This window comes from Diospyros lotus, chromosome 5 (genome assembly GCF_014633365.1).
Source record: "Diospyros lotus cultivar Yz01 chromosome 5, ASM1463336v1, whole genome shotgun sequence".
Classification (NCBI taxonomy): Eukaryota; Viridiplantae; Streptophyta; class Magnoliopsida; order Ericales; family Ebenaceae; genus Diospyros; species Diospyros lotus.
In genome coordinates, this window is record NC_068342.1 from 16,816,187 (window position 1) to 16,877,740 (window position 61,554).

General features: G+C 37.6%; 2 protein-coding genes across 2 annotated transcripts; both read left to right on the top strand.

The window, feature by feature from the left end:
- The first annotated feature begins 21,974 nt into the window (after positions 1 to 21,974).
- Positions 21,975 to 43,273, top strand: LOC127802129 (uncharacterized). The gene is made up of 5 exons (XM_052337822.1): positions 21,975 to 22,270; positions 22,358 to 22,471; positions 40,974 to 41,991; positions 42,534 to 43,076; positions 43,172 to 43,273. The coding sequence occupies exons 1-5, from the start codon at positions 21,975 to 21,977 to the stop codon at positions 43,271 to 43,273; spliced, it is 2,073 nt and encodes a 690-aa protein (XP_052193782.1).
- Positions 43,274 to 47,716: 4,443 nt separating this feature from the next.
- LOC127802886 (probable receptor-like protein kinase At5g24010) lies at positions 47,717 to 49,460 on the top strand. Its single transcript, XM_052338965.1, has one exon. It carries the CDS (start codon positions 47,813 to 47,815, stop codon positions 49,241 to 49,243), a length of 1,431 nt encoding a protein of 476 aa, XP_052194925.1. The 5' UTR covers positions 47,717 to 47,812; the 3' UTR covers positions 49,244 to 49,460.
- Positions 49,461 to 61,554: the final 12,094 nt, after the last annotated feature.

Below are 61,554 nucleotides of genomic sequence, written 5' to 3' on the forward strand. Positions count from 1 at the left end.
TAGTTACCGACAGATGGTAGATTTATCAGAGTTTCAGATCGAATTTCTTATTGACCAGCTGGAGGGGGAATGGAAGACTTTTGCGCAATGGTTATGGCAGGACTGGGAAGACGACTCTCTACGTGAATTCTGCGCAAGAATGCGGAACGAGCATCAGGATCTACTCGGGGACGTTATGGATGAGGAGGAACAGGCAGAGATTGCTGCAAATCTCGCGGATGAGGTCATAGATATTAGCTCTGATGAGGAATCAGATGAGGAATCTCAGGAAGTCCAAGATGATGACGAAGGACCCCCGGTAGCATCCGACAGTGACGGGGACCACAAGGAGCCATGGGTCTGGAGGCCGAAGAACTACTGAGTAGGGCCGAAGAGATAGTTGCTGGACGAAGCGATATGTAAATATAATATAAAATAAAATAAGATGTTATGTCTATTCTCCTTTTCGGTTGTACTAAGTTGTTCTGTTTGTGGGATATTATAAAGAAATAAAACTGTCCCCTTTGTGTAGAAACAATCTTGTCTTGAGTATAATTTATTTCCGTGATTCACTTCAGATGGTGAATACACGAAGGCTACGGGACGCAGCTCATGACGTAAGTGGAAGAAGAGAAGGAAATAATCTCGAAGATCAGGATGATCGCAGGAATCACTCAGGAGGGAACAGAAGATACGTCGGGGAATCGAGCTCCAGTGAGGACCGATTTGAGCGAATGGAGCGATTTTTAGAAAATATGCTAACATACGTGAGTCGAGAGGAGCCTACGCGGCACACGACCACAGCTTTGGAGCGATACCGACATTTGAGACCCCCTGTGTTCAAAGGAAGGACAGGCGATGATCCTAGCTCAGCCGAGTATTGGCTGGAGCAGACCGAGAAACTACTTCAACATCTCCAATGCAGTGAAGAGGAGAAGGTGAGGTGTGCAACCTACACACTGGAAGAAGAAGCAGGTCGGTGGTGGCAGTCTACCGAACGATCATTAATAAGGTCTCAACAGGAGCGTGAAGCTGAGAATGAGGATGTACCAACCTATACTTGGGCGGGATTCAAGGAGGAGTTTAACGCCAAGTATTTTTCCAAGAGTTGGAAGGAAGAAAGAATTTGGGAGTTTATGAGGCTCAAGCAGACAGGAGAGATGACTGTGAGTCAATATGATAATCGGTTCATTCAACTGATTAAGTATGTACCCATGTATGAGACTGACGAGAGTCAGAAGGCACAAAAGTTTGTTTCAGGACTACAAGAACATCTCCAACAAGTTTTAAGTGGATGGGACGTTGAAACTTACAAAGAAGCATTGCACCGAGCTTTGACCATTGAGAGAAATCTGACACGAGCCAAGATCATCAAGACAGAGGAAGGAAGTAAGAGCGGTAAACTAGGCAGTCCGACGACTCAACCAAGGGATGACGGGAAGTGTCCTCGATGTAAGAGGAAACACCCTGGGAAGAGATGTTTCTTGCGGTGCTATGGATGCGGCGAAGAAGGTCACGTTGGGAGAAATTGCCCAAAGATCAAAGCAATGCCCCAGGTTGGGAATCAGGGAAAGGTGGTGTGTTACAATTGTGGTCAACCAGGGCATATCTCGCGCGATTGCTCAAAAAGACAGAAGATGGAACCACCGAGTGGAAGTGCACAAAATGTTCGTCCAGGCCGAGTGTACAATCTGACTTGTGAGGACGCTGAGGCCGATCCTGCAGTTATTGAAGGTACACTGTTCTTTTCGAATATTCCAGCTCATGCTTTAATTGATCCAGGTGCTACGCATTCATTTGTGTCGCATGCATCATTAGAAGGTTTAAAATTAGAACCTAAGGAATTGGGTTATCAAATGGTAATAGCCACTCCTATGGGTTCAACTCTAAGAACTGCAGTAGGGTGCCGCGAGTGTATTTTTAGTATGGGATCGGAAAGTTTTAAGATTGATTTAGTGGTATTAGACATTCAAGATTTCGACATAATTATCGGTATGGATTTCCTATCGCTACATGAGGCTAAAATAGATTGTAAGAGTAAGACCGTGAGCTTACCCAAGCTTAACAGAGAATGGGTGGTGTTCCAGGGTCAAAGTAGGAAGACTAAGAGAGAAAATGGCGTGATTCTGCACACATTGCAATCAGCCAAACCCGAATCAGGAAAGAAAAGTCTCAAGTTGGAATCAGTGAGGGTCGTGAATGAGTATCCTGAGGTATTTCCTGAGGAATTACCAGGATTACCTCCCCAAAGAGAAATTGAATTTTCGATAGATCTTATACCAGGTACACAGCCAATATCCATACCTCCGTACAAGATGGCCCCAGCTGAGATGAGGGAATTGAAGGAGCAATTACAGGACTTGACCGACAAAGGATTTATCAGACCAAGTGTGTCACCCTGGGGAGCTCCGATATTGTTCGTGAAAAAGAAAGATGGTACCCTACGTATGTGTACTGACTACCGACAGTTGAACAAGGTAACTATAAAGAATAAGTACCCTCTGCCTAGGATTGAAGAGTTGTTTGACCAACTCCAAGGAGCTAGAGTATTTTCTAAGATAGATCTTCGGTCTGGGTACTATCAAATGAAGATCAAACAGGAAGATGTGCCCAAGACTGCGTTTCGGTCACGGTATGGTCACTACGAATATCTAGTGATGCCGTTTGGATTGACCAATGCACCTGCTGCATTTATGGATTTAATGAACCGAACGTTTAGACCATACCTGGACAAGTTTGTAATAGTGTTCATAGATGACATTCTGATATACTCTGCAAGTGAGAGTAATCATGAAAAACATTTAAGGATAGTCTTGCAGACTTTAAAAGACCACAAATTGTACGCCAAGTTCTCGAAATGTGAATTTTGGCTTACTCAAGTAGCATTTCTTGGACATATAATTTCTGCAGAAGGTATAGCTGTCGATCCAGCAAAGATAGAAGCAGTTCAAAAATGGCAAGCACCTAAGACCGTTGGGGAGATCCGAAGTTTTCTTGGACTAGCTGGATACTATAGAAGGTTTGTAGAAGGGTTTTCAAAGATATCGGCTCCACTTACTCGATTGACGCAGAAAGAAGTTAAATTTGAATGGGATGCTAAATGTGAGCAAAGTTTCCAAGAACTTAAGGCACGATTAACCACGGCACCGATTCTAGCAATGCCAACGGAGGCAGGAAAGTTTGTGGTGTATAGTGATGCTTCGGGAATAGGGTTGGGATGTGTTCTAATGCAAGATGAAAAAGTAATCGCTTACGGATCTTGGCAATTGAAAAGACATGAGCAGAACTACCCAACCCACGACTTGGAATTAGCAGCTATAATTTATGCTTTGAAGTTATGGAGACATTATCTCTACGGGGTACAATTTGAGATTTTTACGGACCATAAAAGTTTGAAGTACATATTTTCTCAGAAAGAGTTAAACATGAGACAAAGAAGATGGATGGAGTATTTGAAGGATTATGATTGTACCATCTCCTATCATCCAGGAAAGGCGAACATAGTTGCAGACGCTCTTAGCCGAAGAAGTTCCGAAATTGTGGCTAACATGATGATCGAGGAATTTAGCCACCTAACAGTAGGTGTTAAGCCTAAACCAATCAAGGGATATATGGCAAATCTGACAATTCAACCTGATGTGGTGAATCAAATCAAATCAGCTCTGCAGTCAGACACAAGAAGAAGTCAGTGGATAGATGAGAACGATCAAGTTAAAGCACCTGAATTCAGTTACCATGGTGGTATACTTCGATTTCAAGGAAGAACATACGTGCCAAGGGATCAGGGTCTAAGACAAGTTATCTTGGGAGAAGCTCATCGGGCAAGATACACAGTACATCCCGGATCAACAAAAATGTATAAGGATCTTAGGGAAATTTACTGGTGGCCAGGAATGAAGAAGGACGTGGCACGGTACGTGGCACAATGTGATACCTGTCAACGTATCAAAATTGAGCATCAGCGTCCGGGAGGAAAATTACAACCATTGGACATTCCCGAGTGGAAATGGGATCACGTCACTATGGATTTTGTAACCAATCTACCTCGAAGTCCCAAAGGAAACGATGCTATTTGGGTAATAGTGGATCGACTGACCAAGTCGGCACATTTCTTGCCTATTAAGATAGGGCAACCGACTCACGCTCTGGCTCAGCTGTACATTGAGGAAATAGTACGATTGCATGGAATACCTGCAAGTATAGTGTCAGATCGAGACCCACGATTTACGTCAAGATTTTGGGAAAGTTTCCACAAGTGTATGGGAACACAATTGAAGCTCAGCACAGCTTATCACCCTCAGACTGACGGACAGTCCGAGCGGACAATTCAAACGCTCGAGGACATGTTGAGGGCATGCATTTTGGAATTCTCGGGAAGTTGGGAAAAACATCTACCGTTGGTAGAATTTGCCTACAATAACGGGCACCACAGCAGCATTGGAATGGCTCCCTATGAGGCATTATATGGGCGAAAATGCAGAACACCACTCTGCTGGGTAGAAACTGGAGAAGTAGGATTAGTGGGACCCGAGATTGTTCAGACTACTACTGAGAAGATTAAGCAAATACAAGAGAAAATGAGGATAAGTCAAAGTCGACAGAAATCGTATGCTGATCAACGAAGACGAAACTTGGAATTTTTGGTCGGTGACAAGGCATACTTAAAAGTCTCTCCATTTAAATCCGTGATTCGAGGAAAAAGGAAAGGGAAATTAAGCCCAAGATTCATAGGACCCTATGAGATTTTGGAGAAAATTGGATTAGTGGCTTACAGATTAGCTTTACCTGTGGCATTATCAAATATCCACGACGTGTTTCATGTGTCTCAACTACGGAAACATGAGCCAGACCCTGCGCAGGTACTTCGAAATGAGACCATTGAGATACGAAATGATCTAACATACCCTGAGGAACCAGTTCGAATCTTAGATCAAAGGGATCAAGTCTTAAGGAACAAGGTTATTCCCTTAGTGAAGGTACTATGGGGTAATCATGACGAAGAAGAGGCAACTTGGGAACGTGAAGAAGAGATGAAGATTTCCTATCCGCATTTATTTAACATTGTAAATTAGTAATTTCGAGGACGAAATTTCTTTTTAGAGGGGGAGGATGTAATACCCAGTATTAAATATCAAGAGAAGTTTTGGAAGTTATGGGATCAAAATGAAATTTACAATAGTTTCGGGCCTAAGTGCAATATGCTAACATAAACAGAAGGCGAGGGACTGTGTCAAGTAGATCAACAAAGGTCAAAATGGTTCAAATAAGCAATACTCAACACAATCAAGGGACTTTCAAAGGATTGAAGTCAAAAGCACGTAATTAGGAGCATCCGGGCAAAAGTGCAATTTTTGTAAACTGCCCGAGGGAGATCAAGATGACAAGTTTTTCAGAAATTCCAAAGGGAAATAGGAAATATACAACCTGAGGGTCATGGTGAAGGTGCTAGATAGTCTAGGGGTATCAAGAAATAAAAGAAAATTCAATTAAAAGTTGGCTGGGGGCTAAAATGCAATTTTTGAAAATTGCTTGGTGTGAAACCGACCGGCCGCCTATGGCCGCCGGCGGCCGCTTCTGGGGCATCGGGCAGGTCACCCGGAGGCTCTAGGCTAGCCTCCAGGCGACGACGAGGCCGTTGGGAGCTACCATTGGCCGGAAAATGGCCTTGATGTGATCGGAATTAATGGCCAAAAGATTTCCGATTTGGCCGAATTTTTCGAGGGATCTAGCGCTTGATGTGGTGTTTTTCGATTGGTTTAGAGGATAGATTTGGGCTTAAGGGATAAGGACGAGCCGGATATGGTAGGAAATCGGGTCCAAAACGAGTATAAAATGAGGTTTTCGGCCGAGGGTTCAAAAACAAAAATCGCTCAAATTTCTTGTGTTTTTGCTTGAATCGAGCTTGAGGGATAAGGGGCTTTTGTTCCTTGGGTTGAGGGGATCATTTCTGGAGCATTTGGGAGCGTTTGGTGTAGATTTAGAGGGGTTTTGGAAGTTTGGCCGGAAAACCGAACCGCCGCCACCGCGACCTGCAACTGGGTTTTAAACCCACCTCCGGCCACTTTTTCCGACGATTAAGGGCACCATTGAGGTCGCATTGAAGAGATCTACAAGCCCCTACAAGAATTTAGGGCATTGGACATCGCCGGAATCGGAGAAGACGACCGGAGAAGAAGACTGTGCGGCGGCGCGTGGCAACCACTCGCGGGACCTCTGGGTGGCGCGTGAGGGCGCGTGAGGTATGGTTTTATTTTATTTTAATTTCATAATTTAGGTAAAATTATTTTAAGAATTATCATGGAAAAATATTTTGTGAAAATTGATGTTAGGTATTTTTAATGAATTTCCGAAGATAGAAATGTTTGAAAAATAAATAAAAATAGAGAAATTGTGGAAAAATAGAAATATTGATTCTAAAGGTCTTAAATGGTGAAATAGGAATCAATTGGGTCATTGGAAGAAGAATTACACAATTTTTGAGGTGTGGCACGTTTTTCGAGGCAAAATCCGAACTTTTCCGAATTAAGGTGAGTGGTTTGATTTTAGCCTTATCTTGTCTCGAAAGTGTCTTAAAGTGCTTTTGGTGAGTTCTTGTGAGTATTTGTACGCTCCTAGACTTAGCTCATTTTACAAGGCATTTACTTACATTCGTTGTGTCAATATTGCATTAACTGTTTATTTTTAAAAGTATTGGTGCATGGCGTGTAAATTTTCATATCATATAGGGTCAAGTCTAATTGCATCGTTGGGTCCATATGGGGCGATAAGGGGTCTACTTGAGATTGGGACAATGTTAATCCAGGTGAACGGGTGTCACACTGGGGCACTCGAGGGAATAATGTTAAACCAGGTGAACGGGTGTCACGACGGTGCACTCGAGGGATTAACGTTGGACCAGGGGAATGTGTGCCACAGTGGGATATTCGAGGGATTAAGTATGTCAAGGTGATATCTCGAGTTAGATGTGTCTTGCATGTTGTCGTATAGTATGCCATGCTCGTATGTCTTTATGCATTGTATATCTGTTTCATGCCTTCACTTAGATGGTTTATCATCTAACATGGGTTATGCCCCTGGAACATTCAACGTTCCAGTCAGGGACAGCTGCGAGGTCGAGGACACGGCCGGTGAATCTGTGGTGTTTATTTGATAATTGTTGTACTACTTTGGAAACACTAGTATTTATAATGTTGTATGTATGAGCAACCGCTCGACGGTGTTGTAATCGTTAGTATCAATGTTGTATACACATATCGGTATGGGAACATTTTGTGTGTAACACGTGGTGGGCCACGTCATTTTGATTAATTAAGTATTCCGCTGTGTTTATTTTATCTCGTTCAGTTAAGATTTGTTATTTCTAGCTAAATGAGTAAGACTGGAACTCTCGGGGTATATATCTGCATGAGGAGTGGTTCTTTGATCACCGCGGGAGCCGGATGTAGTTTTACGACGGGTGTTTCATCTGCATGCGAAGATTGTGCTCACAGGCGCCGCGGGTATCAAAAAAAAAGGAACCCCGGGAATTTCCTTATAGTGACATGCCTGTATAGGGCGGGGTGTTACACATGCCTAGATTGTGGTTTATGCTTCAGTTGTTAAACTCATTATTAGGTATATGTATTCCAGGTGTGCATCCATAGCAAGTTTGCCTTCCCTTTGGTTTCTTTTTTTCCCTTGAGGCCACCCGTTTAGGTTCTTCGACTTGGCTAGGGAATCCAGGTGGGGGGTCCCACAGCCGGGGCCATCCTATATAGGGGTATGGATATGGGGTTTTTTCCGAGTATAACTTCTATGAAAAATTTAATTTCTCGATGAGGGGGTAGTCAGGGTAATTCTTCAAGAAACACATCAGGAAATTCTTTTACTACAGGCATCTCGTTAAGTTCAACCTTTTTACTTTCCATTTGTACACAAGCCAAGTATCTGTAGTTCCCTTTTTCAAGCATCTTAATAGCCTTAAGGGTTGTTATCCACTTGGTTTTTCCATTGTTGTTTTGCCCATGAAACCTTTCCCAAATCCCATGATCATTTTGTAAGTCTACTATTTTTGCTTGACAATCAATTCGGGCTTTGTACTTAGACAAGAAATCCATCCCCAGAATTTTATCAAAATCCTAAATTTCCATTGATGTAAGTTTAATTGCAAATTCACTATTCTCCAATATGATTCTCCCCCTTTATAGCTCATGCAAGTTTCCACTTGTTTTCCCAAAGGAGTAGCCACTATCATGGGGCACCCTTGGTCTTCCAGGTCCAATTCTAAACAACATGCCAATGCATAAGAGATAAATGAATAAGTAGACCTAAGATCAATTAATGCTTGCACCGGTGTGTTAAGAAAGATCAGTGTATCTTGTATGACTGAGAGGATTGCACTGACGTCTTCCTTTATGAAATGGTACACATGTCCCTATCATGGTTCTTGGATTAGCTTCCTTCCTTTGTGGGAAATCCTTTGAGAGATGACCGGTCTTCTAGCAATTAAAGCACTTAGGCCCCTTTGGACAGTCTCGAGACATATGATCACTTTTCCCACAAAAGAAGCACCATTGGCTTCTATTTTGGTAAGGTTTCCCTGGGTGAAACTTTTAACACTTGGGACATTTACCTTTGGACTTAAATTTACCTCCTCAAATCGCCAAGTTGTGTTTCCTCCCTATGTTCTTATCCTTGGACTCCTGTAATTCTGTTTTTAAGGCACACATCTGAAGAAGATTACTTTCTATTGTTAAGGCTTGCTGAACCATCTCCGCATATGTGTGAGCCTCTAGAGAACTCAATGCTAGCTGAATTTCAAGTCTTAGCCCACTAAGAAATTTTTGGACTTTTAACTCCTCATCAAGATTATAAATGGGTACGTACTTAATTAACTGAGTGAAGTTATCTTTGTACTGGGCAAAAGAGCATGTCCCCAGTTTGCCTTAAACTCATAAATTCTTTTCTCTTTTCCATCTTCTTGCATAAGGGAAAATACTTGGTATTAAATATTTCTTTAAACTAAGCCTAAGTAAGAGCTGGCATACCTTACCTTGAGGGACTTGGCAAAGTTCTTTGCATGGTTATCCACCAATGGTTCGCCTCATCTCGAAGCATAATGGTGATGTAATACCCGAGAATTTTGAAAGGGCTTAAGAGTAAATTTTATTGGGGCAAAAGTGAAATTACAGGTAAATTAAGGGTATAAAGGTAATTTCTTACCGCTATGAATGACCAAATCAACTATAGGGAGTGTCTTGGAGCCGAGATACCAAAGGAAAATGATATGGTAGTGACGAGTATTTCGAGGCATGATTTATGACATCGAAAAAAATCGAATCAGGAACGATTTTTGGTACAACTAAAATACAACTGCAATTTAGGCTCCAAAATCGAATTATCGTGGGGGGTTTCTGGGAAGTTAACGAAACCTTGAGGGAGTTCATATTCGATATGTAGGAGAACCTTTCAACGATTTCAGGAAGAAACGAAAAGGTTTTCAGCCAAAACAAAGATTCGGGCCTAAGTGCAGTTTTCTGAAATTGCCAGAGGGAGGTCAAAATGATGTTTTTTTCGAAATCTCCTAAGGCCAAATGAAAGTTTTAGGACCCGAGGAACTTAAAAGCAATTATGCAAAGTTGAGGGGCTTTGTAAAAATGGGCCAAAGTAAGAAAACAAAGTTTGAGGGGTCAAAGTGAAATTTCAAGAAAACCCCCAAATAGCCATGGCAGACCAACCCATCTCGTCGCCGAATTCGGCCATGAGAGACCCAAGGAAGTGGCTGGGGGCCCTCAAGGCAAGGCCAAGACAAGCCTCTTGGCCAAGAAGTGAAAATTGCGTCGGAATTGAGCCAACTTTTGGCCGAAAGTTTGGCCATTAAGATAGCAACTTGGAGCTCTTTCAGTGGGTTTTGGTTGTATCTAAGGCTTGGGAAGACCTTGGTGACATTGAATGAAGCAAAATCTATCATTTTATAGCTCGATTTGGTGTATAAAAGGATACCCGAAGTGACCGAATTTTTAAAAATTTAAGATCGAAATCGGGCATGTTTTTGAACGAATTGAGCCACGAGATTAAGGGGATTTTGTTGCCCATGAGGTGTAGATCCAATCTGGAGAGTTTGATGCATTTTGGTTGAGGTTTTGTGGGATTTCGATGTTTTTCTAGAGAATGAGGTGAACGGCCAAGCTGAAGCTTTGACCGGCCAGTTAAGGGCTCTCAGGTGTTCCTTTCTGGGTGAAACCTATGCCATCAAGATCGACTAGATGAGGGCTTTCTAAAGGTTCAGAGACCCAGCATCGCTAGCTAAGTGGTGCTGGAGAAGATGACCGGCGCGTGGGCTACACGCGCTGGTCAATAACGCGTGAGGGCGCATGGGAGCTTGGAAAATTGTGCAAAAAATTCCAAAAATTCCAGGAAAATGTTTGTTCATATTATTGTATCATGCATTCATGTATCATATTTCTAAACCCTCACTAGAAGATTCATATTCTAATTGGGTTATGCCCCTAGAACATTCAAACATTCCAGTTAGGATTTATAGCTATGGCAAAGGGATGATTGATGACATGGCCGATAGGTTTGGTGAGTTGTTCGGGTATATGCTCATTCGTGAGGATTCAGGACATGTTCTTAGAAGATTGTACTATATTGATGATCATGTATAATCATTACGGTTTGATGTATTTTTGAGGCATCATTAGTTTGTATCTGAGGTCCTTAGTTGTTATTTCGAGAAATGAGTCTCCATGTATTTAAGTATTTGAGGATACAATGGTGTAGATTCTTATGTTATGATTAAAGCAAATTCGATTATGCACCATATCAGGTTTCGATTTTAAGCTTCCGCATTTGTGATGATTACCTATCTTAACTTATTGATTTTTATTCCAGTATGTTAAGAAGGTAAAACAGGATTGTCGGGAAATGATTTATATATAAAAAAAAAATATTCCTGAAATTTCTAAGTTATTTAACACGTGAAAAATCGGGGCGTTACAGTTGGTTTCAAAGCTTAACCCTATTTGAAGATTTAAGGAAAAATAACTTGGAGACTCAAGAGGATTCGATATAGTTAAAACCAATTATTGGAAACCCCAAGTGGAGATTTAGGGGAAAATCGACAAATGGTTCGTAAGACTAATGATTGGGATTGTCGGTTGAAGTCTTAGAGGTTACTGGAATTAAGTGTGGTGTAGTGGAAGTGCATGTTTAGGAAAGTTCTGGCTAAGGAAAGACTTGGTTTTTAAGTGTGTTCGTTTGTAACCCATCTCTCTTTCCTGGGAACTTACCTGATGTACTATTCTCATACATACACTATTCCAGTATACGGTTACTATTCATAGTAATGGAAGCTATTACAAACAGAACAATTAGTTTGATGTGACATGGCCTAGCTAATGAGTTAGGATCGAATGATAAGTATTTTCGAGGATCAATTAGGGTCTCGAAAATAAGATGTATAGATCAGGGAACCAACAGATTGGGTTAAACGAGAGGCCAAAGATGGCTAAGTAATGGCGCTTGAGTTGCGTAAATTGATGAGACGATAGTAGTGCAACTGATATGACTCGTAGAGATAGGGTAAGAAATCCTAACAGCGTGATGACACTACTGGTTCGATGTTTGTAGTGACAGATCTGGATTTAGGGACCCACGTGCAGAGGGCTAAGGGATGGCTTACGGTAAGGTACAGGAGACCCGTCGACTAAAGCATCCTAGCAAACTACTTAGGAGACGATCAGATGCTGAAGATCTGGGGCAACATAGTAGGGACCAAGTTCCAATGGTCTAGGATGCAAGGCGTACAACTAACTTGTCGATCAAGGCTAGGAACCTAGGGAATCAACCCAACGTAAGATGGATCGTATTGAGGAGACACGATCTAAGAAGAAGAAGCATGTAATGTCTTGAATGCGGACTGTGTGTCCTATTTAAAGAATTGTATCTAGGTTCGTGGTTATTTTTTGAAATGGGTAATAAGGCGAGCATCATGAGGCTCGAGAGGAAGATTAACCTCGATGTCTAGTATGGCAATGTTAAGTGAAATCATGAGATGGTCGTGTTTGCATTTGCCTCAAGGAAAGAGTTAGGTTGTTTAGGAAGAGCTACCTAATGTGTGAAATGAACATGGTAGAATTAATGTATATAGGTGCTACCTATGAGGTGATGAAATCACCGACCGCGATGAGGGCCTAGAATGAATGTTCTTGCGGAAGGAGTTAGACTCGTGGCAACGATAACGAATGATAGTTCTTGGAGGACTACGACGAGACCGTGCAATATCACCCGAGGCGTACCCATGTAGGGGTCGAGATGCTTAGTGTAGGAGTAAGCCTACTATGTAATCGAGGTGATGATGAAAGCTTGTGTGCTGGTTGACGGTAAGTGTAGTGCCTATGAAGAACTAATTTAATGGTCGTATGACGATAGTCAGCTGGATCTAAAGAACGAAAAGTGAGAGTCAGTGGATTCTCGGTAAATGAGATTTTGAGTAATAGAGCATGGCTAGTCAAAATCCTTGACAACTAGTTGTGAGATGACAATCTCAGTTCAAGGTAGGGTTTGGGTATTGAAAATGCAAAGAGTTACTTGATAGGTCATAGCAACACAAAAAGGAATGATAAGGAAACCGAGTCAACAGAGGTTGTGCCTACAACTCAGTATGCCGAGTGGGCGTGAGGATTCAAAAGTCAGTAAGAAAGGACACGTGAATTGGTTATGTCTTATCCAATCGCATGGGGATCTGACTTATTATTTGAGAATTGAGGTATCCTTAGGCAAAGAGTCCCTGGGAGTTTTTGAGGTTTAATTATTCACGAGCTTCTAGAAGATGATTAAAACCATATATCGTGTTCTAATTCAGGATCTTCAAAAATAAATCAGGTTAGAATTCCTGAGGAATTTCCTAAAGGTGATTTCAAGGGCCATTGAGGATCTAAGATTAAACTTTACAGTTTTCAAAAAGAAATCCAGCGAGGATCGAAGTACCGTAGGTGACGTGAGTACCTACTTACTTTAGCTGGAAGTAAAGTTATGGATCATCATCTTAAAAATTATGAGAATCTTTGATGTGATTGAGCGAATCAAGTAATGACAGATGTGCCAGGATGACGGGTCGTAGTAGAAGAAGCTGCATACCCAAATCAATTAAAGATCTGAGACTCTCGATTTTGGAGAATGTAACTCTTGTATGGCTAGACGGTTAGTCTAGGTAACCTGGTAGGCAAGTGAGAGATGTATAGTTGGACAATCATTAAAATGATGTTAACAAGTTATGAAAATAAGGAAAATACCAAGATATATTCTCGAAAGATTTAACGGGATTATTTCTTAATGATGAAATTGCCAATGATAGCTTGGATGCTTAGCTATGTGTGACTTGATTGAGGAAGTGAATTATCAGGTGATAATTAGGAGCTGATATTTTTACCTCGATTTGATGAATTATTAAAATAGCTGCAAGATGTTGAAATATTTTATGATCAATATACAATCAAGGGTAAGACAAGGGTATGAAACATTAAAGTATCCAAAGCATAATATTCATTTCATATGTTCAATACAGTTACAAAAGATTAAGCCATACAATTACTCAAAAGAAAAAGGCAAACCATAGAACTGATAGTTGCCAATGCTCAATGACGATAATGGTTGCCAAACATGACAGGTCCCAGCTCATCGATGTCATCTGGGGGTGGCATCTGGCTACTGCTAGTGTTATTAGGGTGAAGTAGAGAAGTAGCCTCGGGGAAACTAGAGAGTGAGACGTCCTCTAGGATGCTAGGAAGATTAGAACTCTAGTTTGGGTTTGGATCAGGATGAGAAATAGGTTGGGGATGTAAAGAATAGTGTGCGAATAGTGAATCTAGCAATAGAGCTCGATAAGCTTGCACATCACTAACCTACTGTTGAAGGGCAAGAATGTGGGATACACATCCATAGATAGGATCTTGAAGTCGGACCTGAGCTTCAATGAAAAGTGTATCGCCAGCCCAAAATCGGTCACTTACTGGAAGCAGAGCTAGGAGGTTGAAGGCATTTCTGGCACCAAAAACATCACGAATGGCTGCAAAACGAGTAGTACCATCCTCACAACGGAAGTAAGGAGCAAAGATGCACTGGGCATTGCATCCTCTATTCAAGATTAGGCAGGCACCACATCGAGACCGGATTCTTGGCATGATAGATCTAAGTTCTGGATAAATCTAAGCAAATTAGATATGGGTCAGATCTAATTAGATGGGTCGAATCAAGTATGGGTCGAATCCAATCGGGTCGGGTCGTACCTGATCGGGTCAACCCGACCCAGATCTGGCTTCAGATTTGACAACAACGGGCAGCGGCAATGGTCGCGGTGGCAGCCAAGAAAGTCGAGCAGTGGCTGGTGGCTGCGTGAAAGAGCAAGCACGGGCAGTGGCATAGCAGAATTTGGCCGACGCGAGGGTTGTTTGGGTCGGGGATGATGGCTGGGAAGAAATGTGATCAGTGAATGGGACGCAGGGAAGCCACGTAGTGGCTCGTGGTTGATGACGGAGCAGGCGTTGGGGGCAGTTGTAGAGCAGGCGGTGGCGACACTGGAAGGCAACTGCGGCTGGTGGCTATTCGCGCGCAGGGTCTATGCATTGCTATAGAAGGAAGAAAGAAGAAGAAGAAGAAGAAGAAGAAGAAGAAGAAGAAGAAGAAGAAGAAGAAAGAAGAAGGAAGAAGAAATAAGGAAAAAAAAGAAAAATAATAAAAAGAGAAAAGAAAGGAAAAAAAAATGATTTTTTTATGGAAAAACGTGTTTTATTATTCCAAAGATTTGGCAAGAAGAAAAAAATTATCCGGACACACTAAAGTTGAGTTCGAGGCTTTTCGGGTAATTATAATCCCGACCCTATGTTTTGAAACATGGAGCAACGTGGGGTTCGAAATAAAATTATGGGAATCTGGTTTCGAAATAGGATGCTAGGATGTTTCGAAATAAGATGTTTGTTGAGGGTCGTGATGGCACACCCCGGAATAGTTGTGTCCATAATAGGACTTGTGAGAAGAGTCTAATGAGAATGATCTGCCAGATTCAGTGAGAGTTTGTGATAGTTCAAAGGATCGGGTTGCGTGATAGTGCAACATGAACGAATGATTACGTGTAGATTACACCAAGGCACAAAAAGAACTACCCAATGTATGACTTGGAACTGGCAACAGAGGTATGTGCTCTAGGGATTATGGGAGCATTACCGGTATGGTGAGACATTTGATATTCTCACAAACCAAGAAGAGCCTAAGGTACGTGTTCCCACAAAAGGAGCTGAACATGAGGCAGCGATGATGAATGGAGATCCTTGAGGGCTACAACTATATTACTTTGTATCACTTAGGGTGTGGCAGAGAGGTGCCCGACGCTTCGAGTAGGAGTATGTCTACTGTGACTGGGTGGATAGCTGTGAGTGACAGTTGTTGGAGGCTTTTAGCCTGCTAACTATGAGTGTAGTGTCAAAGAGATCATCTATTCTTATCGCTGGCCTGACGGTTTAGCTATATCTGGTGAACAAGATATGGAAAGGATGTGGGGTTGACAAATGAATTTTTCTATAGATTGATGATCATGGCCAGTCCAAGGGTTCTAATTGTTAAGATGCGAGTTAGCATTCTCAAGTGTCGAGTAGGACGTGCATGCCTGAAAGTTTGGGAGACGTGTGATTGTCTGTAGAACCATAATAGAAAATGCTACGAAAGACACTACCTGCTCGTAGGCATGGGATGTGTAATGAATATAAACTCAGGGTGTTTGTTAATGATCGAATCGATATGTGATCAAGATGTTCAGGTAAAAAGCTAAGTTTTGTCTTAATTACTTGATTAGCCATATGAAAATTTTGAGGACAAAATTTCTTTAAGGAGGGGTGAATGTAATACCCAAGAATTTCAAAAAGGCTCAAGAGTAAATTTTATGGGGCAAAAGTGAAATTACAGGTAAATTGAGGGTATAAGGGTAATTTCTTACCGCTATAAATGACCAAATTGACTACAGGGAGTGCCCTGGAGTTGAGATATCAAAGAAAAATGATATAGTAGTGATGAGTATTTCGAGGTATGATTTATGACATCGAAAGAAACCGAATCAGGAATGATTTTTCGTACAGCTAAAATACAACTGCAATTTAGGCTGCAAAACCGAATTATGATAGGGGCTTCCGAGAAGTCAACAGAACCTTGAGGGAGTTCATATTCGGTACGTAGGAAAACCCTTCAGCGGTTTCAAGAAGAAATGAAAAAGTTTTCGGCCGAAATGAAGATTCGGGCCTAAGTGTAATTTTCTGAAATTTCTAGAGGAAGGTCGAAAAGATATTTTTTCGGAATCTCCGAAGGTCAAATGAAAGTTTTAGGACCTGAGGAACTTAAAATCAATTATACAAAGTTGAGGGGCTTTGTAAAAATAGGCCAAAGTAAGAAAACCAAAGTTTGAGGGGTTAAAGTGAAATTTCAAGAAAACCCCCAAATAGCCATGGCCAACCAGCCCATCCCATCGCTGAATTCTGCCATGGGAGACCCGAAGAAGTGGTTAGGGGTCCTCGGGGCAAGGCCAAGACAAGTCTCTTGGCCAAGAAGTGGCCAAAAGTTTGGCCACTGAGATAGCAAGTTGGAGCTTTTTTGGTGGGTTTTGGTTGTATCTAAGGCTTGAGGAGACCTTGGTGGCATTGAATGAAGCAAAATCCCTCGTTTTATGGCTCGATTTGGTGTATAAAAGGATACCCGAAGTGGCCAAATTTTAGAAAATTTAAGCTCAAAATCGGGCGCGTTTTTGAATGAATTGAGCCACGAGATTAAGGGGCTTTTGTTTCCCATGAGGTGTAAATCTAATCTGGAGAGTTTGATGCATTTTGGTTGAGGTTTTGTGGGGTTTTGATGCTTCACTGGAGAAGGAGGCAGATGACCAAGCCGAAGCTTTAGTCGGTCGGTTGAGGGCTTTCTGGTTTTCCTTTTAGGCCGAAACCTATGCCATCAGGATCAACTGGATGAGGGCTTTCCAAAGGTGCAAAGACCCAACATCGCCAGCTAACCGGCACCGGAGAAGATTACCGGCGCGTGGGCCACATACGCTGGTCAACACGCGTAGCCCATGAGCCAGCACATGTGGAGCTTGGAAAATTGTGCAAAAAATTTCAAAAATTCCAAAAAAAGTTTGTTCATGTTATTCACCATGCATTCATGTATCATGTTTCTAAACCCTCACTAAAAGATTCATCTTCTAATTGGGTTATGCCCCTAAAACATTTAAAAGTTCCAATTAGGATTTGCAATTATGGCAAGGGGATCATTAATGACATGGTTGATTAGTGGTCAATTTTGTAAAAATTTTGTTATAATTTCACTCTTATTTTGATCTTAAAATAGTTTAAATTGAATATTATTATGGATTTTGTGATTTCGTGCATGTTTAAAAATATTAATATAAAAATATATATAAAATATAAAAAAATAAATATAATATATATAATAATATAATATTATGGATTCCAAGTCCAAAACAAGAAAGGCCCAGGCCCAAACCCAACACAAGGAAAGCCCAAAACAAGAAAAACCCAAGCCCAAACCCAACACAAGGAAGGCCCAAAATAAGAAAAGCCCAAGTCTAAAACTATGAAAAGCCCAAGTCCTACAAATTGATGACATCATCGTTTACATCATGGGTTGGAATAACATCATTGCTTACATCATGGGTTGGAATAACATCATCCCTTACATCATGGGTTGGAATGACATCATCGCTTACATCATAGGTTGGAATATGTCATCACTTACATCAAGTCACAAAGTTTCAAGAACTACACTTTGGCTCGAACTTTTTAAGTAATTAGATATTTTATTTATATTTGTATTTTTAAATTAGGTATTTTATTTTTCTTTAGATATTTTGTATTATTAAATTATATAATTGGGTAGTCTCCATTGCAATTTTCCTATAATGAAAGCATAGTTGTAATCTTAAGATTTCTCTCTCAAATTTTCAACTTTAGTTTCTATATAATTTTGTTCTTAAAATTTCTCTCTCAAATCTTCAACTTTGTTTCCATATAGTTGTATTATGTTATTCATATTTTCTTTTTATTATATACCGCCTATATGGTCGGTTGAATATTGTCTTTAAATATTGTCTTTTCATTATATACCGCCTATATGGTCTGTTAAAAAATAGTCTTTCAATTATTGTCTTTTCATTATATACTGCCTATATGGTCGGTTAAAAAATAGTCTTTCAATTATTGTCTTTTCATTATATACTGCCTATATGGTCGGTTAAAAAATTATCTTTTAAATACTGTCTTTTAATTTTCATCATTTAAATTCCTTCCAATTTATTTTAAGATGAAGATGAGTAGCTAAATCCAATCTTGGGTTAAGGCAAGGATAGTGTCCAACGCCAATGATTCCCAAAGAAAACTACGCTTCAATTGTGTAATATTAATCTGATTTAATTTGAGCAGTGTGCGTATAGTGTATCTTTGAGTTTGGATTAGAGCATAAGCCTAACTTAGAGTTTCCATGCCATGTATGAAGATTGCTAGACCTGGAAATGTTTTCATACCCAAGCCCAAATGATTAATCTGTACTAAACAAGAATTATCATTATCTTGAACTAAAATTTCTGATAGATCTGCAAAACTTAATTCAGATGAATATTATTAATCTTTTCTATTAAATTGAGAATTAATTGGTTTTGACACTGAAATTGTCTTTACCTAAGCTATTTAAATTCAATGTTAATTTAGTTTTAACCTTTTCCTTTAGATCATCTTAATCACCTCTTAAAATCAAATATTCAGTGATTTCTATTTTTATTCAAAATAATCTCCATGTGAACCGACTCGGACTCACCGAATTATAAATTTAAAATTGTACTGCACACACACTCGCACACTGGCGAGTATAATCGCCCTATACTTGCTTTAATAAGAGGATTAATGTTTGATAAATAAATGTGCAGGGTAGCGTAGCAGTTAGTTTTTGGCGCCGTTGTCGGGGAATTAATTGGTAACTTAGTGTGTTATTTTTGTTGTTTTACTACTTTTAAAAAAAACAAAATAAAAAATAAATATTTTAAAGATAAGAAAAAAATCTACATACTTAAAAAAAAAAAAAAAATTGTTAAGTAACTTTTAGTTACTAAACAGTGTATGAGACTTAGATCAAGTAGAGTGCTAGAACAAGAAGTCCATTCACAATCTCTAATATCTCAACAAAATGATAACATGTCTGCTCAAAGGGGTGATCATGCTAATCAAGATCCCTTGGGAGTTGAAATGCTTCGACCTCTCAGGGACTATTTGCATCCTCCGAGGCAAACTACTCCCTCTTGCATTGCACTTCCAGTTAACCATCATAGATTCAACTTTAAATTGGGTACCATTCAGACGTTACCTACTTTTCACGGTATGGATTCGAAAAATCCGTACATTCACATGAGAGAATTTGAAGAGGTTTGCGGCACTTGTGTCGATCAGAATGTCAATGAGGATACTGTGAGGCTAAAATTGTTCCCATTTTCATTAAAAGATAAAGCTAAAATATGGTTGAACACATTAGAGTCGAGATCAATAGGAACATGGAGAGAAATGCAAACTAAATTTTTAAAGAAATACTTCCTGGCCAATAGGACAGCATCCCTTCAAAGACAAATGATGAACTTTGCTTGTAAACCCACCGAGTCATTTGCTCAAGCCTGGGATCGTTTCAAAGATCTACTTCTTACTTGCCCACATCATGCTTTTGAGCAGTGGCGGGTGGTTAGTTTTTTTCATGATGCCTTGACCCCCAACCTTAAGATGTTAGTGTCGATTATGTGCAATGGTGAATTTTACGAGAAGACACCCGAAGAAGCTTTTCACTTTTTCGACACTTTAGTTGAGAATACTAGGAATTGGGAGGTAAGTCCATTGTCTTTGGAAGACTCAAGAGAGCATGTCAGTCCACAGCCTCGAGGAAAATTTCAAATAAGTGAAAGTCATAACATCAATGCCCGGTTAACAGCATTAACAAAGAAGATGGAAGAATTAGAGTTAAAAAAGACCAAAGTCGTCCATGAGGTGGAAGTCCTTTGCGTGGTCTGTGAGACGAATGGCCATATGACAGAAGATTGTCCTACCATTCCTGCTTTTAAAGAGGTCCTATATGGCCAAGCGTCTGGAGCACAACCACGTCACACAGAGGGTAGGCCTTATCAGAATCAGAATCAGGGTGGGAACTACTCAGGGTACAATCCTAATTCCAATACATACCACCCCAACTCCCATAATCACCCTAATTTTTCATAGAGAAATGATTCTGCCGCCCAACCCCATGCACAATTCCCCTCACAGCCACAGTCTTACCAACCAAACCAAGGGTCATCTGGTGCATATCAACCTCCTCATAGGAGATCTCTAGAGGACACCCTTCAACAATTCATGCAAGGTCAAATAGGAACTAATACCCAAGTAGCCAAGTTTCAAGAACAAATAAATAAGGCTCTAGAAGACATGAGAAGTTAGCTAACTAAGTTGACTCAGACCTTGAGTGTTAGAGAACCAGGGAAGTTTCCCTCACAACCAAGTCCGAACCCCGTAGGTCAAGCCCATAGGGCCGAAGGGTTATCTAGTGAGAATCATGAACAAGTTCAATCTGTTATTATCCTTAGGAGTGGGAAAGTAATTGAGAAACCTAAGGACCCTAGGACAGTGTGGCCTATCACTAGTAAAAAAGACCAAGGGCATGATGAAATGAATAATGAGGAAATGAATGAAGGAAGTAAAGATGGTAAGAAGAAAGACGAGGAGGAAGAAAGAGAGCAAGAGAGAAAGAAAAAGGAAAAAGAGAAGAGTATTGAAGAGAGATCCAAATTTGAACCTCGACCACCATTTCCTCAAAAATTAGCCCAATCAAAAAGAGATAAAAAAAATGCAGACATATACGAAGTGTTCAAACAAGTAAGGAAAAAAATTCCTTTATTGGATGCAATTGAGCAAACACATTTGTATGCTAAGTTTTTGAAGGATCTCTATATAGTCAAAAGAAAAATCAATGTGCAAGAAAAAGCATTCCTAACGGAACAAGTAAGTGCTATCCTCCAATTCAAGACCCCTCCAAAGTACAAGGACCCAGGATGTCCTACCATTACTTGCATAATTGGAAGCCAAAAAGTCGACCAAGCACTTCTTGACCTAGGGGCTAGTGTCAACCTGTTGCCTTTCAGTGTCTATCAGTAGCTAGGGTTGGGAGAACTCAAGCCCACTAGGGTCACTCTTCAATTAGCCGACCGTTCAGTAAAAGTTCCTCGCGGGATTGTGGAGGATGTCCTAATCCAAGTGGACAAATTCTATTTCCCAATAGACTTCATTGTCTTAGATACCCAGCCCCACCAGGGTCCTCAGTCGCCTATTCCTGTTATCCTAGGAAGACCATTCCTTGCTACTTCAAATGCTATCATCAATTGTAGGAATGGGATCATGAAACTATCATTTGGGAATATGACGGTGGAGATGAATGTTTTCAAGGTAGCTAAGCAACCAAATGACAAAATGGAATTGGAGGAGGTTGATTTAATCCAGATCTTAAGTGAAGAATACTTTGAGAAGGCTCTTTATGAGCGGGTTATTTATAATTTAGAGAAGAAAACTTCGAAAAGGATAGAGCCTGACGTTAAGTCAGCTAGATTGATCACACAATTGATGCCTAGCCCAGAGCCATTGAAATTACCTAGGAATGAAACCCCACCATCTTTGGTCCGCCCACCCCAACTTGAGAGAAAACCATTACCGAATCACCTTAAGTACGCATTCTTAGGTGAAAGGGAGTCTTTGCCAGTAGTGATTTCATCAAGTCTAGAATTACATCAAGAGGAAGCATTACTAGATCTCCTCAGAATGCACAAAAAAACTATAGGATGGTCTATCTCTGACCTACATGGCATTAGCCCCCTCACCTATACCCATAGGATATTCTTAGAGGAAAATGCGAAACCTGTAAGGAAAATGTAAAGGCGTCTGAACCCGAACATGAAAGAAGTTATCCAAGGAGAGGTTCTTAAACTGTTAGATGTAGGTATCATTTACCCCATCTTAGATTCCAAATGGGTCAGTCCGACTCAAATTGTACCTAAGAAGTCAGGAGTCACTGTGATAGAAAATGAGAACAATGAGCTCATCCCTACGCGCATCCAGACTGGATGGTGTATGTGCATTGATTATAGGAAGCTCAACTCCGTGACGAGGAAGGATCATTTTTCGCTTCCATTTCTGGATCAAGTCTTAGATAGAATAGCGGGACATGCCTTCTACTGCTTCTTAGATGGGTACTTTGGGTAAAATCAAATTGAAATCGCGTTAAAGGATCAGGAGAAAATCACATTCACTTGTCCATTTGGGACATTTGCTTACAGACGAATGCCTTTCGGTCTGTACAATGCCCCTGCAACATTTCAAAGATGCGTGATGAGCATTTTCAGTGAATTGGTAGAGAATGTGGTGGAAGTCTTCATAGATGACTTCTCAATGTATGGAGACAGCTTTAACAGTTGTTTAAAAAATTTAGAGAGAGTCCTGGAGCAGTGCAAGGAAACTCATTTAGTGCTAAATTGAGAAAAATGCCACTTCATGGTCACTCAAGGAAGTGTCTTGGGACACATTGTTTCTTCTAAGGGTATTGAGGTCGATCAGTTTAAGGTTGAATTAATTCAAAAATTACCCGCCTCGAAGAATGTAAGGGATGTTAAGTCTTTTCTTGGCCATGCTGGTTTTTATAGGCGCTTTATTGCTTCATTCAGTGCCATACCCATACCTTTATGTTGCCTTTTAGTCCTAGACATGCCCTTTGAGTGGACCAGTAAATGTCAAATTATTTTTGAGAAATTGAAAAACTCACTCGTTTTCGCACCCATCATTCAATCCCCTGATTGGCCCCTACCATTTGAGCTGATGTGTGACGCTAGTGATTACGCAATAGGAGCCGTGTTAGGGAAAAGGAAAGATAAGAAACCTTATGTGATATATTACGCTAGCAAAACTCTTAATGAGAGCCAAAAGAACTACACCACGACAGAGAAAAAGTTGCTAGCAATTGTCTACGCTCTAGACAAATTCCGGTCTTACCTTGTGGGGTCACTGGTGATTATTTTTACTGACTATGCTGCTCTTAAATATTTATTAACAAAGCAGGATGCAAAACCCCATCTCCTTAGATGGATCTTATTGTTACAAGAATTCCATATCGAGATCAGAGACAAAAAAGGGGTAGAAAATGTGGTGGCCGATCACTTGTCTCGTCTACCATGCCAAAATCTTAATCAATTTGAAAACCCAATCCAAGATTCCTTTCCTGACGAACAATTGTTTCAAATAAACACTCAAACTAAACCACTCACCTTTCCATGGTACGCTGACATAGAAAATTATCTAGTCACTAGACAGATCCCAGATAAACTAGATAAACAAAAATTTTTCAGGAAGGTGGTGACATTTTTCTGGGATGACCCGTATCTGTTCAAGTATTGTCCTGACCAAATCATTCGCAGATGCATCCCCAATCATGAACAACAAAGTGTCATTAATTTTTGTCACACTCTTGCTTGTGGAGGCCATTTTTCCATCAAGAAAATAGTTGCAAAAATTCTACAAAGTGGATTTTGTTGGGCAACACTATTTAAGGATGTGTACAGATTTTGTTCAACTTGTGATCGATGTCAAAAACTAAGCAGTCTATCCAAGAGAAACATGATGCCATTACAACCAATCCAGGTGTTAAAAGTCTTTGACTGCTGGGGTATAGACTTTATGGCTCCATTTGTTAGTTCGTTTGGGCATGAGTATATCTTACTTGCTGTCGACTATGTGTCCAAATGCGTCGAGGCAATCCCGACAAGGAGCAATGACCATAGGATTGTGGTGAAATTTTTAAGGGAGAACATTTTCAGTCGGTTTGGGATGCCATGAGCAATCATTAGTACCCAAGGTTCCCATTTTTGTAACAAGGTCGTGGCAGGTCTCATGAAAAAATATGGTGTGTTACATAAGATTTCCATGCCCGTACCATCCCCAAACAAGTGGTCAGGCTGAGCTAGCTAATAGGGAGATTAAACATATCCTAGAAAAGACCGTTTCCACCAATCACAAAGATTAGTCTTTGAGATTAGTGGACGTTCTTTAGGCATATAGGACTGCATATAAAACGATCTTGGGAATGTCTCCATATAGATTAGTGTATGGTAAACCTTGTCATCTACCCATGGAAATTGAACATAGAGCATATTGGGCAATTCAAAGAATTAACAAGAGTTTGACCGAAGCAGGCCTCTCTAGGAAGCTCCAATTAAACGAGCTTGATGAAATAAGAAACAATGCATTTGAAAATGCACGACTGGACAAGCTTCGCATGAAAGAGTTGCATAACCGACGCATCATTAGGAAAAGCTTTCATGTCGGGCAACAGGTACTTTTGTATGATTCTCGATTGCATTTATTCCCGAGAAAATTAAAGTCAAGATGGGCTGGCCCCTTCATAATCAAGTCCATCTCGAAATATGGGGCTTTCGAAATTAAAAATCAGGAGTCAGGGCAATGCCTTAAGGTTAATGGTCATAGGTTGAAACCTTATCAATATAGTTATGAGGAAGACGAAGGAAGTGTGGATTTAGGGGATCCACCATCAAATGAGTAAAGGAGGTTTCGTATCGTCTAGGAATCTGACGTTAAAAGACCACCTTTCCATTTAGGTTAAATGGATGTCTTTAGGTCCAGGACATTAATAACAACCCCTGTAGCTATTCAGGGTGAAGAAAACATCACATATTCATGCATTGATGACTGCCAGGTATACCTGTCATCTATCTTTTCTATTATTATCGATTGAGGACAATGCGCAATTCAAGTTGGGGGGTATGGTGTACTTAAGGAATTGTTTTGTGTGGTATATGTGATTTTATTGGGCCCTTTAAAAAAAATTAAAAAATTCTTAAAAAATATATAATAAAATAAAATTTTCACTTTTTAAAAAATATATATATATATAAAGATATAAGAAGGAGACAGACTTAATGCTGATGACAACCACTTTTGTTTTTTGGGCAGAGCAATCACACTGCCCTATAAAGTAAACAACACACTGCCCTATAAAGAAAAAGAAATGCCAAGGGTTGAAAAAGAAACGTTGAACGTTGAAAAAGGAGACGCCAGACGTGACCCTGCACTTGTGGCACGCCTCGAGCCAAGTGTGGTTGTTGGAATGGTGACTTCCACAGCCCTATAAGAGACCCCGTATCTGCATGAGGCAAGCCACACTTCTTTGAGCTCAATCTTCTCTCCTTTGTGTTGTTCTCCGATCAGGTACTCTCGTCCCTTTTGTAAGATTCATAATTTTGTTCTACTTTTCTCTTACGATAGTTCTGATTTAAAAAATGGATCTTCAGCTCTTGAAAATTCGTAAGTACTATCCATCTCTCCCATAAAATGATTTAAAAAAGATTTATGCCACTGCGTGTGAAAGACTTAGGATGTTGATGTATAAAAATATCCCTGAGGATATTCGCTGGTTGATTGAAGCAAAAGTTCGATTTCTTGGCAAAATTTCATCTAGTTTTAAGCACTTCCCAGGCTTGGGAAATAGTAGTTTTTTGAAAAAATGAAGAGAAAAAAGATAAAATGGTTGTCACAAATGTGCTCGATGGACTTGTAACACACGATGCAAATCTGTGGGGTTTACTTCCATAAATCGAGATGATAAAATTAGTTTCATAAAGAATAGGCTGAGTAAGGAGTCTTTGGATGATATCCGATTGACTCTTGAGACGCATCTGTGTGGAATAGTACAACGAGAAATTCTTGCTTTATGGACCCAGTTTAGAAGTGACCACCAACGCTATAGTCTTGGGAATTTGACTATAATTGACCCTGTTTGCCAATCTATAAGAAAATTGGATGAGAAGCCTATCCCCACTTCATAGAAGGTGTTTAATCCATTTTTGGACGTAAAACCAGAGGAAGATGTGAACCACAATCACAACTACTTGTATATACGCATGATTTTTGTTTATGTTTATTTATTGTTGAATTTCTATGTAGTTACTTTTGATTGTCAAACCTCTTTAACCAGTTCTACTTCCAGGGCGTACATAAAGAACTAACATAAATGAATGGCCAGCCAGTTTGTTGAATCAATACCATATGTGTACTATGTGGCTCTCAACTTGGGAGCGATATTTGTTACACACTTGCAACAAGCAAACTTGGTATAAAATTGGGAGAGAGAAAAATTAATTTGGTCTATGGAGGGGGAAGTCATGGATTGAATGGATGTGTTTCACAGGCTACACATCTTGGGCAATCATATGTGGTAGGTGTTATGCCAATCCCTTTGGTTGATCCACAGATTTTCGGGTATACACGAGGTCAACTTAAAAGAATGACTTCTATGTCTGAGCGCATGGCTTGTAAGATTTATCAGTCAGATGCCTTCATTACTTTGCCGGGAGGTTTTGGTACACTTGAAGAAATCTTTTGTATAATCTCCTGGGCTAAGAGCAATCTCCATACCAAACCCATTGGACTTTTAAATATTAACCTTTTTTTGATGGGTTGCTCTCTTTTCTTGATCAGGCTGTGGAAGAAAAGTTCATTTCTCTTTCTGCAAGAAATATTCTCATTTCCGCATCCACCATTAAGGAGCTACTAGAGAAATTACAAGCTTATGTTCCACAGCATGATCCTTATGAGTCTCGGATAGACTGGTCTAAGGCAATTGGAAACAAGTGCAAAAGGGGTCCAATTAATTTAGATTTATCCCTCTAAGGAAGGCAAGTCTATGATAAGATGACTGAGTAAGGAGCACTTTTCTGTACTCTTGAGACGCATCTGTTTATTTTGACTTGCATGAATTTATTTTATGTTTTGTTTAAAAAATTATGGAATGCTATTAGATAAGTCTATGATAAGATGGCTGAGTAAGGAGCACTTTTCTATACTCTTGAGACGCATCTGTTTATTTTGACTTGCATGAATTTTTCTTATTTCGGTGTGAAAAAAAATATATATATAAAATATATGTAGGGTATTTTCACTTGTTTGTTGAAGATTTAGTAGTTCACAGTAAACTTACAGACTCGTGGAGTTATAGGTATTCCTAACAACCCTATTTTATTACTGCAATTCAAGTTAGGGGGAATAAGGTATATTTATGAGCTATCTAGTCCATGTTTAACTGTGAATTTATAACTGCATGCTTGTAGTTTTGTGTGAATTATTTACTTTTATCTACTTCTATTAGAAATTAAAAAAATTGTGTGTGCTTTAAATAATGTTATCCCTAAAGCTTTGGAGTTATATACTAATAGACAATTGAATTTGTAGTATGAATCATGAATGCATTAATTTCTTATTTGAAAACGTAGATGTATGGGATTAGAATAAGTGATTTGCATGCATCGGGTGTTTAATAATTAGAAATTGGTTTGTCTGTCATAAAGTCAAAGGCAATGGTAATTAGTTAATTAGCACACTGCATGATCCCTCAACAGAAGTGGAGACTATTACCCGAGTGAGTGTTTGAGCCTAATAATCGTTAATTCAGAGTGAAATAACACTTATTCTAAATGCGCTTTATTGTTGATCTCATATTTTCAATAGCTTCAAAACATTAATTTTCTTTGAATGTCTAGTATGATAGTGGATGAATTTGGCTGGTTTCAAACTCTGAATTAGTTGACTGAGTAATATCGTTTTGTAGAAGCATAATAAGGGGATCAATTTCTTTCAATTTGGACCTATTAACCTTTTTTCTTCTTTTACATTAACCTCCATTGCTAGCCCATTTGAGTTGTTCTTAGCACAATTCCTTTTCTTACCTTCGTTTAAGCCATAACCATATGAAGTTTGTCCAACTTGGTGTGTTTTTAGGAATCAGTTTATCTTGATATTTTCATATAAAAAAAAAAAGAAAGAAAAAAGAAAAAAAAAAGAAAGAAAAAAAAAATGGAAGTTCTCTTAGCTTTTCAGCACAAGTGTTTCAAAATAAATGCTGAAGAAAACAATATGTCCAATTTGATATTAGTGTCAAAAAAAAAAAAAAAAGAGGAAAAAAATCCGACACACCCTTTGCACACTTTACCCTTTTCTTTGACAACCCATATTAACCTCATAGCCCTATTACAACCTGGTCTGGTCTCTTTTGATGCTATAAATCATGTAATCTCAGGATTCGAGTTCGAAGTAGGGAATTTTGTTTAAATTCAAAAGTTATTTATCTATGGCATTATTCCAGTCATGAAGCTATGTCAAGTTCCTTATTTTTTCATGAAAATACGTTCTTTGTATTTGGGATGATACCGAGTTTGAACTTGTTTTGCATTTACTCTTGTAACGGTGGACCTCCTTGTGTGTACACTTGAAGAATCATTTTTTTTATTGGAGGGAAAATCTATAGTAAGATTTGAAGTCGAAACTTCGAGGGAGTAAGGTATAATGATGGTCATCCTAATTGTCGTTCCTAAGATTGTATGACCTTTGACCGAAATCTGATTTAGAGTATTCGACTGTATGAAAGATAACTTGTTCTGTTCTATGAATTTCGGTTTCGAATTTGAAAATTTTATATTCATGCGATTATTGTGAATAAATACTGGCCAGTGTAACGTCTAATTGCTATGGGACTAGCAATGTTTAAGTTGAGAGGTGTGATTAGTGGTCAATTTTGTAAAAATTTTGTTATAATTTCACCCTTATTTTGATCTTAAAATAGTTTAAATTGAATATTATTATGTATTTTGTGATTTTATACATGTTTAAAAATATTAATATAAAAATATATATAAAATATAAAAAAATAAATATAATATATATAATAATATAATATTATGGATTCCAAGCCCAAAACAAGGAAGGCCCAAGCTCAAAACAAGAAAGGCTCAGGCCCAAGCCTAACACAAGAAAGGCCTGGACTCAAACCCAACACAAGGAAGGCCCAAAACAAGGAAGGCTCAAGCCCAACACAAAGAAGGCCCAAGCCGAAAAATATGAAAAGCCCAAGTTCCACAAATTGATGACATCATCGCTTACATCATGGGTTGGAATGACATCATTGCTTACATCATGGGTTGGAATGACATCACCGTTTACATCATGGGTTGGAATGATGTCATTGCTTACATCAAGTCACGAAGTTTCAAGAACTACACTTTGATCCGAACTTTTTAAGTAATTAGATACTTTATTTATCTTTGTATTTTTAAATTAGGTATTTTATTTTTTCTTTAGATATTTTATATTATTAAATTATATAATTGAGTGGTCTTTATTGCATCTTTTAGCCTATAAATAGAGCACTTGGGGTGTATTTATAACCATTCAATTTTCCTATAATGAAAGCATAGTTGTAATCTTAAGATTTCTCTCTCAAATTTTCAACTTTAGTTTCTATATAGTTTTGTTCTTAAAATTTCTCTCTCAAATCTTCAACTTTGTTTCCATATAATTGTATTATGTTATTCATATTGTCTTTTTATTATATACCGCCTATATGGTCGGTTGAATATTGTCTTCAAATATTGTCTTTTCATTATATACCGCCTATATGGTCGGTTAAAAAATAGTCTTTCAATTATTGTCTTTTCATTATATACCGCTTATATGGTCGGTTAAAAAATAACCTTTCAATTATTGTCTTTTCATTATATACCGCCTATATGGTCGGTTAAAAAATTATCTTTTAAATACTGTCTTTTAATTCTCGTCATTTAAATTTCTGCAAATTTATTTTAAAATGAAGATGAGTAGCTAAATCAAATCTTTGGTTAAGGCAAGGACAGTGTCCAACGCCAATAATTTTCAAAGAAAGTTGCGCTTCAATTATGTAATATTAATTTGATTTAATTTGAGCAGTGTGTGTATAGTGTATCTTTGAGTTTGAATTGGAGCATAAGCCTAATTTAGAGTTTCCATGCCACGTATGAAGATTGCTAGACCTGAAAATGTTTTCATACCCAAGCCCAAATGATTAATCTGTACTTATAAATTTTGTTTGTGGGATATAATTCAATTTATGATAATTGCTTAACTTAGAATTTTCATGCCATGTATGAAGATTGCTTAAACAAGAATTATCATTATCTTGAACTAAAATTACTTATAGATCTACAAAACTTAATTCAAATGAATATTACTGATCTTTTCTATTAAATTGAGAATTAATTGGTTTTGAAACTGAAATTGTCTTGACCCAAGCTATTTAAATTAAGTGTTAATTTAGTTTTTACCTTTTCTTTTAAATCATCTTAATCACCTCTTAAAATCAAATATTTAGTGATTTCTATTTTCATCCAAAATAGTCTCCCTGTGAACCGACTCGGACTCACCAAATTATAAATTTAAAATTGTACTACACGCACACTGGCGAGTATAATCGCCCTATACCTGCTTTAACAAGAGGATTAATGTTTGATAAATTTGGTTATTGTTTTGATAAATAAATGTGTAGGGTAGCGTAGCAGTCAATGGCCAATGTGTTCAGCGAGTTGTTCGGGTATATGCTCATTTGTGAGGATTTAGGACATGTTCTTAGAAGATTATACTATATTGATGATCATGTATAATCATTACGGTTTGATGTATTTTTGAGGGATCATTAGTTTGTATCTGAGGTGCTTAGCTGTTATTTCGAGAAATGAGTCTCTATGTATTTAAGTATTTGATAATACGATTGTACAAATTCTTATGTTATGATTAAAGCAAATTCAATTATATACCATATCTGGTTTCGATTTTAAGCTTCCACATTTGTGATGATTACTTGTCTTAGCTTATTAATTCTTATTCTGGTATGCTGATAAGATAAAACGGGATTGTCTGGAAATGATTTATATATATAAAAAAAATATTTCCAAAATTCTTAAGTTATTTAACGCTCGAAAAAATAGGGCATTACAGGTGGCACAAACGATTTTCTCTTCACTACACTTAATGAATTCAAAAATCTTTTCGAGTTGCTCTAACCAATATTCACTTTCGCTAGAGTCAGCATTTGTTTTTCCTCATAAAATGAGAGGATTGAGTCATTGAAACCTGTCCGTGGCATCAAGCACTCGAGGGATAATCTAGCTCAATGATTGCGTCCCTTGCATAAGGGTTAACATGTTTTCCACGACCCGTTCCATGCGATCCATTCGGGTTCCATTCTCTTGACTTCTTCCTTGGGGTAATTCTTCCTGGGAAACTTCCAGTTCCTCGTGGAAGTATTGTGACTCCTCTTCTTGGGTACTACTCCCACGTTAGTTTCAAATAGTTGGCTTAAACCTTTGGGTACGTTAGGTGTTTACCATCTGAAACAAACATAAAATTTTATGAGAACAACATTTATACATTTAGCTGCCAAATATTCCTAAAACATCAAATCAATTAGTAAGACTCAAGTTTGGGAAGAATCATAGTTCTAATCCTTTCAAACATATTTATGAGAGTGATTGCTGAAAATTCTCAAGCATCTATATATATTGCTACATCCTCACAAGGCTTCATAACTGAGATGCTTACTAACCTCCTTAATTTCATTAGGTCTTCCCATCTTTTGAATGCCTCCAAAATCAATTTCCTCAAGCATTTCCTGTCTAAAATCTTCATCTAAATTTTCAAATGCTTGCAAGTCACTTATTACCTCAAGCGAACCATGAATTACGGTATTCTAACTTCCATTTCTTTTTTTTTTTCAAAATTTCTTCAATAATCCCAAATCCTTTAATGGTAAAAATATCTCCAACTAGTATGTTGCTTCAAGGTTTCAATTAGGTCCATCCCTCATATTTACATACTTCCCTGTGCCAAACTCATCTTGTCATCAAAACTTTTAAAGTTTAGCAACATCAATGTAACATCCAGTATATCCTTACTTGTACACATAGACATAGAGGTGTAAACATGATGTCCTGTTTGTGTCCTTAATTTTTTGTAAATTCTCCAAGCAACAAAATTCCTACTTTTGTTCTTGAAATTCGCAGAATCCTAAAGCTTCCAAATATCCGCAAATATCCTAATAAATCACAAATTAGAATGACCACAAAATCTAACTCAAATTTCTAATAAAGAAAATCTCATCAATCTTTATAGAAATGTCTCTAAAGACTTCAAAATTTGATCAAATTTAATCTCTTGAAGTCTTTTGATACACTTACTTGTCCCCCGAACCTTTTTCCTTACTTACTTCATTGAGTACTGTTGGTAACCTCTCTATGGTCCCTATCCTAAAACCAAAGAATCTTCAAGTTTTAGGGGTGAAAAATATATCTCATAATCATCTATACGACCATTGTTACTGTTGTGGAAAATCTCTACAAGACAGTAGGGTTAGTGCAATAACATCGAACCAGATCTAATCAAATGTAAAGAACAATACACAAAGTATCGATAATAGCAACAAGAAGATGAACACGAAGTAAAAACTCCTTGTATAAGATCGATTCAAGGCTCAGATCTGTGAGTCCATTCACCACTTTGGTAACGCCAACGAATAGGAACCATAAGCCACAACGAAACCCTCAAACCAGCCCTCAAATCGAAAACCCAGAAAGCCCCAACGCCTATTGGCCGAACACAAACGAAACCCTCTCTCACCCAATCGATCAAAGCCACACACAGTAGATTACCACAAAAGGTAGATCGGTCACAAAGACAAAGGGTAGAAAGCACAAAGCAAAGAGAAAAGCTTACCGAGAATGGATGATCGAAACCCCCTAAATAGGGTATGCAACACCAACAAATCGGCCAAGATCAACAAGGACAGATGTTGTCTGTCAACATGGAAAGAAGCATCGAACCGACATGGAAACAAAGCCATCGAAGATTAGCCACAAAAGGAAACCACGAAGGAAGCAATCGGCCAAACAAGGAAATGAGAGAGAGAGGGGGGGCTAGGGTTCGGCCAAGATAGATAGAGAGAAATATCAAGGAAATGGGCTGCACGCGGGCCTTTTATATGTGGGCTTTTGGGCTTTAAAGATAATGGGCTTTTGGGCTCAGAACAGTGGGCTTCCCCCCACTTGAGCAAATGGGCTAATGCCTATTTCTCCTCTAAAGTGGGAATAGGGCTTGTGGCCCGGCTTCTAAAATGGGCTGCCTAAAAGTGGTGACGGACTTGGGTTCTTCAATCCCGGGCTGAAGCCTATGAAGATAAAATCCACCCGAAAAATCATCACAGCCTTGGGCCTCATTAGGAAACACAAAACCAACAATCTCCACCTTGATTCCTAATAAGGCCAGCACACATAGGCAACATGCAACAAATGCATAATTTAAGCAACACATGCATGTATTAACAACAAATATCTAATCATGCAACAAATGCCTACTCATCCACATAGGAAATAAACATGCAACAAATGCATACGATAGGTAACAAAAGCTTAGACAAGCAACAAATGCATTAAAAAAAATGCATATTATCCACATTGGAAACGCAACAAATGCATATTATCCACATAGGAAATGCAATAAATGCATATTATCCATATAGGAAATGCAACAAATGCATAAATATGAGCTAGCTCTTTCTCCATTCCACTTAGGTTTGGATCTCACTAATCCTCCCACTTAGGGGTAAGATCTCCCTAATCCTCCCACTTAGGGTAAGGGTCTCTTTAATCCTCCCACTTAGGGTAAGATCTCCCTAATCCTCCCACTTAGGCTAGGATTTCTCACTTATCCTACCACTTAGGCTAGGATCTTACTCATCCTATCACTTAGGCTAGGATCTACCCCATCCTACCACTTAGGTTAGGATTTCTCTAATCCTCTCACTTAGGTTAGGATATTCCTCATCCTACCACTTAGGCTAGGATCCCTCTCCCACTTAGGGGTTAGGCCTTCTCTCCTTCTCCCACTTAGGGTTAGGCCCTCTCATCATCTTCCCACTTAGGGTGATTGAGTGACTCCACCTCACTCAAGGCAGTATCCTTTTCATTTTTGTTTCAAAAGATAGACAAAATGCCCCTCCCCTTTGAAAATCCCTATTTCATAATGTGTGGTCATGTTTACAAAGAAAATGCTTAACACAAATAAGTAGTGCAACCTACAAAACACTAAGTTCTTCACACTGTATCCTATACAATGGATATACACAAAACATATTTAATCAAGGGGCAAAATTTTTAACAGAGATAAAAATTTTAAAACACTAAGCAATCAAGGGGCGGATTTACTAGGCACAATTTTAAAGCACTTAAGCAATTAAAACAGCCTCAAGTAAATTATAAAAAAAAAATTCAAAACAAACACTAGATACCCACTAAGAGTATAAGAAATTAGATATGCAAACTAAGGAGACTTTAAAGAAAACACAAAGTTTTAATTTAAAGAAAACTTAGGCAGCAGATTCACAAAGAATCAAAGGGCCAATTAGCAAAAGATTTTTCAAGCACTTAGCAATTTTAGTAATCACACAGATTAGCACAACTCTACTCAGTAATATCTAAAAAAAATACTAAGCAGTTTAGATAACAGTAAATCATAAACAGCCACTGAAACCCACAAAGGATTAGACCAGGTAGAATTCACACACGACACTAAGCAACTGATTTTCTAAGCAAGACTTAACCGCACCAAAACAGGTTATGCTAGCACAAGAAAATCACAGACAATCCTAATTCTAGCAACAAGCAATGGTTACCACCACAGGATAACCCCAAACCTAATGGCCACCCCCACACGATAACCTGCTAGATGTTGAAAATGAGAATTACAGAATTTAAAACCATAGAGGTTACCAGTACAAATCTCAGGGCTGAGATCTATGAGTGATGCAGGATCAGATCTGGAACAGAAGAAGGGCACCCCAGCCCCCACGCGCTGCCTCACCCACTGCCGCCTGCAAGCTCACGCACCGCTGGCCGATAGGCGAGTGAGCAGCCACGTGCTACTCGGGGAGATGACCCACGACTTGCTGGATCCGGATCTGGGGTCCTTTCGACCCAACTCACAACCTGCAAAGAATAATCGAACCGAGCTCAGATCTGATATGGAACAAACTCACCGTGAAATTAGATTTGAAAACGATGAGGCTTTTTTCTAGATCTGATTCGAACAAGCACTACCTAGGAGCCATACAAGGCTCTGATACCATTTGTTGCGAAAAATCTCTACAAGACAATAGGGTTAGTGCAATAACATCGAATCAGATCTAATCAAATGTAAAGAACAATACACAAAGTATCGATAATAGCAACAAGAAGATGAACACGAAGTAAAAACTCCCTGTATAAGATCGATTAAAGGCTCAGATCTGTGAGTCCATTCACCACTTTGGTAACGCCAACGAATAGGAACCACAAGCCACAACGAAACCCTCAAACCAGCCCTCAAATCGAAAACCTAGAAAGCCCCAACGCCTCTTGGCCGAACACAAACGAAACCCTCTCTCACCCAATCGATCAAAGCCACACACAGTAGGTTACCACAAAAGGTAGATCGGTCACAAAGACAAAGGATAGAAAGCACAAAGCAAAGAGAAAAGCTTACCGAGAATGGATGATTGAAACCCCCTAAATAGGGCATGCGACACCAACAAATAGACCAAGATCAACAAGGATAGATGTTGTCTCTCAACATGGAAAGAAGCATCGGGCCGACATGGAAACAAAGCCATCGAAGATCAGCCGCAAAAGAAAACAACGAAGGAAGCAATAGGCCAAGCAAAGAAAAGAGAGAGAGGGAGGGCTAGGGTTTAGCCAAGATAGATAGAGAGAAATATCAAGGAAATGGGCCTCACACGAGCCTTTTAAATGTGGGCTTTTGGGCTCAGAACAGTGGGCTTCCCCCCACTTGAGCAAATGGGCTAATGCCCATTTCTCCTCTAAAGTGGGAATAGGGCTTGTGGCCTGGCTTCTAAAATGGGCTGCCTAAAAGTGGTGACGGACTTGGGTTCTTCAATCCCGGGCCGAAGCCTATGAAGATAAAACCCACCCGAAAAATCGTCACAGCTTTGGGCCTCATTAGGAAACACAAAACCAATAGTTACTATTATATTTTCTTTGTACACTCCTTTGCTTAGACAGACATAAACTTTCATGGGTAAGCATACATAACTATTCTATTCTACTATGCATCCTCATTTGTATATATGTACATGCCACATCTAATTCCACTATTACTTTTGTACACATTTACAACCTCTCAAACAAAACTAATTCCTCAGTCTCACAGCAAAGATACCCTTCCTCTAACTCAGATACAAGTAGATGTGTAAGAGTTCGCTCTTCTAGTAATTCCACAGGCTCTAATCTCATCCAATCTTCAGGCATATCTCCAATACCTTGATTCAAGTTGGCCTCCCATAATTGATTGTGAATTCTAAAAAGTCATTGTAAGCTCCCAAGGCGTAAAGTTGATTAGCTATAACCTACATTTCTAGAGTCAGTAAAGATATCAAATAAGTTATCTGAATTCCTACGGCATTTGGAACTATTATCTCATGTGGGAATTGTTGCAAAATGGGGATGACTATGTTTAAAAAGTACCCCAATGCCTTCCATGGGTGCATGAATCATCCCTTTAGCAACGTTGTCCCCCACCCTACGATGGCACGCTAGATTTAGATATCTATGATATTTGAATGATCCATTCCTGCCACACATTAAGACATCCTTAACATTAGTCAAATCAAGGCTTAGACTAATTTCAAGCTCTAATACCAACTATAACACCCTGCAATTTCGATCATATTAAGGAGCCACATACATACAAGTTTCGTCTCATGGGTGTTATGGAAACCCATGCCAACAGAAGTTATGAATCGAATCTAAAATTTAAAAATTATCTAGGTTTCCTTTTATGTTTCTTTAGAACAAGTACAAAGAACTAAAACATTTCCCTTAACACGAGCAGGGAAAGAAAGAAAAGTACATTCATACGATAAGCGCATTTGAACACACAAGTATTAAGAGTTCTTAAACATAGTTACATCACTTAAACTTAATTACAAGTCTTGGAACACAAATAGAAGAAATTGACTAAGCGTTCACCACCTCCTTGCCCGCTTGCCTGTCTATCTCCCCAAAACCTGACATGTTTGAATATGCCAATAATATAAGATATGATACATCTAAGTGAGGTAATCCAAGAAGAGGTATATGCAAATGCAATAAATGCAAAACTGAAGTCTCCCCCCTTGTGGAAGCCATGCCAGAATGTTGCAATCATCCCCGCGCACACCATGTCCAACACTTTAACCCCACCGCACGGGCACGTGACCCCACAAGATCACACATGATGGCCATTAGCTTACCACAACCACATGAAGCATGATGTATGGAAAATGGAAAGATATGCCTTACACAAGAAAACATGAAGGTGAAAGCCACAACCAAGCACAAATGATTCAACAAATAGTTAATATGAGACAAAGGAGGATGCAGGAATACCTCACCCTTACTATTTACCTTCGAAGGTTACTGTTCACAAGGTATCGGGATTGAATCTTCTACAAAACACGAATTTCCATCACACAAATACAAAATATTTTTACATAAAGTTGCAGAAAATATTTAAATAATTATTTTTGAAAACTTTCAGGGGAAATGGGTCTGACATGTGCCCGCATGAGCTGCTGGGAGAGTAGCCACATGCCTATACATGCAGGCTAGACTGGCACGTGCAGTGGCACGAGCACTGCACGCGCCAGTCACCTTCTCAAGCGATGGCGAACACGAGAATGACCCAACCTTTGTTTTTTTGCAATTTCTCCCTCATTTTAACTTTGATTCGAATTTCGTTTGTTCCTAAGGCTTTCTCTCTTCCCCCTCTACCTGAATATGAGCTTAAATGGGACTTACCTAGTTGTTTTCTTGACTGTTCAGCATGAACTTCGATGATGGCCCAAAAACTCTAGAGAGGCTGTTTCTCCCTCATTTTTAGAAGAACTTCCCTTCCTCATTTTTTGCAAAATATCTCTCTTAATATCCTCACTTCCCTCTCTTGTGGAATGCCTCAAAATATTTCCTAGAACCTTGTATTTGTAGACTTTTTCGACAAATAGGATTTCCCCACAGGTCACCTCAAGATATGTGCGTCATCATGAGTTTTACCCTTTCTTGACATTTGTGCCTTGGGATTGGTGTCTCATCATTACTCCATCAACTTCTTGTTCGTCCTGTTTGGTTATTCTAACGATCCAGTTACAAGTTTTCAAAAATTGCGCTTTGGCCCAAAATTTCTATGTATTTTATGCTTTGCCCCTTGCCATTTAAGTCATTGGGCTTGCTTGAATTTCCCAATTATATCCTTGAAGAAGTGATTCCTTGCATCAAATGCCAAGGTTTGGGGAAATTACACTTGCCTCTCCTAACTTTTATAAACTACACTTATACCCGAAATCCCTAATTCCATGAAACGTTGTATTTACAAGAATTACGTGGTATTTCTTAAAGATCAATAGTTTACAAGAATTTTGGGTATTACATGATCCGTGCTATATAAGTGCAAAAAAAAAAAAGTTTAATAAAAATTTATTAAGTGTCATTTGATAATTATAGTTTATTTTTTAATTTAGTTAGACAAAATTTTAATAAAATGATTATTGGTATAGTATTAATTTGTTTGCAAATTGGATACTATTTAGAGGTTATGAGTGTAAATCTTGGTAATAAAGTTAATTTTGTTTGCTTACATAATGGTATATAGATAATGGATAATATATAGTTAAATAAATAGGTGGGGTCTAATTAAGAAGTCTAATTATTTTCTTTTCAATTCTAATAAACTTTAATAAATATTCTAATCCTAGAGTTTTAATGAAATAGAAATCTAATTTCAATTAATTAAAATCTATAATTGAAATCGAAATAGAATTCCAATTTTTGCACTTTTTTATAATCCAAATACAAGAATTATTAAAATCATGAATTGAAAATCCAACTCTAGAGTAGTTTCTGGAGGTTTTGAACAATGTGTAATGTATTCTTTATGTCAATTATATATAGATGAGAGAGTAGCCACTGTATATAAAACCATTGGCATGAGGAGAAAATAAGATTGCAACCGTTGTTGGAGTTGAATTTAGTTGTAGCCATCGCTACTGCACACATGGAAGAAACAGTCAATCACTGCCTTTACCATTGCACAAGTTTTGCCGCTTTCCATCCCTGGTAGAGAAGAAAGGTTGCTGTGAGAGATGTTGTATTAATTTTTATGAGGAATATTGTTTTCACAAAGCTTTAATAAATGGACTTGAAACATTCAATTTTGTTCATTTTGAAGACAAAATGTTAAAACTATCGATTTTGAATGTTTTTATCTGTAGACCATTCCGTTTAATATGCATACTCTCAATTGTTTATTGTCGATCATTTCTGTAAACATTTTAGTTGAAAGTTTTCTTGAATTGTTGACTAATTTTTCTATTATGTTGATTGACCTGTCCAAAAATTTAAAAATCAACCAATTTCCAAAATCAGTCTATTGTTTTTGTCACAAAGATTTAAACACTAATCTCTGACTCTCTATAGGTCAAGTTTTTGTCTTTAACAGCTATATCTTCAAAGAATGATGATGAAGTCTATATATATGAGAAGATTTGAAGCTCTAATAGTGATATTGACAATTGGGCTTTCATGTTTTAGAATATACATTCTCAAGTGTCTTTGTGCTTCATTTTTTACTCATTTTATGTCACGATATTTCATTCATTGTAAATCATTTTCAAAACCTTGTATTAGAGACTGGTGTATTCCTGGGAGTTGTTACTCTCATTATCTTTCTTGTGTTATATACTTCTTAGAGGGATATACTTGAAAAATTAGCTTGGATTTTAGTTGGTGTAAAAGGTTGTGGTTTGTAATCTGAAAGTTATTTAATGGATTTTAAAATTTCTACTGGAGAGCTAAAGTAGTAAATGTACACTGAGTTATATTAAATCACTCTAAATTTATTGTCTCTATTATACATGTTCACTTTTGTTATCTTGGCATTTCTTATTTCACTTCAAAATTTACTGTTCTATTAACTAATTCTTAATATATTTTAGAAATAAACAGTTTTTTTAAAACACTCAATTTATCCTTCTTATTGTGTAATGTCATACTATCGTGTTACTCTAACAAGAGAGGCTCATGACAACTCTTTTTGCATTTTTGCAGAAAAAATGCAAAAAATAGTAAATATTGAAACCTTTTTGTTTACTTAATTTTAATTTTCTATCATTTCTACAACACTGTAAAACTTAACAATTAATAATTGTTGATGTGTTAGTTATTAATTTTTTTTTTTCATTTTTCAAAGTTAATCAAGTACATATAATTAGAGTTTGTCATTACGTACGTAAGTGATTAAGTTTGAAAAATAAGAAAAAAATTTAACAGTTAATAGATCAAAAGAGTATGAGTTTTTAATTAATTTGAGTTTTAAAAGCATTATATAATTAAAATAAAATTAAAAATTTAACTGTAAAATTGATAAGTTTTAAATTTTGTTATTGAATTGATTGAGTCCTCAAAGTTGGGTTTTTTTTTTTTTTTTTTGTAGTGTAAATAATTTTCACCATCTTTTACATTATTTTCTAGTTTCACTTATGCATTAAAAAATAAAAAAACATAGAGATTAAAAAATATATAATATTTTTCATTGTTCTTACAGAACATAAACTTTCTGTTGTGCTGATTTGATTTTGGAGAGTGGTTAAGGTGGCAATGGTAGTGGGTTCTTAGATTTGGTTTGTTTTTTAATTTTGAATTATAAATATAAAATAATAAAAAAAATAATTTAAATATAATTAAGCAGAGGACAAATTGGAGAAGTGATAACACTTTTAATGACACACAATGTGTTAATATATTATATATTTATATTAGTATAAAATAAAATATAATACATTAATACATAAATATTATTAAAAATATGATAATTAAGTGATCAAACACTTATCTATTAAAATGATGAGAGATTTGGTAGATAAGCATCAAATATATAAAATATATATACGATGAAGAAGTTTGGCTCCTAAAGATTGTTGAATTATACAAAGAATTTCTTAACTTGAAGATTATTATCGATCTCTATCCATATTATTGATCACCGTCAAGGACGTAAAGAACGTGGAGAACTCCGTGAAGACTCAGATTCTTCTGTTCCATCCATGGCCGACCCATGGAGGGATCCCAGTTTCTGTACGATCACTCCGAACATGTTTGTCTTCGTCTTCCTCATTGCTTTGATCTGCATCTGTCAAAGCCTTAATTCACCCTTCTCGCCTTCACTCAACCAGCAAATCATGTTATCATCTTCTTTATCATCTGTATCAACCAATGTTCAAGTCAGCCAAGTTGATGAAACCCCGCAAAACTCACAATCAATTTTCAATCTTCAAACAACAAACCCAGAATCAGCCAATGTCCAAACAAACCTATTTCACGAAGCACTATCATCGACCAGTGCTGTTCATGAAGCCCTGGAAAACCCAGAAACAACGCAGCTGAAGCACGTTGTCTTCGGCATCGCAGCCTCGGCCAAGCTCTGGAACCGCCGGAAAAACTACATCCAAGCATGGTGGCGGCCCGAACAGATGCGGGGTTTCGTTTGGCTCGACGAGGCCGTGAAAATTACCAAGAACAGCTCCCTGCCGCCTCTGAAAATCTCAAGCGATATTTCCAATTTCAAGTACACGAACAAGGAGGGAAACAGATCTGGAATCCGTATTTCAAGGATTGTTTCGGAGACTGTGAGGATGAACCTGGAGGATGTGCGATGGATCGTGATGGGGGACGATGATACGTTCTTCGTTGCAGAAAACCTGGTTAGGGTTTTGGCGAAATATGATCACAACCAGTTTTATTACATCGGTAGTTCGTCGGAGAGCCATTTACAGAACATTTACTTCTCTTGCAATATGGCTTATGGTGGCGGCGGGTTCGCCATTAGTATTGCGTTGGCCAAAGCTCTTGAGAGAATGCAGGATCGGTGCATTGAGAGGTACCCGGAATTGTACGGCTCCGATGACCGGATTCAGGCTTGCATGGCTGAGCTTGGTGTTCCCCTTACCAAGGAGGCTGGATTTCACCAGGTTTTTTTATTTTTCTCTACAATCTTGATTCAGTTTGTTTTATCTTTTGTTATCTGTTTAATTCTTGTTTCCTTCGGATTCTTAATTCTTCTTTCGATCTAATTTTGTCAAACTTTTTCTAGTGTTTTTCTTCTAGATGAGGGTGAGTTTCGAATTTGTAAGTTAAAAAGAGTCATACAAGTAGAGTTTTTTTGATAAGTTTTAACTTTGATTTCTCCAAACCGAAACTCTTATATTGCTTGCGTCGACGTGTTGAGTAACAAAAAATTGAGAGAGAAAAGGGGGGTAAGACTCACACACACTCTGCTACCCCGCATTGGACGTGGGCAACAAATCATCTCCAAACATATTCACCAAGTTCGTAAATTATCCCAAGTTACATGTATTGTTAAGTAATCAAAAAGGGCATATGTTTGATGTTTGCTAGCATTATTAGGATATTATTATGATTTGCTTCGTTAGGACATTTTTCACACATCACCCGAAACTGAAAGGGTCGGCCTGATTTTCTTCTTTGTGAATAATGTATGTGCATGTATCAGTTTGACTTGTACGGAAGCGTCGTTGGGCTTCTGATGGCGCACCCAATTGCGCCCCTAGTTTCAATGCACCATCTGGACATCATCGAGCCCATATTTCCCAGAGTGAACCAGCTCCAGGCCCTGCGCCGCCTAAATACGGCCATGAAACTAGACTCCGCCGCCATCGTCCAACAGTCCATTTGCTACGACAAGTCCCACAATTGGACAGTCTCAGTCTCTTGGGGCTACGCCGTCCAAATGTTCCCGTCGATAGTCCTGGCCCGCGAGGCTGAGAGGCCCATCAGAACCTTCCAGAATTGGTACAGAAAGGCCGATTACACTGCATTTGCTTTCAACACTCGCTCGCCCAGTAGTGATCCATGCCAAAGGCCATTCGTCTATGTACTGTCCAATGCCCTCTTCAACGCCTCCACCAATCATACCGCCAGTGAGTATATCCGGCATTGGGCCCCCGGTTCTCGGTGCACCCGCGAGAAGCCCCGGCCAACTGACATTCGCAGGGTTCAAGTTCACAAGAAGCCTAATCCACATCTTTGGGACACAGTAATATTTCATTTTCATCTCTTACATACAACAACAAGAACAACAACAACATGCTATAATTTTTTCACTCTATTATGTAAATTTGATTCTTGCAGGCACCGAGAAGAAACTGTTGCAGAATCTTACCGTCAAAAGAGAAACACACCATGGTGATTGATGTTGGCAAATGTGGAGAAGATAAAATCATCGAATTATAGGAATCAATCAAATATTGATCTTTTTTCTTAGATTAGAGACAACGTAAATACGAAAATGAAAAGCTAATTTAAAATTGTAGATGAAAAAAGTATGAGGCTTGTTTGTGTTTTTTCGTTTGTGGGTGATGTGCATACAAGTTACGACTATAAACTTAAATATTTTGTAAGACGGTTTGGTCACTGAGGACTTATTTGGTTTTGGGGTAATATTTCTTTTTTTTATTGTTTGAATTATTTTTTAATTTATTTTATTCAAATTTCAAGCTCCACCCGACTAATCTTGAAGGAGAGTAACCTTCCCCTTGATTCACTTTTCAAATAAATTTAAATACAGTCATAACTTATATACACTCGGAGTGAATCTTTGAAAAACGATTACGCTCTTCATAAGTACCCTTTTATGTCGTGGGGACGAAACATTTGAAGGAACGACAAAACATAATCTTATCTTTATAAAAATTTGAATATTTGATACTCAACATAATTCCTTATCTCGTGAGAATTTAAATTTCTTTTTTTTGTGCCTTCGTCCATTCGTTAATATCACCTTTTATAGTGCAAACCAAACAAAATCAAAAAATTAATAACGAAAAATTAGTAACTTCTATTTGTGGAAAATTAGTGATTACCTCGAGTGCGATTTTGTTCACCCCCTTTTAACGGGGTGAACGGAACTCCCGTCGGTGGGGGCTAATTTTAATATTTATAATATAAAAAAATAAAAAATAAATAAATAATGAATAGATATTGAATTTTTTAATGAACGTAATCCCTTTTTGACGAGTGCGATTTTGTTCACCCCTTTTAACAGGGTGAACGTAATCCCCGTCGGTGGGGTTAATTTTAATATTTATAATATAAAAAATAAATAAATAATGAATAGATATTGAATTTTTTAATGAACGTAACCCCTTTTGACATGTATAGATATTGAATTTCTTAATGAAAAATAAATAATGATAAGAAATAAAGTTATATATGTATATTTATCTTTTAAAGTTAAAAAGAAAATTGATTTTAAGGATATGTTTGGTGTTTTTGTTGTAGTATGTTGTATTATATTGTGTTGTAAAAGTAATATTAATAAAAATTGTATTTGATAAGAAGTGTATTTGTAAGCACCCCTGCCTGGATATCCCGAACTACCCGAACGGGAGTACCTATGGGAGGAGAAAAGTAATAAACACAAGACAAAGAACACCCCGACATGCATACACAAAAATAAGAACAGCGGAAGCAAAGCTCAAGACATGCATGCACTATAGATACCCCGCTAACGCAACGATCATAAGATAAATAAATAAACACAAACTTCTGTGCCGACATACACAAGATTCGAGAAAAGACCTGGCACAGTACAAAATAATAGAATAAATTCTACTTAGACATCAGAGTGGATAGGGATTGACGGGACTGCCTGTACACCGCACCGACTCTGCCACTAGAGCTGACCCCCTTGCCATGGCCCACGCTGCCACTACCTGGAATGATGGAAAGCAAGGTGAGTCGAGAGACTCAGCAAGCATAAAGAAAAGAAAGGCTGAAGGCTACACAAAACCAAAAATCTCTCCCCAGAATAAACCTCCAGGTACACACAAGCCATGAGACGCTACAACACAATAGCATAACATAACAAAAGCGCATACCGGTCCTTGAGGCTCACATAAGACACTTGGCACCCAAATCCCATACCAACCTGTCGCTGTCCTGGACGATAACAAATACCTCCAGCATCCTGTGCGCGCCATCCCGGGTCGGTACTCCCGCCACCCGTATCTCTATCAGTACTCTCAACAGCCGAGCCATAGGCTCCCTCGAAACGATACTCCCGTCTGAGAACTAAATACTACCAGTAGCCATGCAATGCACATAAAATGCAATGGCGTAGTAAGCATCAACGTGATACAAGGCGCCCATACATCTAGGCATCAGGCCATGCTCCGCCCACATAGTAAACCACACGCGATACATATGCCTGTGCTAGATGCAACCTAACCAAGCTAGCATGTCCGTGTCCAAGCATACTCAGTAAATGAATATCCCAATATGCAACCCATACCCATGTGCATATCAAATCATGAACAGCAATATAATAAATCTAAACGTGTAGTAAATCACATACTGGCAGAGCTAGTCAGTAGTGCCCGGTACCGGTCAACGGTCAGTGACAAGGAGTGTCCACCCGACGGTCCACTTCAGGGCCGTACAATAGTCTACCCCAACGTTACCAACAACCGACCCCTGCTCTACTGCTTGATAGCTCTAACCGAACCATAAATAAATCTAAGAAAAACTGTAAATAAGCCCAATAAAATCGTAAATAAACCCGCACGTCTAGGAACCTAGTTCCCAAGCTGGGTCCGACATCATTCCGAAAGGGATGGGGGCAGTATAAACCCCCATAGGCTCACAACAAATAAAATTCTAGAAACCTCAGATATAATTTAAATTAAAAACAAATAAATAATAATTCAACAGATAAGGCTAAGGGCCGAATTAAAGTAAGGGAGGGGATAAAATACGAGAAATCACTGGGTCTTTCACGAAAATTGAAGATCATGAGGAGGGGGTTAGGAGCTTGCCTTTACAAGGCCGTTTCTTACCTTCCTTGCACTCCCGCTGTGAAGTAAAACGTTTAATAACTATTAATAAAACCCGCGACTCACACTAATTAAATCTAACCGTGTAATTTAAATAATTTAACCATCTAAAATCCCATGTAGACACACCGTAAATAAAACCCCAACGAGTCCTATATTTAAGTTAAATTATATTACTCCAATAACATCCTCGATGTATATAATTAATTAATATATAATAACTATAACAACAAATCACTAATTTGCACCAGGGACATTCTGCTTAACTTATAAACATAGAAATATATTTCCTTAGCAGCATATACAAATATCTTCACCCATATACTTACACGGCCACGCATTTCTTAACTTTTCTCTTATCCTAATTTCATTGCATTCATCCACTGAGTCACACTCACACACTGATTTCACATATATACATATAGATATATAAATTAGCACACGGCACACTCGCTGTGTTTAACCCTCACAATCAAATTAATATACACAAAGTAAACTCACCACTCGCACACAGTGTATTAGTATGTATATATATATATACTTACATACCAAATTAATACACCCTACACAGCATAATCACCCAAATTAACAAAATCACACTTATATTTAAAATCTAACCGTACGAAATTATTAATACATAATAACTTACTTACCCAGCTAATTAAACCACAAAAATTTCTCCTAATTTCCAGCCTCAAAGCACCTTCTTCTTCTTCCGAAAGCCCTCTGCTTGCTCACTGTTTTAACCCCAATTTAATCTCAATTTTAGCTTCAATTGAACCAATTTAAAGCAGCAAAAATTCGGCAGAAAGCATGGCCAATTTGGCCTTAAAATTAGCAAAAACAGAGGCACGTGGAAGCTGCAGCAGGGGCACATCAGCGCGCGCCACGTGGCAGCAAGGCTGCCCACCGCCTTACATGAAACGACGCCGTTTTGGGCGCCTGAAGCTTAATAAAAATCGACAAAACCCCCACTGTTTCCTTTAATCACACACACACACCCATGTTTCTTTTATTCTTTATTTCACTTATACCCCCAGATTTCCAACAATTAATTTCCCACTTCTCAAATACAAATAATTTAATAATCACCTTAATTATAATAATTAATAATTATTAATCATTCTCAAATAATTTAATTAATTATCTTTAATTCTTTATTTTCCTCAAAACCACATAAATAAATATTTCCACTTAAATTCCCAATATCCTCAAACACCGATATTTATAATCATTATTTATTTTCAAATTTCGAGATATTACAGTATTATTGTATTTGTCAATGTTACTTGGAAGCACATAATGAGTGTTTAATTAATATTTTTTTTGTATTATAAATATTAAAATTAAACCATGGAGAGATTTATTTATTTTAGTTTAAAAAAATAATTTATTTTTTTAAATAGCAGTTGTGTATCGATACTAGTAACATTGACAAATACAATAATACACTTCTTATCAAATACAATTTTTGTTAATATTACTTTTACAACACAATATAATACAATATACTACAACAAAAATACCAAACATACCTTTAAAATTAATTTTCTTTTTAACCTTAAAAGATAAATATACATATATAATTTTATATCTTTTCATTATTTATTTTTCATTAAAAAATTCAATATCTATACATGTAAAAGGGGTTACGTTCGTTAAAAAATTCAATATTTATTCATTATTTATTTATTTTTTTATATTATAAATATTAAAATTAACCCCACTGACGGGGGTTACGTTCACCCCCGTTAAAAGGGGGTGAACAAAATCGCACTCGATTACCTCTATTCATACGCGACTATAAACAGAGTGGACGCGCAAGCGCGTACAACGAGGGACAGCCCATAAAGGGGCCCAAACAGATCGTCTTCTTAATACAAAAGGGCACCGAAGTCAAAATTCTCGCCGTAGCTTGCATTGCAGTCGATCGAACCAAATGGATATTCCGATAACCGGCGTTTTCTCTCTCTACGTTTCTCTGTGTCTCCTCCTCCTCCGCCTCTCCGTCGTCTCCGGCTTCTCTCCCATCGACCACTACCTCATCGACTGCGGAGCTTCCGAAGCCACCACCCTCGACGCCTACCACCGCCGCTTCACCGGCGACGCGTCTGATCTCGGATCGGGCTTGCTGTCCGCAACTCGGACGTTCGCGATCGCTGAATCAAGCCCCTCGGTCAATTTGCCCCCAATTTACCACACGGCTAGGGTTTTCACCAGACCCTCGAAGTACGCCTTCAGGATCAGAGACAAAGGGACGCACCTGGTACGTCTTCATTTTCGCCGGTTCGATTCGTCGAATTTCGAATTTTCAGATTCTCAGTTTCATGTTTCGGCAAATGGCTTTGTTTTGTTGAACAATTTCACCGGCATGGACACACAAACACCTAAAATTAAGGATTATATGATTTGGGTCGACACTGACGTCCTTCGTATTACGTTTACGCCGTCGAGAAAATCGAAACTTGCGTTTGTGAATGCGATTGAGGTTATCTCTGCGCCGAAAGATTTGATTGCTGACGTTGCCCAATTCGTAAATTCTAAGAAAAGCGAGAAAATTAATGGCTTAATGAAGATTGCTCTTGAAGCTGTCTATAGGGTTAATGTAGGAGGCCCCAAAGTGACGCCCTTTAATGATTCTTTATGGAGGACTTGGGTCCCTGACAATGAGTTCTTGAAATTGAGTGATGGATCGAAGAGGGTTTTCTCCAGCGCTCGGATTAAGTATCAATTGGGAGGGGCAAGCCGAGAAGTTGGGCCTGATAATGTTTATAATACTGCTCGAGTGCTTAGCAGCTCGGATTATTCAGTTCCCAACTTGAATATTACATGGGAATTTTCTGTGATTGGGGGCTATAGGTACCTTGTTCGGATGCATTTTTGCGATATTGCTAGTGTTTCACTTGGCATGCTTTATTTCAATGTTTACGTAAATGGGAATTTGGCCTATGAAAATTTGGACCTTTCAGCTGTAACAAATTGGATGTTGGCTTCTCCTTTCTATGCTGATTTCGTGGTTGATGGTGAGAGTTCAGAAGTTTTGACAGTAAGCGTGGGACCTTCAAATAAGAGCATGACTCACGCTGTTGATGCCATTCTCAATGGTGTTGAGATCATGAAGATGAATAACGCAATGGGCAGTCTTGATGGAGAGGTCTGTGCAGAGTCTATTTTGAAGGGTTGGCAGAGGAGAAACATCGGTGCTATGGTTCTGTTGATTGCAGCTGTATGTTTATTGGCAATTGCATCCCTGTTCATCCGTAGGGCGATCAGGGTCAAGGACTCTGTGGCATGGTCACCATTATCTATGGATATCTCTGAAGATAATCTGATGAAGTCTGGGATACAGCCACGATTAGTGAAAGCGTGATTTGCTGATTAAATGAGGATTTTTGGAAGGTATAATGTTGGCTCATTACGTCAAGGACCTAAGAATGTTGTATACCACTTTTGTACATCTGAAGATGTTGGGATACCATCGGCCTTCCATATTGTAAGCAATTTCTATGAATAGATTTTAAATCTTCAAATTTTATTCAACTTTTGTGTAATCACTGTAATGTTGCTAAAGTTATTCTCTACTTCTATGTGATTTGGTAATAATTATAGTTATTATCTTAGTAGAACCTTTTATTTGCGCCGCTTTTTTTTTCTTTTTTTGAATCCAATTCTAGACATTGTGAATGATTATTTGAGTTAGAATCTTTAGTCTAATATATTATTAGAAGGAATTAGAATCTTTAGTCTAATATATTATTAGAAGTATTGCTTAAGTTGGGTTTCAGTGTTTAGCACGCAAGGAGATTGCACTGCATTTGGATTTTGCAAGGTTGAGTGAGCGAGTTGGGATGGAAGCAGAGCAGATTGTGGACTGCAAAGTGCAAGATCTGTTGACTCCGTACTCGTCTGTTTATTGGTTTTACAATGATGAAAGACTTAAGCTTACCAGTTTCCTTTTGGGTTGGTTATCAATTGAATGCAATAATTTTCTTCTGTATTTTCATTGTATTATTTGTGTAGTTAGTTGTAACTAATGCGAAAGTTCTCTTTTGTACTGAGAAGGTTATGGGTTTAAATTGCGAAATCAACATTTTTTTTTGGGAAAAAGGGGAATTTAGAAAACTGCATACAAAAGCCATCTTTGCCAGACTCGTGCAAAGTGGGAAACTTCATGGAATGTGCTTTATGGAAGTGGTTAGTTGTGCTTGTACGAGCCTACAGTTCATCATAGATTCCAGAGTTTGATGATTGAGAATTTGGGATTGGTGGTTCATGCATGAATGCTATATTTCTGCTACAAGATTCTCTAAACATTTTTTACATTTGGACTCTCCCAATTATTATAAAATATGGTGTTTTGTCTCTTATCTAATTCATGTGTACTGTTCATCCTTTAACCAATATTTTAGGTTATTTTTACTCCAAAAGTTATGTAACATTTTAGGATCTAAAATCTGCCACAATTAAACTATTAAAGATACGAAGGAACACAAAAGACTTACGGGGAAAAATTCAAATTAGAAAAAGTCACGAGCAGTGAGAAATAATATCACTACGAAATTGATACAATAATTTTAAGGTGTTTGATATTTATTTATAGACATAACACTCTTTTATAGATATATACAAAAAAAATATTAATATATTTTTATTTTGATCAGAAGTTAAGTCATGAAGATATATTTTCAATTGTTGATAAATTCTAATTACAGCAAAATTTGAATTTTGGGTCATAACTATCATAAAATCCAATTTGACATGAAATTCTAGAATCATTAATTATTTTCTCTTCTAGCAAAATCATGAAAAATTAATTTTCTTAATGAATACAAACTAAATTCACGCAACGCTAAACTTGGCAATAGGCAATGACTTAGTTAACATATTTGCAAAATTATCATGAGTGTTGATTTTTCTCACAATAACATTACTATGACCAATATTATCTAAAATAAAGTGATATCTCATATCAATGTGTTTTGTTCTCTCATGAAACATTTGATCTTTGGTAAGAAAAATGACACTTTATCTATCACAATAAACAAAACTATCATAAAGATTCTCATTGATTTCACCAATAAATAATTTTAGCCAAATAACTTCTTTGATTGTCTTAGTAATTGTCATATATTCAATTTCAATAGTAGACAAGGCAATAGTGGATTGTAAATAATCTTCCAACTGATAAACAACTATTAATGGTGAAAACATATCTAGTAAGCAATCTTTTCTTTTTATCATAATCTCTTACAAAATCAGAATCAACAAAACCTATGACTGCATCTTTAATTTTTTTTCAAACTATAAATAGGCATCAATAGTACTGCACAAACATTGTGAAATTCATTAGACTGTCTTCCAATGTTGTTTACCAAGGTAAGCTATGTGTCTACTAATCATATAACGACTCGTTAATAGGTCTAGGCATTATTGATATTTTATTTCGGGCACTATGCGAATTTAATGATGGAATTATTTTATGGGAATATTAGTTGTTGAATTGAGCATTTGAAGCATTGTGATCCATGAGGCCATTAGTGAAATGTTAAATTTGGGTAAATATGAATTAAAGAGATGTGGGGAAAAATGTATAAAAATTTTGGGTGTTGATAAAGAGGCAATTATTGAGAGTATTATTTTTGAGAAAATGAAAATAAGTGAATTAGTGTGTAGGTGAATATTTAAGATATGGGTTATGTGTATTGTGCAATGGGTTTTGGGCCAAGGGTTAAAAGGCCCAATAAAAGTAGAAGCTTGAGAAATTTAAATTTAATGGGTGTGGGCCAATAATGGAGAGGCCCAATAAAAGTTATTGATTTAAATTAAGCTTATGGGCCTTGTATGGGCTTGGTCCATGTAGACAAATGAGTATTGATAATGAATTTTATTATATATAATTTTGTGTGTAAAATGTTTGATGTTACTTGTTGTCAAACTATGACAATTAAATTTATTTATCTTGAAAATAACCAAAGTAGAGTTTCATAGCGAGATAGAGGGTTCAAGATATCGCAAGTGAGGTTAACTGGGTCTGAATCAAATTAATAGTCCTAGAAGGCCAAAGCTTTAGGAGACCGGATGGGGCCTTTAGGATCGTCAACCCAAGAGAGTCTTCAAGGATCTGAGAGTGTGTGTGGGGGGGGGGGGGGTCCCAAAGGGTCTCCAGGGAAGGCTTTTGCTTCTAATAGGTCTTCAAGGATCAAAGACTTAGCTGAATCTGCAACAAAAAAAGACATTAGACAAGCACACAAGGGTCTTCCCCATGCAAGCTCTCTGATGCCTAAGTCAAACAATGTAGTTCTAGACGTTCATACATGAGTATGCAAATATAAGTAGGTATGATGTGTGTATTAAGGTGTCTTTCGATGTCCTAGAGAGTAGCATAGAGAAGACGTCTTTCAGGTAAATCTTAGAGAGCTAAAGGATCCAAAAGGTCCATTTTCCATGGAGGTAGATATTTATAGATGCTAGGTGGGGTCCACATATGAGTTCTCAGACTCTTCTGAGAGATGTATCGGGTGAGGTTAAAGGGTTTGGAGATATCTTCGGGGTTAAGACGTCTCGATGAATATCTTCGGGTGGTCCTAAAGCATTGGGGGCCACGGGGTATCTTTCGTCTAGGAGATTTTGAAAAAGCTTTTAGACTATGCAAAATGAGAAGGCTAGACTAACCTCAGTGACTTTTGTCCCAAAGACTGTTCCAGGGACTTTGGTCTCAATGGAAATTGCCTATGACTTGGGAAAATTTTTAGGGCACCCCATAACACCTTCCTTTTATCTTAAATGTTATTTTCCACTCATCTCTTCGTAGAATGCGGATCCGATGATAACTGCTTCTGAGGTTAATTCTAGAAAACACTTTTGTTGTTGTCAATAGGTCAAGCATATCATCAAGTCTTGGTATAGGGAATCGACACTTGATGGTTATTTTATTAATTGCTTGACTATCAATGCACATCTGCCATCCTTTTTGGGTGTTAATAGCACTGGAACAACGCATGGATTGAGACTTTCTCTAATGTAACCTTTGGATAGAAAATCTTGTACTTGTCTCTGAAACTCTTCATGTTCAGTTGGGCTTATTTGATAAGCTGGTAGGTTTGGAAGTGATGCTCTTGGTATGAGATCAATTGCATGTTGAATATCTCTCATAGGGGGAAGACCAATTGGTAATTCTTCTGGAATTAGATCCCAAAATTTTGATAATGTATTCTGCATGCACTTTAGATTCTAATTATTGGGGGTAGGAATGTTTTTTATTCTACTTGACGAATGTTGAGAAATTTGTGTTTTAATTTATAAAGAAAATATCTTTAGAAAATATATTTTTTAGTAAATTTGGTTTAGTGATGATTTTCAAAATATTTTTACTCTAAATATTTTTGTATTGAAAAATTCATTTTCATATATATATATATATATATATATCAATTGAGTATGTTAAGCTTTTGAGAAAATATCTTTTGAAAAACAACTATGTATAAAAGCCTTCTAAAAAATATTGCTCAATGTTGTCTTAATCCAGTGTCAAGGTGATTCAACTGATTATTGCAAAGTTCTAACTCAAGTACGTGATATACATTAATACTCTTCTAAATGTTTTAATCGAGTTTGACACTTCATATAATTATAAGAAAATCCTTCTTATACTCGAGTATGCTTGAGATTAACTTTGTATCTACAAGAGCATCAAAGTTTGACTATATATTGAATAAAGTAACGTTGTTATTATAATTGACTAATATACTTGAATCAATCGGGTATCTGTTGGTTAAGAGTTTTACATAATTATTTTTATTTTTTGAAAAATCATTTGAGTATCTTTTTATATAATTTTCAAGTTAGTCGAATATATGTTTTCTAAAGATATATTTCAATGGACTGTTAAGGATCTATCAGTCGAGTGAGTTATCACTACAAAAAAATTAATTTTTTGTGGCAATTTTGAAAATCGTCGCAAAACATGGTATTTTGCAGCGATTTTCTTAACATTTTGCAGTAGTTTTGAAAAATCGCAGCAAAATTCATTAAAACATTTAATTTTGCGACGATTTTCAAAGAACTTACACTAAATTAAGAAAATAATTAAATAATTAAAAAATTAAATTAAATTTAGCTGTGATTTTTGTAAAATCGTCACTAAATTCAAAAAATAATTAAAAATTAAATTAAAATTTGTGACGATTTTGAAAAACCACCTCAAAATTTATTAAAAATTAATCTAGTGGCGATTTTTAAAATCGTCGCTAAATTTAAAAAATAATTAAAAATTAAAATTAAATTAATTTTTGCTACAGTTTTGAAACCGTCGCTAAATTTGAAAAATAATTAAATAATTTAAAATTAAAATTAAATTAACATTTACCGCGAAATTCATTAAAAATTTAAAAATTCCTTAAGATAATAATTAAAAATTAAATTAATAAAAAAATATAAAATCTTAAAAAAAATTAAAATTTAATTTAAATTAATCACAAATTCATTAAAAATTTAATTTAAAAAAATAAAAAGAAATTTAACAAAATTTTAATATATAAAATTTTAATAGTTTTTAAAAAATATATAAAATCTTCTTTTTATTTTTTAATCAATTAATTTGTTTAATTTAACTCAATTAATTTATTTTTATTTTATTCCTTTATTCTTTTAAAAAATAATCAATTAATTAATTTTTTTAATTTATATTAAAAATATAAAATATAATTCTATAAAATAATGGTTAGATTAGTATATAATTTATATTTGCGTATATATTACAAGGAGACTTCGCAGATCAGACGGTTTGCGAGCGCATGCACATATGGGAGGTCTTGGGTTCGAAACTTGGGAAGATGAAGCTGGAAATTAATTTCCAGGATCACCGTGTGGCGGGAAAACACGCGGGTTTCGCAGGTGCTAGGCGAGCGTGCAGGGCTAGGGCCCCCGAGCGGTCGGGGGGCTGCCTGGCCAGCCAGCGCAGGGTGCTGAAATTAAAAATTTAATTAATTTTTAAATTTTTGTGGCGGTTTTGAAACCATCGCTAAAATTAAAAATTCAATATTTTCAAATTTTTTGCAGCAGTTCCGAAACTGCTGCTAAATGCTTTGCGACTGCTGATTTAACGGCGGTTTTCACTGCCGTTAAATGCAAAAGAAAAAAAAATTGCCGCTAAAAACCATTTTTTTTTGTAGTACTGTTATCTGAATTTGAAATTTATAGTCATTAAGCGCATTCAATGTTTGACAGTTTACATTTTTCAGTTCATTAAATGTTGATAAGAAGACATGAGCTTTCTTGTATAAATTAATAAATGTTATTTGAAGTCGTTAGAGACAAAAAGTGGTAATTGTGAGACAAAATTAAATATTCATTTTGAAATCTGTCATGGTAGCTAACATTTAGTCCAAAAAATCTATAAATAGGAGAAGAAGCTGCTTGATGAAGGTTAACTAATCCATTCACGCGTATATATTACTTCAAATGAGCTTTGCGAGTTCTTCCTACTTTTTAATTTTGCTTCTCACAAGCTATTCATTCAAAAAAATTTCTATGAGAAATTGTTTGAAAATGAGCTTTATCTCAAATCTTGTAACTCTTTTAAGTCAAGAGAAGAGTCTTTGAGCTTATTGTTCCATTCATCTTTCTCGTGTGTTATCCCATCACAAACTCATTGTGAAGTTGTGTAAATGTTACACTTTAGTCTTTAAAAGGTAATGGTTCTAGCTGAGCCTATTTGAAAAGTCAAGTTGTAAAGGTTAAACCTTGTCTTGTGAAACTATTGTGGTTGTGGTTAAGCCCTTTGTAAAAAGTCAAGGTTAAAAGTTTGTAGTGAGTCTACTAAAACTACAAGGTAATATAATATACCAGTGGATGTGATTGAAAAATCCTTGGTTGTAGATCAAGGTAGTGAATTAAGCAGTTGAGGTTAAACCACTCTACATCTTGTGTACCGCTTTCTTAAATTTATTTATAGCATTACTTCGTTGATTAAGTTTATTTCTTAAAAAGGTGAAAAAGCTTAATAACTATTTTATCAACAACCAATGCATAAATAATACCACTTTCTCTTTTACTTTCTCCTCCAAACTGCTTCAGTGATAATATGCTGACAGTCTTTGCTGTTGATTGCTTTGTTTGGGAATTTTCTCTTTTCATGGGCAATAACTTAATCTTATTCCAATTATAACTAAAAATATAAGTATTGGTCTTACCATCATGGATGACCTTTCTATCATACTGCCATGGTCGGCTAAGCAAGATGTGTGCCACCTTCATCAGAACTACGTCGCACCATAGGGTCTCCCCATAATAATCACCGATGGAGAATGTAACTAAACTTTGTTTAATGACTGGAAGTGAAGTATTATTGATCCAAGAAACCCTATAAGGTTTTGAATGTTCCCTACATTTCAACTTCACCTTTTCTACTAGGGCTCGTGAGACAACTTTGGCACAACTTCCACTATCAATAACTAACTTGACCACCTGATCTCCATATTTTACATTGGTGCAAAAATGTTGGTTTGAGGCCAATTGTTTTTAGTATAATCCTTAGGGGCTGCAAGAGTACGTTGCATCACCATTGTCACTTGTTTAGCTCCTTCAACTTTTTCCACATCATCTTGGTCTGTAACTGAATATTCTTCATCTTCTTGTTGATCAACTTCTTCACCTGAATTATAACATGCGATATGATGATGTTCTCCCTCATTAATTTGACATTGTGCAGTCAAATTGTTGAATCTTTTTGTATACTCATCAACTGACTTGTCCCCCTATTTCAAATTTTATAATCCTTCAAACAGTGACTCCTCATAATCAAGGGGAAGAAATCTCTCTTGCAACTTTAATTTCATTTCCTCCCCATGGATAATAGGAGCTTGGCCAACTCTGTTGATATATGTTTTAACATTGCGCCACCATATTCGTGCCTGCCCCTTCAACTTCACTTTTGCAAAACACACTTTTTTTTCTTCAATCATCCCATACCATTCAAAATAATCTTCCAAATCTATTATCCAATCAGTGAAGGCTTGGGGATCTAGCTTTCTAGAAAAATCTAGGACATTAACTCTAACCCTTTTGGTGATATCATCATAGGTGTAATTCTGTTCCAGAAATTGCTCATAACTGCTATGAATTGGAACCCTGTTAAAAGGGTAATTTCGATTCATTACATTTAGCCTGGTTGTTATCCTTCGTGGTAGACTATCATTACTTCTAGCATCATGTTCATCATTTAACCCTTCATGGTTGTTGAAATTCTCATTGTCTCCTTCCTGTTGATTGACTATTGTTGCCCCTCTCCACGTTTCTAGACTAGTAACTCGAGTAGAGAGGTTATGAATATCTCGGACAATACTCTACAACAAATCATCTCTTTCACGATTGGTGAGCCTGCCTTGGTATTCTCTTATGCTTCTTGTTTCCGTTTAAATGTAGGAACAACTTTCCTATGTACGACCAGTTTGGCTCTAACACCAAAACTGATGCAGCCCCAAGGAAAATTATTAAAAGGTTGGATGTGTGGAAGGAGTCCATCTCATTGGACAAAAACTTCAAGAATTTAAATAACTTATCTAAGAGAATAAAAGTTAATGTTAAAAGATATTAGACTGAAATATTCTTCAAAGCTATTCCAAAATACAGAAGGAAACCCTCATTTATAGACCCTCTAAGTTTTATGACATATTGGACCCTTAAGAGACTAAATAAATGACATTTAACTAACTTTTGGACTGCTCTTAATTACTTAGACTCTTAATTACAAAAATCAACTTTTCAAGATTCCTTAACTAACTTATTTTTCCAGAACTCTAAATGGACTCAATTAAAGGTTAGGCTGACATCTAGACTTCTTAATAAAAAAAAAAATACTAATTATTATTCTCCATCACATATTTAGCACCTCCTTATAGAATACTCTAGAAGGACCCTAAAGATCATAATGAACATAGCCCAATGTCTTTTTTGTGTTGTGAATGTTTTTGTTGAATCTAACTCGTTTATGCTTCCCAAAGACACAATGCTCACAGAACCTCAATTTTCTAGTACTTTGCCAAGTTCTTTTCTCCTTAATTCAGTCATACCTATTTTACTTATATGTCCAAAACGCATATGCAACAATTTAGTGACATCAATATCTAACAAAGAATCTGGTCTGATTGGATTGAATCTGGGTAGATCTAATATGATTGGGCAATTTGGTTGGATTTAGGCAGTCTAAGCTGGACGGATCTGCTGAATCCAAGTAGATATGGGCAGGCAAAGATTGTTAGCGATGGAAAGAGGTGTAATGTTAATAGAAATAGTAGATATGTAGTCGTTAGTAGTGGCAAAAGGCAAAAAGACTGACTATTGATTGCGAAAGGGAAGGCGACGATCGAACAATCACCTTAGCTTATGTGGTCAGCAGTGATTGCGAGAAAGTGGCTAACAATGGCAGCGACAAGAAATTAAACCCTAGAAGAAGAGAATGATGAAGGGTTGTAGATCTGATGGTTGAGATTGAGAATTGCTGATAGTTTAATCCAATGACTCTAATACTATTTTATAAGATTTTAGGATCGAAAATCTGCTATAATCAAACCATCAAATACACAAAAGAGCACAAAAGATTTATGTGAAAAATCCAAATTAGAAAAAATAATGGGCAATGAAAGAATATCTCTATAATGAAATTGATACTATAATTTTTTAGGGTGTTGGATATCTATATATAAACATAACACTTATATATATATAAAATATTAATATATCTATATTCTAATTAGGAGATGAGGCACAAAAAATATATCGTTAATTATTGATAAATCCTAACTAGAGTCAAATTTGAATCTCGGGTTAGAATTATCACAAGTTAACTGAGAGTAAATGGAAAACTAAACGGTGACATCTTAGTGGCTTTATATATCTATAATTCCTTGAACTATTAAAAAATAAATGATATTTTGTCCTAAATCTAATTCTTGCTTACTGTTCATTCTTAAATTAATATTTTAAATTATTAACTTAATATTATGGTATTTGACATATTTCTTATTAACTTTATTAGGTGTTAATGATGGTTTTTGGGACCGACCATCACGTGTGCCACCTCTACAAATAGACCTCAGGAATAGAACCTCGGATATGTGGGAATGTCGAACCTCGGTGATAGAACCTGCAAGACAATTGAGTGACGGGGCTAAGGGTCCCTTGGGGTGGACTCTGAAGCTCAAATTAGTAGAGTAAATGCAGGTAGTAATAAATGTAAGAGTTGGAGAGCTATTTTTTCATATCCAGTGAGGACCCCTGCTTTTTATAGGCAGGTCCGTTATGGGGTACCTGAGACAAACCTGAGATGGGCGAGCACGACTCCCAAGACCCCGATCAAGTTGGAACGGGTCTCGCGGTCAGGCCCTGAATTTTTTAGATTCTGCTCTGGATTGTTGACTTGCCACGTGTCAGTCTCTTGGGTAATCCACGTGGCGAGTGAGACTATTAGCGCGTAGGGGTATTCTTATAATTTTAGGTGGTGTCACATCACTTGCCCCCTACTCCTTGAGCCAAGCTAAAAATCATGTTGGGTCGAGAAATAGTTTAATTTCTGAGGTTATTTGACTGTAGATTCTCCCCAAGATGCATAAAAGTATTTTAAGTATGAGACAACCAAGTCACAAACTCTTGAAGTTAGTTTTTCCCCCCTTCTCCCTTTTTTTATTTCTTCCTTTGTGTTTTCTATTTTTATTATTTTTATTTTATTTTATTATTTTTTGCATTTTTCTTAGCCTTTTTAGGGCAAAAATCCGCCATGGCCAGGCTCGACCATGGCTATTCTTCACGCTCGACCTTGGTTGAGACACTGCCAGGGTCTTCCAAGCCAACCTCGGCTAGGTCAACCATGGCCAACCTCGGCCTTAGCCTAGCTCGGCCAGACCGAGAGCGGCCATAGCCGAGGCTCGGCTAGGGCCGAGGTCGGCCTAACCGAGCTCCTTGGGGGGTGGGGGGCAGGATGGCCTGACCACTTGGCCATGGCTGATCCATCTTGGGAAGGGTCGGCCTGGTCGATCCCCCTGGGGAGGGTCAGCCTGGCCAAGCTCCCTACCCTACTACCAAGCCTATTTGTTTTAATATATATATATATATATATATATTGGGGCTCTTGTCCCCCTTCTTTCTTTCTTTTTTTTTAATGTATATATATATATATTTTTTTTTGAGGTCAGCCATGGCCGACCTTTAAGGCTCCCACCCTGCTGCTTTGCCTTTTCTTTTTTCTTTTTATAATATGTATATATATATATATATATTGTAAATAAAAACAAGATAAGCCTTAATTTGACTAACCTGTTTCTTTTGGTTTTTTTGCCATAGGTGTGATTCGAGATTTCCAAGCTAAGTCGCACCTATTGAGCTCATTTTGGCTCGTGGCCAACTGTGGCTTTCTTTTCCTGACTTCTATCGAGCTCAGCCCTACCCCGCCCTAGCCGAGCTCGACCAAAAGGGCACTCATCTATGGAGTTTTTTGCCTTTCCTTTTTTTTTTTCTTCGGCCATTAGCCCGCCTTTGACTTGGGACAATCTAGAGCTCTTAACCCTTAGATTTTAACCACTCCCTCACGAATGAGGGTGTTGAGTTTCTTCTAACCATTAGTCCATCTTCGTCTTGGGACGGTCTAGGGCTCTTGATCCTTGGATTTTAGCCACTCCCTCATGGAGGAGGGTGTTGAGTTTCTTTCAGCCATTAGTCCATCTTCAGCTTGTGGATGGCTTAGGGCACTTGACCCTTGGATTTTTCGTCACTCCCTCACCGGGAGGGTGTCGAGTTTCTTCTAGCCATTAGCCCATCTTCGGCATGTGGACGGTCTAGGGTATTTGACCTTTGGATTTTTTCCACTCCTACACAAATGAGGGTATTAGGCTGGAGTTTTTCCTTGGCCATTAGTCCACATTTGGGGATGACCTAGGGCTCGTAACTCTTGGATTTTAGCCATTTTCTTGTGGAGCAGGGTGTTGGGGTAGAGTTTTTCCTTGGCCATTAGTCCATCTTTGGGGACGACCTAAGACTCGTGACCTTTAGATTTTAGCCACTCCCTTGCGGAAGAGGGTATTGGGATCTGAATTTTTTCTGGCCATTAGTCTACCTTCAACTTGTGAATGGCCTAGGGCACTTGACCCTTGGATTTTTTTCCACTCCCACACAAAGGAGAGTGTTGAGTTAGAGTTTTTCCTTGGCCATTAATCTGCCTTTAGGGACAACCTAGGACTCGTGACCCTTGGATTTTAGTCACTCCCTTGCGAAGGAGAGTGTTGGGATCTCAATTTTTTCTGGCAATTAGTCCACCTTTGAGTTATGGAGGGCCTAGGGCATTTGACCCTTGAATTTTTTTCACTCCTACGCGAAGAAGGGTGTTGAGTTTCTTCTGACCATTAGTCAATCTTCGGCTTGTGGACGACCTAGGCCACTTGACTCTTGGATTATAGCCACTCGCTCACGGAGGAGGGTGTTGGGCTAGAATTTTTCCTTGGCCATTAGTCCACCTTTGGCTTGTGGACGGCATAGGGCACTTGACCCTTGGATTTTTTCTATTCTCTCACCGAGGAGGGTGTTGAGTTTCTTCTGGCATTTAGTCCACCTTCGACTTGGGGACAGCCTAGGGCTTTTGACCCTTCTTGTCAAGCTGCTCATCTTACTTGACCCTCATTATTTCTTTAGTGTTGA

Coding starts and splice junctions, on each gene's coding strand:
- LOC127802129 (XM_052337822.1), top strand. CDS start 21,975: ATGAAAGAAGTTATCCAAGGAGAGGTTCTTAAACTGTTAGATGTAGGT. Junction 22,271..22,357: donor TTCTACTGCTTCTTAGATGG/GTACTTTGGGTA, acceptor ATTTGCTTACAG/ACGAATGCCTTTCGGTCTGT. Junction 22,472..40,973: donor TTCATAGATGACTTCTCAAT/GTATGGAGACAG, acceptor CTTAACTTGAAG/ATTATTATCGATCTCTATCC.
- LOC127802886 (XM_052338965.1), top strand. CDS start 47,813: ATGGATATTCCGATAACCGGCGTTTTCTCTCTCTACGTTTCTCTGTGT.